Genomic DNA, 61317 nt, shown 5'->3' on the forward strand with positions numbered 1-61317 from the left:
ACAACTTGGCAGCCTCAACTCACGGCTGCGCATCCAAGGGTGGCATCCAAAAAAAGCGAACCCCCTTGTGACCCCTGACCCCGGGTGACCCCGGGTGACCCCGTGTGACCCCGTGTGACCCCTGACCCCGTGTGACCCCGGGTGACCCCGTGTGACTCCTGACCCCATGTGACCCCGTGTGACCCCTGACCCCATGTGACCCCTGATGCCAGTGACCCCGTGTGACCCCGTGTGACCCCGACCCATGTGACCCCGTGTGACCCCTGACCCCATGTGACCCCGATGCCAGTGACCCCGTGTGACCCCGTGTGACCCCGACCCATGTGACCCCGGGTGACCCCTGACCGCATGTGACCCCTGATGCCAGTGACCCCGTGTGACCTGACCCCTGACCCCATGTGACCCCTGATGCTAGTGACCCCATGTGACCCCAAATGACCCATGTGACTCTGTGTGACCCCTGACCCCATGTGACCCCTGATTCTCTGACCCCATGTAACCCCGTGTGACCCATGTGACCTCATGTGACCCCTGACTCCATGTGACCCCGTGTGACCCCTGACCCCATGTGACCCCTGATGCCAGTGACCCCATGTGACCCCAACCCATGTGACCCGATTCTCTGACCCAATGTGACCCCTGATTCTCTGACCCATGTGACCCCATGTGACCCCTGACCCCAAGTGACCCCATGTGACCCCATTGACCCCATGTGACTTCTGATTCTCTGATCCCGGTGACCCCATGTGACCCCGACCCATGTGACCCTGATTCTGTGACCCGATGAGACCCCATGTGACCCCTGACCCCATGTGACCCCCGATTCTGACTCCATGTGACCTGTGTGACCCCTGACCCTATGTGATCCCTGATGCTCTCACCCATGTGACCCCACGTGGCCCCATGTGACCTTATGTGTCCCCTGACCCCATGTGACCCCTGATTCTCTGACCTGTGTGACCCCATGTGACCCCTGATCCCAGTGACCCCATATGACCCCGTGTGACCCCCGACCCATGTGACCCCTGGCCCCATGTGACCCCTGACCCCGTGTGACCCCCTATCCCATGTGACCCTGATCCCTGATACTCTGACCAATGTGACCCCATGTGACCCCTGACCCACGTGACCCCTGACCCCACGTGACCCCTGACCCTATGTGACACCATGTGACCTCTGACCCCACATAACCCCTAAACCCAACCCAAACCCCATACGACCCTCGATCCTCCGACCCCATCACCCCGACCCCATGTGACCCTTGCCCCCCCCGTGACCCCGTGACCTTTGACCCCCAGGTGACCCGCTCAGGTGACGCGGTGTCTTTTGTGGCCGTGGGGGCGGCGGCGCCGAGCCGCGATGGGAGCGCTCCGGAGCTGCTGTTACTCGCCGCCGCCACTGGGGGGCGCCGGAGAGGCGACGTCCGTCTGCTGGCGTCAGTCACCGCCCCATAGCGACCCATAGCGCCCCATAGAGACCCATAGAGACCCCATAGAGCCCCATAGCGCCCTATAGAGACCCATAGAGACCCCATAGAGCCCCATAGCGCCCTATAGAGACCCATAGAGACCCCATAGAGACCCATAGAGACCCATAGAGACCCATAGGGACCCATAGCACCCATAGAGACCCATAGAGACCCCATAGAGACCCATAGCGCCCTATAGAGACCCATAGAGACCCCATAGAGACCCATAGCGCCCCATAGAGACCCCATAGAGACCCATAGAGACCCATAGCACCCATAGAGACCCATAGAGACCCATAGCACCCATAGAGACCCATTGAGACCCACAGCGCCCCATAGAGACCAATAGAGACCCACAGAAACCCATAGCGCCCCATAGAGACCCATAGAGACCCATAGGGACCCCATAGAGACCCACAGCGCCCCATAGAGACCAATAGAAACCCATAGAGACCCATAGCACCTATAGAGACCCATAGCACCCCATTGAGACCCATAGGGACCCGTAGAGACCCATAGAGACCCCATTGAGACCCACAGCGCCCCATAGAGACCAATAGAGACCCACAGAGACCCATAGCACCCATAGAGACCCCATAGAGACCCATAGGGACCCCATAGAGACCCATAGAGACCCATAGAGACCCATAGAAACCCATAGAGACCCATAGGGACCCCATAGAGACCCACAGCGCCCCATAGAGACCAATAGAGACCCACAGAGACCCATAGCGCCCCATAGAGACCCATAGAGACCCATAGAAACCCATAGAGACCCATAGGGACCCATAGAGACCCATAGAGACCCCATAGGGACCCATAGAGACCCATAGAGACCCATAGAACCCATAAAAACCCGTAGCACCCATAGAGACCCATAGAAACCCATAGAGACCCATAGGGACCCCATAGAGACCCACAGCGCCCCATAGAGACCAATAGAGACCCATAGAGACTCATAGCACCTATAGAGACCCATAGCACCCATAGAGACCCCATAGAGACCCACAGAGACCCACAGAGACTCATAGAAACTCATAGAGACCCATAGAGACCCCATAGGGACCCATAAGGACCCCTAGAGCCCCATAGCGCCCCATGGAGACCCACAGAGATCCATAGACACACATAGAGACCCATAGGGACCCATAGGGTCCCCACAGAGACCCATAGAGCCCCATAGGGACCCACAGAGACCCGTAGGGACCCACAGAGACCAATAGCACCCATAGAGACCCATAGAGACCCATAGGGACCCATAGAGACCCATGGAGACCCACAGAGACCCGTAGGGACCCACAGAGACCCATAGCACCCATAGAGACCCATAGCACCCATAGAGACACATAGAGACCCATAGAGACCCATAGGGACCCATAGGGACCCATAGAGACCCCATAGTGACCCATAGCACCCATAGAGACCCATAGAGACCCATAGAGACCCCATAGGGACCCATAAGGACCCCTAGAGCCCCATAGTGCCCCATAGAGCCCCATAGAGACCCATAGAGACCCATAGAGACCCATAGAAACCCCATAGAGACCCACAGCGCCCCATAGAGACCAATAGAGACCCATAGAGACTCATAGCACCTATAGAGACCCATAGCGCTCCATAGAGACCCCATAGAGACCCATAGAGACCCCATAGGGACCCATAGCGCCCCATAGAGACCCATAGAGACCCATAGGGACCCATAGCGCCCCATAGAGACCCATAGAGACCCATAGAGACCCATAGAAACCCATAGAGACCCATAGGGACCCCATAGAGACCCACAGCGCCCCATAGAGACCAATAAAGACCAATAGAGACCCATAGGGACCCATAGAGACCCACAGCACCCCATAGAGACCCATAGAGACCCATAGAGACCCATAGAAACCCATAGAGACCCATAGGGACCCCATAGAGACCCACAGCGCCCCATAGAGACCAATAAAGACCCATAGAGACCCCATAGGGACCCATAGAGACCCATAGAGACCCATAGCACCCCATTGAGACCCATAGGGACCCATAGAGACCCATAGAGACCCATAGAGACCCATAGCACCCCATTGAGACCCATAGGGACCCATAGAGACCCCACAGAGACCCACAGCGCCCCATAGAGACCCCATAGAGACCCATAGAGACCCATAGAAACCCATAGAGACCCATAGGGACCCATAGAGACCCATAGAGACCCCATAGGGACCCATAGAGACCCATAGAGACCCATAGAACCCATAAAAACCCGTAGCACCCATAGAGACCCATAGAAACCCATAGAGACCCATAGGGACCCCATAGAGACCCACAGCGCCCCATAGAGACCAATAGAGACCCATAGAGACTCATAGCACCTATAGAGACCCATAGCACCCATAGAGACCCCATAGAGACCCACAGAGACCCACAGAGACTCATAGAAACTCATAGAGACCCATAGAGACCCCATAGGGACCCATAAGGACCCCTAGAGCCCCATAGCGCCCCATGGAGACCCACAGAGATCCATAGACACACATAGAGACCCATAGGGACCCATAGGGTCCCCACAGAGACCCATAGAGCCCCATAGGGACCCACAGAGACCCGTAGGGACCCACAGAGACCAATAGCACCCATAGAGACCCATAGAGACCCATAGGGACCCATAGAGACCCATGGAGACCCACAGAGACCCGTAGGGACCCACAGAGACCCATAGCACCCATAGAGACCCATAGCACCCATAGAGACACATAGAGACCCATAGAGACCCATAGGGACCCATAGGGACCCATAGAGACCCCATAGTGACCCATAGCACCCATAGAGACCCATAGAGACCCATAGAGACCCCATAGGGACCCATAAGGACCCCTAGAGCCCCATAGTGCCCCATAGAGCCCCATAGAGACCCATAGAGACCCATAGAGACCCATAGAAACCCCATAGAGACCCACAGCGCCCCATAGAGACCAATAGAGACCCATAGAGACTCATAGCACCTATAGAGACCCATAGCGCTCCATAGAGACCCCATAGAGACCCATAGAGACCCCATAGGGACCCATAGCGCCCCATAGAGACCCATAGAGACCCATAGGGACCCATAGCGCCCCATAGAGACCCATAGAGACCCATAGAGACCCATAGAAACCCATAGAGACCCATAGGGACCCCATAGAGACCCACAGCGCCCCATAGAGACCAATAAAGACCCATAGAGACCCCATAGGGACCCATAGAGACCCATAGAGACCCATAGCACCCCATTGAGACCCATAGGGACCCATAGAGACCCATAGAGACCCATAGAGACCCATAGGGACCCCATAGAGACCCACAGCACCCCATAGAGACCCATAGAGACCCATAGAGACCCATAGAAACCCATAGAGACCCATAGGGACCCCATAGAGACCCACAGCGCCCCATAGAGACCAATAAAGACCCATAGAGACCCCATAGGGACCCATAGAGACCCATAGAGACCCATAGCACCCCATTGAGACCCATAGGGACCCATAGAGACCCATAGAGACCCATAGAGACCCATAGCACCCCATTGAGACCCATAGGGACCCATAGAGACCCCACAGAGACCCACAGCGCCCCATAGAGACCCCATAGAGACCCATAGAGACCCATAGAAACCCATAGAGACCCATAGGGACCCATAGAGACCCATAGAGACCCCATAGAGACCCCATTGAGACCCATAGGCACCCATAGAGACCCATAGAGACCCATAGGGACCCATAGCACCTATAGAGACCCATAGCACCCCATTGAGACCCATAGGGACCCATAGAGACCCATAGAGACCCATAGAGACCCATAGGGACCCACAGAGACCCATAGAGACCCATAGAGACCCATAGCACCCACAGAGACCCATAGAGACCCACGGAGACCCATAGAGCCCCATAGAGACCCACAGAGCCCCATAGGGACCCACAGAGACCCATAGCACCCATAGAGACCCATAGAGACCCATAGGGACCCATAGGGACCCATAGAGACCCCATAGTGACCCATAGCACCCATACAGCCCCATAGAGACCCATAGAGACCCCATAGGGACCCATAAGGACCCCTAGAGCCCCATAGCGCCCCATAGAGCCCCATATCTGCCCCACAGACCCCACAGACCCCCAACCTCCCCTGCCCCACATCTGCCCCATAGACCCCCATTGCCTCACAGACCCAACCCCCCCAGCCCCACAGACCCCCATAGACCCCATAGACCCCATAGACCCCCATAGATCCCCCCACAGACCCCCAACCCCCCCTGCCCCACATCCTCCCCACAGACCCCACAGACCCCCAACCTCCCCCCCAGCCCCACATCCGCCCCATAGACCCCCATTGCCCCACAGACCCCAACTCCCCCCAGCCCCACATCCGCCCCACAGACTCCCCCCTGCCCCATAGACCCCTATTGCCCCATAGACACCCACAGACCCCCAACCCCCCCTGCCCCACATCCACCCCATAGATCCCCATTGCCCCACAGACCCCCACCCCCTCCAGCCCCACATCCGCCCCACAGACCCCATAGACCCCCATAGATCCCCCCAGAGACGCCCAACCTCCCCCTGCCCCACATCCGCCCCATAGATCCCCATTGCCCCATAGACCCCAACCCCCCCCAGCCCCACATCCTCCCCACAGACCCCCAACCCCCCCCGCTCCACATCCACCCCATAGATCCCCATTGCCCCACAGACCCCCAACCCCCCCAGCCCCACAGACCCCCATTGCCCCATAGACCCCCCCCCATTACCCCCCAGCCCCACATCCACCCCATAGAACCCCATTGCCCCATAGACCCCAACCCCCCCAGCCCCACATCTGCCCCACAGACCCCATAGACCCCCCCAGGGACCCCCAACTCCCCCTGCCCCACATCCTCCCCACAGACTCCCCCCTGCCCCATAGACCCCTATTGCCCCATAGACACCCACAGACCCCCAACCCCCCCTGCCCCACATCCGCCCCATAGATCCCCATTGCCCCACAGACCCCAACCCCCCCAGCCCCACATCCCCCTATAGACCCCATAGACCCCCATAGATCCCCCCACAGACCCCCAACCCCCCCCGCCCCACTGACCCCACAGACCCCCAACCTCCCCCCCAGCCCCACATCCGCCCCATAGATCCCCATTGCCCCACAGTCCCCCAACCCCCCCCAGCCCCACATCTGCCCCACAGACCCCATAGACCCCCCCAGGGACCCCCAACTCCCCCTGCCCCACATCCGCCCCACAGACCCCCCCTGCCCCATAGACCCCTATTGCCCCATAGACACCCACAGACCCCCATTGCCCCATAGACCCCAACCCTCCCAGCCCCACATCCGCCCCACAGACCCCACAGACCCCCAACCTCCCCCCCAGCCCCACATCCGCCCCATAGACCCCCATTGCCCCACGGACCCCCAACCCCCCCCAGCCCCACATCCACCCCACAGACCCCACAGACCCCCAACCCCCCCTGCCCCACATCCCCCCATAGACCCCATAGACCCCCATAGATCCCCATAGATCCCCCCAGAGACCCCCACCCCCCCCTGCCCCACATCCACCCCATAGACCCCCATTGCCCCACAGACCCCCAACCCCCCCCAGCCCCACATCCCCCACAGACCCCACAGACCCCCATAGATCCCCCCAGAGACCCCCAATGCCCCCTGCCCCACATCTGCCCCATAGACCCCCATTGCCCTACAGACCCCCAACCCCCCCAGCCCCACAGACCCCCATTGCCCCATAGACCCCCCCCCATTACCCCCCAGCCCCACATCCACCCCATAGAAACCCATTACCCCATAGACCCCAACCCCCCCAGCCCCACATCTGCCCCACAGACCCCATAGACCCCCCCAGGGACCCCCAACTCCCCCTGCCCCACATCCACCCCACAGACCCCCCCCTGCCCCATAGACCCCTATTGCCCCATAGACACCCACAGACCCCCAACCCCCCCTGCCCCACATCCGCCCCATAGATCCCCATTGCCCCATAGACCCCCAACCCCCCCCAGCCCCACATCCTCCCCACAGACCCACAGACCCCCAACCCCCCCCACCCCACAGACCCCACAGACCCCCAACCTCCCCCCCAGCCCCACATCCGCCCCATAGACCCCCATTGCCCCACAGACCCCACCCCCCTCCAGCCCCACATCCGCCCCACAGACCCCACAGACCCCCAACCTCCCCTGCCCCACATCCCCCATAGACCCCATAGACCCCCATAGATCCCCCCACAGACCCCCAACCCCCCCCAGCCCCACAGACCCCCATTGCCCCGTAGACACCCCAACTCCCCAAGCCCCACATCCACCCCATAGACCCCCATTGCCCCATAGACCCCAACCCCCCCTGCCCCACATCTGCCCCATAGACCCCATAGACCCCCCCAGGGACCCCCAACTCCCCCAGCCCCACATCCGCCCCACAGTCCCCCCCTGCCCCATAGACCCCTATTGCCCCATAGACACCCACAGACCCCCAACCCCCCCTGCCCCACATCCACCCCACAGACCCCACAGACCCCACCCCCCCCAGCCCCACATCCGCCCCATAGACCCCCATTGCCCCACAGACCCCCAACCCCCCCCAGCCCCACAGACCCCCATAGACCCCATAGACCCCCATAGAGCCCCCCAGAGACCCCCATCCCCCCAGCCCCACATCCGCCCCATAGATCCCCATTGCCCCACAGACCCCAACGCCCCCCAGCCCCACAGACCCCCATTGCCCCATAGACCCCCCCCAGCCCCCCCAGAGACCCCTAACCACCCCAGCCCCACATCCACCCCATAGACCCCCATCACCCCACAGACCTCAACCCCCCCAGCCCCAAATCTGCCCCATAAACCCCATAGACCCCCATAGACCCCCCCAGGGACCCCCAACTCCCCCTGCCCCACATCCGCCCCACAGTCCCCCCTGCCCCATAGACCCCTATTGCCCCATAGACACCCACAGACCCCCATTGCCCCACAGACCCCCACCCCCCCCAGCCCCACATCCGCCCCACAGACCCCACAGACCCCCAACCTCCCCCCCAGCCCCACATCTTCCCCATAGACCTCCATTGCCCCACAGACACCAACCCCCCCTGCCCCACATCCGCCCCACAGACTCCCCCCTGCCCCATAGACCCCTATTGCCCCATAGACACCCAGAGAAACCCAACCCCCTCTGCCCCACATCCACCCCATAGATCCCCACTGCCCCACAGACCCCCATTGCCCCATAGACCCCCCCCATTTCCCCCCAGCCCCACATCCACCCCATAGATCCCCATTGCCCCACAGACCCCAACCCCCAACCCCTGCCCCACATCTGCCCCACACACCCCAACCCCCCAGCCCCACATCTGCCCCATAAACCCCAAAGACCCCCAGAGACCCCCCCAGAGACCCCCAACCCCCCCCAGCCCCACATCCGCCATAGACCCTATAGACCCCCATAGATCCCCCCAGAGACCCCCAACGCCCCCTGCCCCACATCTGCCCCATAGACCCCCATTGCCCCACAGACCCCAACCCCCCCTGCCCCACATCCGCCCCACAGTCCCCCCCTGCCCCATAGACCCCTATTGCCCCATAGACACCCACAGACCCCCAACCCCCCCTGCCCCACATCCGCCCCATAGATCCCCATTGCCCCATAGACCCCCAACCCCCCCAGCCCCACATCCAACCCACAGACCCCCAACCCCCCCCAGCCCCACAGACCCCACAGACCCCCAACCTCCCCCCCAGCCCCACATCCTCCCCATAGACCCCCATTGCCCCATAGACCCCCATAGAGCCCCCCAGAGACCCCCAACCCCCCAGCCCCACATCCACCCCATAGATCCCCACTGCCCCACAGACCCCCATTGCCCCATAGACACCCACAGACCCCCAACCCCCCCAGCCCCACGTCCACCCCATAGACCCCATAGACCCCCATAGATCCCCCCAGAGACCCCCAACCCCCCCCAGCCCCACATCCTCCCAACAGACCCCAACCCCCCCAGCCCCACATCTGCCCCATAGATCCCCATTGCCCCACAGACCCCCAATCCCCCCCTGCCCCACATCTGCCCCACAGACCCCAACTCCCCCCAGCCCCACATGCACCCCATAAACCCCATAGACCCCCAGAGACCCCCCCAGAGACCCCCAACCACCCCAGCCCCACATCCACCCCATAGATCCCCATTGCCCCACAGACCCCCAACCCCCCCAGTCCCACAGACCCCCATTGCCCCATAGACCCCCCCCCATTACCCCCCAGCCCCACATCCGCCCCACAGACTCCCCCCTGCCCCATAGACCCCTATTGCCCCATAGACACCCACAGACCCCCAACCCCCCCAGCCCCACATCCTCCCCACAGACCCCACAGACCCCCAACCTCCCCCCCAGCCCCACATCCGCCCCATAGACCCCCATTGCCCCACAGACCCCACCCCCCTCCAGCCCCACATCTGCCCCATAAACCCCATAGACCCCCCAGGGACCCCCAACTCCCCCTGCCCCACATCCGCCCCACAGACTCCCCCCTGCCACATAGACCCCTATTGCCCCATAGACACCCACAGACCCCCATTGCCCCACAGACCCCCAACCCCCCCCAGCCCCACATCTGCCCCACAGACCCCATAGAACACCAGAGACCCCCCCAGAGACCCCCAACCACCCCTGCCCCACATCCACCCCACAGACCCCACAGACCCCCAACCTCCCCCCCAGCCCCACATCCCCCTATAGACCCCATAGACCCCCATAGATCCCCCCAGAGACCCCCAACGCCCCCTGCCCCACATCCACCCCATAGACCCCCATTGCCCCACAGACCCCAACCCCCCCCAGCCCCACATCCGCCCCACAGACCCCACAGACCCCCAACCTCCCCCCCAGCCCCACATCCGCCCCATAGATCCCCACTGCCCCACAGTCCCCCAACCCCCCCCTGCCCCACATCCGCCCCACAGACCCCCCCTGCCCCATAGACCCCTATTGCCCCATAGACACCCACAGACCCCCACTGCCCCACAGACCCCAACCCCCCCTGCCCCACATCCACCCCATAGATCCCCATTGCCCCACAGACCCCAACCCCCCCCAGCCCCACATCTGCCCCACATCTGCCCCACAGACCCCACAGAACCCCAACCTCCCCCCCGGCCCCACATCCGCCCCATAGACCCCCATTGCCTCACAGACCCAACCCCCCCCAGCCCCACAGACCCCCATAGACCCCATAGACCCCCATAGAGCCCCCCAGAGACCCCCAACCTCCCCTGCCCCACATCCACCCCATAGACCCCCATTGCCCCACAGTCCCCCAACCCCCCCCAGCCCCACATCTGCCCCATAGACCCCATAGACCCCCCCAGGGACCCCCAACTCCCCCTGCCCCACATCCTCCCCACAGACTCCCCCCTGCCCCATAGACCCCTATTGCCCCATAGACACCCACAGACCCCCAACCCCCCCTGCCCCACATCCGCCCCATAGATCCCCATTGCCCCACAGACCCCAACCCCCCCAGCCCCACATCCCCCTATAGACCCCATAGACCCCCATAGATCCCCCCACAGACCCCCAACCCCCCCCGCCCCACTGACCCCACAGACCCCCAACCTCCCCCCCAGCCCCACATCCGCCCCATAGATCCCCATTGCCCCACAGTCCCCCAACCCCCCCCAGCCCCACATCTGCCCCACAGACCCCATAGACCCCCCCAGGGACCCCCAACTCCCCCTGCCCCACATCCGCCCCACAGACCCCCCCTGCCCCATAGACCCCTATTGCCCCATAGACACCCACAGACCCCCATTGCCCCATAGACCCCAACCCTCCCAGCCCCACATCCGCCCCACAGACCCCACAGACCCCCAACCTCCCCCCCTGCCCCACATCCGCCCCATAGATCCCCATTGCCCCACAGACCCCCAACCCCCCCAGCCCCACATCTGCCCCACATCTGCCCCACAGACCCCAACCCCCCCCTGCCCCACATCCGCCCCATAGACCCCCACAGACCCCACATCCTCCCCCAACCCCCCCCCAGCCCCACATCCGCCCCATAGACCCCCATTGCCCCACAGACCCCAACCCCCCCCAGCCCCACATCTGCCCCACATCTGCCCCACAGACCCCAACCCCTCCCAGCCCCACATCCACCCCATAGACCCCATAGACCCCCATAGAGCCCCCCAGAGACCCCCAACCCCCCAGCCCCACATCCACCCCATAGATCCCCATTGCCCCATAGACCCCAACTCCCCCCAGCCCCACAGACCCACATTGCCCCATAGAACCCCCCAGCCCCCCCAGAGACCCCCAAGCCCCCCAGCCCCACATCCACCCCATAGACCCCCATTGCCCCACAGACCCCCAACCCCCCCCAGCCCCACAGACCCCCATTGCCCCTAGACCCCCCCCAACTCCCCCTGCCCCACATCTGCCCCACATCTGCCCCACAGACCCCAACCCCCCCAGCCCCACATCCCCCTATAGACCCCATAGACCCCCATAGATCCCCCCACAGACCCCCAACCCCCCCTGCCCCACATCCGCCCCACAGACCCCACAGACCCCCAACCTCCCCCCCAGCCCCACATCCTCCCCACAGACCCCACAGACCCCAACCCCCCCAGCCCCACATCCCCCATAGACCCCATAGACCCCCATAGATCCCCCCACAGACCCCCAACGCCCCCATTGCCCCACATCTGCCCCATAGACCCCCATTGCCCCACAGACCCCAACCCCCCCAGCCCCACAGACCCCCATTGCCCCATAGACCCCCCCCAAATCCCCCAGCCCCACATCCTCCCCACAGACCCCCATTGCCCCACAGACCCCAACTCCCCCCAGCCCCACATCCGCCCCACAGACCCCCCCCTGCCCCATAGACCCCTATTGCCCCATAGACACCCACAGACCCCCAACCCCACCTGCCCCACATCCTCCCCATAGACCCCCATTGCCCCACAGACCCCAACCCCCCCCAGCCCCACATCCACCCCACAGACCCCCAACCCCCCCAGCCCCACATCCACCCCATAGACCCCATAGACCCCCATAGATCACCCCAGAGACCCCCAACCCTCCCCTGCCCCACATCCTCCCCACAGACCCCACACACCCCCAACCTCCCCCCCAGCCCCACATCCACCCCATAGACCCCCATTGCCCCATAGACCCCCAACCCCCCCAGCCCCACAGACCCCCATTGCCCCATAGACCCCCCCCAACTCCCCCAGCCCCACATCCTCCCCACAGACCCCCATTGCCCCACAGACCCAACCCCCCCCAGCCCCACAGACCCCCATAGACCCCATAGACCCCCATAGAGCCCCCCAGAGACCCCCAACCCCCCTGCCCCACATCCACCCCATAGACCCCCATTGCCCCACAGACCCCAACTCCCCCCAGCCCCACAGACCCCCATTGCCCCATAGAACCCCCCCAGCCCCCCCAGAGACCCCCAACCACCCCAGCCCCACATCTGCCCCATAGACCTCCACTGCCCCACAGACCCCCAACCCCCCCTGCCCCACATCCCCCCATAGACCCCATAGACCCCCATAGATCCCCCAGAGACCCCCAACTCCCCCTGCCCCACATCCACCCCATAGATCCCCCCAGCCCCACAGACCCCCCATTGCCCCATAGACCCCCCCCATTTCCCCCCAGCCCCACATCTGCCCCATAGATCCCCATTGCCCCACAGTCCCCCAACCCCACCCTGCCCCACATCTGCCCCACAGACCCCCAACGCCCCCAGCCCCACATCCACCCCATAGACCCCCATTGCCCCATAGACCCCCCCAACTCCCCCTGCCCCACATCCGCCCCATAGACCCCCATTGCCCCATAGCCCCCCCCAGCCCCCCAGCCCCCCCCATAACCTCCTCTCCTTTCCCCCCCCCAGGCTTCTTCCTCTCTCCCCCCTCCGCCTGTGGCTTCGCCGCCCCCCCCGCCGCCCCCCAGCCCCCCCCCAGCTGTGTGTGGGGCTGCCCCACGGCCGCCGCCTTTACCTGCAGCCCCTCGGCCCCCCCCCAGCCTGGGCCCCATGGCTGAGGCTGCTGCTGCTCCTCCGACCCCCCCCCTCGCCCCCCCCAGGACCCCCGAACTGAAGCCCAGTAAAGGCTGAGGGGTTCAACTGTGGGGCTGGAGGGGCACTTATGGGGCTGGGGGTGCACTTGTGGGGTGGCTGTGGGGCTGGATGGTTACTTGTGGGGCAGCCGTGGGGCTGGGTGGTCACTTATTGGGCTGGATGGTCACTTATGGGGAAGCTGTGGGGCTGGAGGTTCACTTATGGGGCTGGAGGGGGCACTTATGGGGCAGCTGTGGGGCTGTTGTGGGGCCGGGGGTGCACTTATGGGGCAGCTGTGGGTCTGGGGGATGCACTTATGGGGCTGGGGGTGCACTTGTGGGGCGGCTGTGGGGCTGGATGGTTACTTGTGGGGCAGCTGTGGGGCTGGGTGGTCACTTATGGGGCTGGAGGGGGCACTTATGGGGCAGCTGCAGGGCTGGGGGGGTCACTTATGGGGCAGCTGTGGGGATGTGGGGTCACTTATGGGGCTGTTGTGGGGCCGGGGGTGCACTTATGGGGCGGCTGTGGGGCTGGATGGTCACTTATGGGGCTGGGGGTGCACTTATGGGGCAGCTGTGGGGCTGGATGGTCACTTATGGGGCTGCGGGGCTGTCACTTGTGGGGCAGCTGTGGGGCTGGGTGGTCACTTATGGGGCTGGAGGGGGCACTTATGGGGAATCTGTGGGGCTGGGTGGTCACTTATGGGGCAGCTGTGGGGCTGGGTGGTCACTTATGGGGCTGGAGGGGGCACTTATGGGGCAGCTGCAGGGCTGGGGGGGTCACTTATGGGGCAGCTGTGGGGATGTGGGGTCACTTATGGGGCTGTTGTGGGGCCGGGGGTGCACTTATGGGGCAGCTGTGGGTCTGGGGATGCACTTATGGGGCTGGAGGGGGCACTTATGGGGCAGCTGTGGGGCTGGATGGTCACTTATGGGGCTGCGGGGCTGGGGGGGTGTCACTTGTTGGGCAGCTGTGGGGCTGGATGGCCACTTATGGGACAGCTGCGAGGCTGGGGGGATCACTTATGGGGCTGTTGTGGGGCTGGGGGTGCACTTATGGGGCTGGAGGGAGCACTTATGGGGCAGCTGTGGGGCTGGAGGTTCACTTATGGGGCCGGGGGAGTCACTTATGGGGCAGCCATGGGTCTGGGGGTGCACTTATGGGGCTGGAGGGGCACTTATGGGGCTGTTGTGGGGCTGGGGATGCACTTATGGGGCTGGAGGGGGCACTTATGGGGCAGCTGTGGGGCCGGATGTTTACTTATGGGGCAGCTGTGGGGCTGGGTGGTCACTTATGGGGCTGCGGGGCTGGGGGGATCACTTATGGGGCTGTTGTGGGGCTGGGGGTGCACTTATGGGGCTGGAGGGGGCACTTATGGGGCAGCTGTGGGGCTGGATGGTCACTTATGGGGAAGCTGTGGGGCTGGAGGTTCACTTATGGGGCTGGAGGGGGCACTTATGGGGCAGCTGTGGGGCTGGGTGGTCACTTATGGGGAAGCTGTGGGGCTGGAGGTTCACTTATGGGGCTGGAGGGGGCGCTTATGGGGCTGGGCTGGCACTTGTGGGGCAGCCCCACGGCGCAGAGGACAGACAGAGAACAGACGGACGGACGGACGGACGGACAGCACTGCGTTTATTGGCGCTGCAGGCAGCGAGGCGACACCTGTGGGAAACAGAGCCCAAATCCCCCATTTCAGCCCAAAATTTGGCCCCAAATCCCCCAAAATCACCCCAAAATCGGCCCCAAAATCCTCAAATCTCACCCCAAAATTTGGCCCCAAATTCCCAAATTTCAGCCCAAAAATGTCTCCCAAATCCCCCAAAATCGCCCCAAAAGAGCCCCCAAAATCCTCAAGTCTCACCCCCAAATTTTGTCCCAAAATCCCCAAATTTCACCCTAAAAATGGCTGCCAGAATCCCCAAATTTCACCCCAAAAATCGGCCCCAAAATTCACAAATTTCATCCCAAAAAAGAGCCCCAAAATCCTCAAATTTCACCCCAAAATTTGGCCCCAAATCCCCAAATTTGACCCCAAAAAAGACCCCAAAATCCTCAAATCTCACCCCCAAATTTTGTCCCAAAAATCCCCCATTTCAGCCCAAAATTGGTCCCCAAATCTTCAAATTTCACCCCAAAAATGAGCCCCAAAATCCTCAAATTTCACCCCAAAAATCGGCCCCAAAATTCCCAAATTTCACCCTAAAAAAGAGCCCCCAAATCCTCAAATTTCACCCTAAAAATCAGCCCCAAAATTCCCAAATTTCACCCCAAAATCAGCCCCAAAATCCTCAAATTTCACCCCAAAATTCAGCCCCAAAATTCCCAAATTTCATCCCCAAAAAGCCCCCAAATCTTCAAATTTCACCCCAAAAATCGGCCCCAAAATTCCCAAATTTCACCCCAAAAAAGAGCCCTGAAATCCTCAAATTTCACCCCAAAAATCGGCCCCAAAATCAGCCCCAAAATCCTCAAATTTCACCCCAAAAATCAGCCCCCAAATCCCCAAATTTGACCCCAAAAAAGACCCCAAAATCCTCAAATTTCAACCTAAATAAATGGCCCCAAAATCCCCAAATTTCACCCCAAAAAACAGCCCCAAAATCCTCAAATCTCACCCCCAAATTTTGTCCCAAAATCCCCCCATTTCAGCCCAAAATTGGTCCCCAAATCTTCAAATTTCACCCCAAAAATGAGCCCCAAAATCCTCAAATTTCAACCTAAATAAATGGTCCAAAGCCCCAAATTTCACCCCAAAAAAGAGCCCAAAATCCTCAAATTTCACCCTAAAAAATGGCCCCAAAATCCTCAGGTTTCACCCCAAAAATCGGCCCCAAAATTCCCAAATTTCACCCCAAAAAAGAGCCCCAAAATCAGCCCCAAAATCCTCAAATTTCACCCCAAAATTTGGCCCCAAATCCCCAAATTTGACCCCAAAAAAGAGCCCCAAAATCCCCAAATTTCACCCCCAAAACGACCCCAAAATCGTAAAGCCGACCCCAAAATCCCAAAAACTGACCCCAAAAAACCCCAAAAACCCCAAAAAGCCCCCAAAAGCCCCAAATCCCCACCTCTCACCCCAACGCTGCTCTGCGCTGCTCCTCATTGCGGCACTGCAGGAGAGACAACACTGCTGCCCCATAGCGCCCCATAAGTGACCCATAGCTGCCCCATAGCCGCCCCATAGCTGCCCCATATCCACCCCATAGCTGCCCCATAAGTGACACATAGATACCACATAGCTGCCCCATAGCTGCCCCATAGATACCCCATAGCTGCCCCATAGCACCCCATAGCTGCCCCATAAATGCCCCATACCTGCCCCATAGATACCCCATAGCTGCCCCATAGCTGCCCCATAAGTGACCCATAGCTGCCCCATGGCTGCCCCATAAGTGACCCATAGCTGCCCCATAGCTGCCCCATAAGTGACCCATAGCTGCCCTACAGCGCCCCATAGCTGCCCCATAGCTGCCCCATAGATACCCCATAGCTGCCCCATAGCACCCCATAGCTGCCCCATAAATGCCCCATACCTGCCCCATAGATACCCCATAGCTGCCCCATAGCTGCCCCATAAGTGACCCATAGCTGCCCCATGGCTGCCCCATAAGTGACCCATAGCTGCCCCATAGCTGCCCCATAAGTGACCCATAGCTGCCCTACAGCGCCCCATAGCTGCCCCATAGCTGCCCCATAGATACCCCATAGCTGCCCCATAGCACCCCATAGCTGCCCCATAAATGCCCCATACCTGCCCCATAGATACCCCATAGCTGCCCCATAGCTGCCCCATAAGTGACCCATAGCTGCCCCATGGCTGCCCCATAAGTGACCCATAGCTGCCCCATAGCTGCCCCATAAGTGACCCATAGCTGCCCTACAGCGCCCCATAGCTGCCCCATAGCTGCCCCATAGATACTCCATGGCTGCCCCATAGCTGCCCCATAGGTGCCCCATAGATACCCCATAGCTGCCCCATAGCTGCCCCATAAGTGACCCATAGCTGCCCCATAGCTGCCCCATAGCTGCCCCATAGATACCCCATAGCTGCCCCATAGATACCTCATAGCTGCCCCATAGATACCCCATGGCTGACACATAGCTGCCCCATACGTGCCCCATAGATACCCCATAGCTGCCCCATAGCGCCCCATAGCTGCCCCATAGCTGCCCCATAGCGCCCCATAGATACCCCATGGCTGCCGCATAGCTGCCCTATAGATGCCCCATATCCAACCCATACCCCCATACCCACCCCATAACCCCATGCCCCCATACCACCCCATTCCCACCCCATTCCCACCCCATTCCCACCCCATACCCACCCCATAGAACCCCACACCCACCCCATACCACCCCATAGAACCCCATTCCCACCCCATTCCCACCCCATACCACCCCATACCCACCCCATAGAACCCCATACCACCCCATAGAACCCCATATCCACCCCATACCACCCCATACCACCCCATATCCACCCCATATCCACCCCATAACCCCATACCCACCCCATAACCACCCCATAGAACCCCATATCCACCCCATACCACCCCATACCCACCCCATAACCACCCCATAGAACCCCATATCCACCCCATAGAGCCCCATACCCACCCCATACCCCCATACCCACCCCATAGAACCCCATATCCACCCCATACCACCCCATAGAACCCAATATCCACCCCATACCCCCATACCCACCCCATATCACCCCATAGAACCCCACACCCACCCCATACCACCCCATACCACCCCATATCCACCCCATAGAACCCCACACCCACCCCATACCACCCCATATCCACCCCATAGAACCCCATACCACCCCATAGAACCCCACACCCACCACATACCACCCCATAGAACCCCATACCACCCCATATCCACCCCATACCACCCCATAGAACCCCATACCACCCCATACCACCCCATATCCACCCCATATCCACCCCATAACCCCATACCCACCCCATACCACCCCATAGAACCCCATATCCACCCCATATCCACCCCATACCCACCCCATACCCACCCCATATCACCCCATAGAACCCCATATCCACCCCATACCCCCATACCCACCCCATATCACCCCATAGAACCCCACACCCACCCCATACCACCCCATAGAACCCCATATCCACCCCATATCCACCCATAGAACCCCATACCCCCATACCCACCCCATACCCACCCCATATCCACCCCATACCACCCCATAGAACCCCATATCCACCCCATATCCACCCATAGAACCCCATACCCCCATACCCACCCCATACCCACCCCATATCCACCCCATACCACCCCATAGAACCCCATACCCACCCCATAGAACCCCATACCACCCCATAGAACCCCATACCCACCCCATAGAACCCCATACCCACCCCATACCCCCATATCACCCCATACCCCCATACCCACCCCATATCCACCCCATACCCACCCCATAGAACCCCACACCCACCCCGTACCCCCTTATCCACCCCATACCCACCCCATACCCCCATACCCACCCCATACCACACCATATCCACCCCATACCCCCATACCACCCCATAGAACCCCATACCCACCCCATAGAACCCCATACCCACCCCATACCACCCCATAGAACCCCATATCCACCCCATATCCACCCCATACCCACCCCATACCACCCCATAGAACCCCACACCCATCCCATACCACCCCATACCACCCCATACCACCCCATATCCACCCCATACCACCCCATATCCACCCCATACCACCCCATAGAACCCCATAGAACCCCATATCCACCCCATACCACCCCATACCACCGCATACCCACCCCATACCACCCCATAGAACCCCACACCCATCCCATACCCCCACACCCACCCCATACCCACCCCATAGAACCCCACACCCACCCCATATCACCCCATAGAACCCCATACCCACCCCACACCCACCCCATACCACCCCATAGAACCCCATACCCACCCCATACCACCCCACACCCACCCCATACCACCCCATAGAACCCCATATCCACCCCATACCACCCCATACCACCCCATACCCACCCCATAGAACCCCATACCACCCCATACCACCCCATAGAGCCCCATACCCACCCCACACCCACCCCATACCACCCCATAGAACCCCATACCCACCCCATACCACCCCATAGAACCCCACACCCACCCCATACCACCCCATAGAACCCCGTATCCACCCCATATCCACCCCATACCACCCCATACCACCCCATACCCACCCCATAGAACCCCATACCACCCCATACCACCCCATAGAGCCCCATACCCACCCCACACCCACCCCATACCACCCCAGAGAACCCCATACCACCCCAAAGAACCTCATACCCACCCCATACCCCCATATCCACCCCATACCCACCCCATACCCCCATATCCACCCCATACCACCCCATATCCCCATACCCACCCCATACCCACCCCATACCCCCATACCCACCCCATATCCTCCCCACAGCCCCATTTCTCACCCCTGACGTCCAGCCTGCACTCGGTGGTGGCCTCCCCCATCTCATTGACGGCCCTGCAGCCGTAGGTGCCGCCGTCGAAGGGCCCGGGCCGGCGGATGAGCAGGGACAGCACCCCCATGCCGTGGCGGGACAGGAATTTGGGGTCGGCCCCGATCTCCACGCTGTTCTTCAGCCACGTCACCTTGGGCTGCGAAACCCCAAATGTGTCCTGGGTCATACAGACCCCATAGATGCCCCATACAGACCCCAGAGATGCCCCATACAGACCCCATAGCCATCACATACAGACCCCATAGATGCCCCATACAGACCCCATAGATGCCCCATACAGACCCCATAGCCATCCCATACAGACCCCATAGATGCCCCATACAGACCCCATAGATGCCCCATACAGACCCCATAGATGCCCCATACAGACCCCATAGCCATCCCATACAAACCCCATAGATGCCCCATACAGGCCCCATAGCCATCCCATACAAACCCCATAGATGCCCCATACAGACCCCATAGACACCCCATAGCCACCCCATACATATCCCATAGATATCCCATAAACACCCCATAGCGACCCCACAAAGACCCCATAGAGACCCCATAACTGCCACATAGTGAGCCATCAACCAGCCCATAGATACTCCATAGCTGCCACATAGTGAGCCATCAACCAGACCATCGCTGCCACAAAGTGAGCCATCAACCAGCCCATAGATACTCCATAGCTGCCACATAGTGATCCTCTAACCATCCAATAGCCCAGAGCTGCCACATAGTGAGCCATCAACCAGCCCCATAGGTACCCCATACCTGCCACATAGTGATCCCATAGCAATCCCATAGCTGCCCCATACAGACCCCAGAGACACCCCATAGCCATCCCATACACACCCCATAGATAACCCATAGAGACCCCATAGCCATCCCATACATATCCCATAGATATCCCATAAAGACCCCATAGAGACCCCATAACTGCCACATAGTGAGCCATTCACCACCCCATACATACTCCATAGCTGCCACATAGTGAGCCTATAAACATCCACTAGCCCGGAGCTGCCACATAATGAGCTATTCACCAGCCCATAAAGACCCCATAGCTGCCACATACTGATCCTCTAACCATCCGATAGCCAAGAGCTGCCACAAAGTGAGCCATCAACCAGCCCATAGAGACCCCATAGCTGCCACATGGTGACCCTGCAATCAGCCCAACGCTGCCACATAGTGAGCCATCAACCAGCCCCATAGCTACCCCACAGCTGCCACATACTGATCCTATAGCAATCCCATAGCTGCCCCACGGCTGCCACATAGTGATCCTACATCTGCCCCATAGCTGCCCCACAGCTGCCCCATGCCGTGGCGGGACAGGAATTTGGGGTCGGCCCCGATCTCGACGCTGTTCTTCAGCCACGTCACCTTGGGCTGCGAAACCCCAAACGTGTCCCAGGTCATCCCATACAGACCCCATAGATGCCCCATACAGACCCCAGAGAGACCTCATACAGACCCCATACAGACCCCATAGCCATGCCATACAAACCCCATAGATGCCCCATACAGACCCCACAGAGACCCCATACAGACCCCATAGATGCCCCATACAGACCCCATAGATGCCCCATACAAACCCCATAGATGCCCCATACAGACCCCATAGATGCCCCATACAGACCCCATAGATGCCCCATACAGACCCCATAGCCATCCCATACAGACCCCATAGATGCCCCATACAAACCCCATAGATGCCCCATACAGACCCCATAGATGCCCCATACAGACCCCATAGATGCCCCATACAGACCCCATAGCCAACCCATACAAACCCCATAGATGCCCCATACAAACCCCATAGATGCCCCATACAGACCCCATAGATGCCCCATACAAACCCCATAGATGCCCCATACAGACTCCATAGCCATCCCATACAAACCCCATAGATGCCCCATACAGACTCCATAGCCATCCCATACAAACCCCATAGATGCCCCATACAGACCCCATAGACACCCCATAGCCATCCCATACATATCCCATAGATATCCCATAAACACCCCATAGCGACCCCACAAACACCCCATAGAGACCCCATAACTGCCACATAGTGAGCCATCAACCAGCCCATAGATACTCCATAGCTGCCACATAGTGAGCCATCAACCAGACCATCGCTGCCAAATACTGAGCTATGCCCCAGCCCTATAGGTACCCCCAAACCTGCCACATAGTGATCCTATAGCAATCCCATAGCTGCCCCATAGAGACCCCATAGAGACCCCATAGCTGCCACATAGTGAGCCATCCACCAGCCCATAGATACTCCATAGCTGCCACATAGTGAGCCATCAACCAACCCATAGATACTCCATAGCTGCCACATAGTGAGCCATCAACCAGCCCATAGATACTCCATAGCTGCCACATAGTGACCCTATAAACACCCAATAACCCACAGCTGCCACATAGTGAGCCTCCAGCCATCCCATTGCTGCCCCACAGCTGCCACATAGTGATCCCACGCAGATCCCATAACTGCCCCATAACTGACCCACAACCCCATAACCCCCGACCCCATAGGACCCCATAACCACCCCATAGGACCCCACAGGACCCCATAGCTGCCCCATAGCCACCCCATAACCACCCCATAGGACCCCATAAGCACCCCATAAGCACCCCATAAGCACCCCATAAGCACCCCATAACCGCCCCATAACCACCCCATAGGACCCCATAACCACCCCATAACCGCCCCATAACCACCCCATAACCACCCCATAACCACCCCATAAGCACCCCATAAGCACCCCATAGGACCCCACAGGACCCCACAGAACCCCATAGAACCCCATAACCACCCCTTAGACCCCACAGGACCCCATAGGGCCCCATAGCTGCCCCATAACCACCCCATAACCACCCCATAACCACCCCATAACCACCCCATAACCACCCCATAGGACCCCACAGGACCCCACAGGACCCCATAGCTGCCCCATAACCACCCCATAGGACCCCATAACCACCCCATAGGACCCCATAAGGACCCCATAGCTGCCCCATAACCACCCCATAGGACCCCATAGGACCTCACAGAACCCCATAGGACCCCATAACCACCCCATAACCACCCCATAACCACCCCATAGCTGCCCCATAGGACCCCACACCTTGGGGTGTCCCCGCACGGCGCAGTTCAAGGTCACTGTGTACCCCAGAACCACCCCATAACCACCCCATAGGACCCCACAGGACCCCACAGGACCCCATAGCTGCCCCATAACCACCCCATAGGACCCCATAACCACCCCATAGGACCCCATAAGGACCCCATAGGGCCCCATAACCACCCCATAACCACCCCATAACCACCCCATAACCACCCCATAACCCCACACCTTGGGGTGTCCCCGCACAGCACAGTTGAGGGTCACTGTGTACCCCATAACCACCCCATAACCACCCCATAACCACCCCATAGGACCCCATAGGACCCCATAGGACCCCATAACCACCCCATAACCCCACACGTTGGGGTGTCCCCGCACGGCGCAGTTCAGGGTCACTGTGTACCCCAGAACCACCCCATAACCGCCCCATAAGGACCCCATAGAACCCCATAACCACCCCACAGGACCCCACAGGACCCCACAGGACCCCATAGGACCCCATAACCACCCCATAGGACCCCATAAACACCCCATAACCGCCCCATACGACCCCATAGGACCCCACAGAACCCCATAGCTGCCCCATAACCACCCCATAGGACCCCATAACCACCCCATAACCACCCCATAGGACCCCATAACCACCCCATAACCACCCCATAGGACCCCATAAGGACCCCATAGCTGCCCCATAACCACCCCATAGGACCCCATAGGACCCCACAGAACCCCATAGGACCCCATAACCACCCCATAGGACCCCATAGCTGCCCCATAACCACCCCATAGGACCCCATAGGACCCCACAGAACCCCATAGGACCCCATAACCACCCCATAACCACCCCATAAGGACCCCATAGAACCCCATAGAACCCCATAGGACCCCATAACCGCCCCATAACCGCCCCATAACCACCCCATAACCACCCCATAACCACCCCATAACCACCCCATAAGCACCCCATAAGCACCCCATAAGCACCCCATAGGACCCCATAACCACCCCATAACCGCCCCATAACCACCCCATAAGCACCCCATAAGCACCCCATAACCGCCCCATAACCGCCCCATAACCACCCCATAAGCACCCCATAACCGCCCCATAACCGCCCCATAACCACCCCATAAGCACCCCATAACCACCCCATAACCACCCCATAAGCACCCCATAAGCACCCCATAACCACCCCATAACCGCCCCATAACCACCCCATAGGACCCCATAACCACCCCATAACCGCCCCATAACCACCCCATAAGCACCCCATAACCACCCCATAACCACCCCATAAGCACCCCATAAGCACCCCATAACCGCCCCATAACCGCCCCATAACCACCCCATAGGACCCCATAACCACCCCATAACCGCCCCATAACCACCCCATAACCACCCCATAACCACCCCATAAGCACCCCATAAGCACCCCATAAGCACCCCATAGGACCCCACAGGACCCCACAGAACCCCATAGAACCCCATAACCACCCCTTAGACCCCACAGGACCCCATAGGGCCCCATAACCACCCCATAACCACCCCATAACCACCCCATAACCACCCCATAACCACCCCATAGGACCCCACAGGACCCCACAGGACCCCATAGCTGCCCCATAACCACCCCATAGGACCCCATAACCACCCCATAGGACCCCATAAGGACCCCATAGCTGCCCCATAACCACCCCATAGGACCCCATAGGACCTCACAGAACCCCATAGGACCCCATAACCACCCCATAACCACCCCATAACCACCCCATAGCTGCCCCATAGGACCCCACACCTTGGGGTGTCCCCGCACGGCGCAGTTCAAGGTCACTGTGTACCCCAGAACCACCCCATAACCACCCCATAGGACCCCACAGGACCCCACAGGACCCCATAGCTGCCCCATAACCACCCCATAGGACCCCATAACCACCCCATAGGACCCCATAAGGACCCCATAGGGCCCCATAACCACCCCATAACCACCCCATAACCACCCCATAACCACCCCATAACCCCACACCTTGGGGTGTCCCCGCACAGCACAGTTGAGGGTCACTGTGTACCCCATAACCACCCCATAACCACCCCATAACCACCCCATAGGACCCCATAGGACCCCATAGGACCCCATAACCACCCCATAACCCCACACGTTGGGGTGTCCCCGCACGGCGCAGTTCAGGGTCACTGTGTACCCCAGAACCACCCCATAACCGCCCCATAAGGACCCCATAGAACCCCATAACCACCCCACAGGACCCCACAGGACCCCACAGGACCCCATAGGACCCCATAACCACCCCATAGGACCCCATAAACACCCCATAACCGCCCCATACGACCCCATAGGACCCCACAGAACCCCATAGCTGCCCCATAACCACCCCATAGGACCCCATAACCACCCCATAACCACCCCATAGGACCCCATAACCACCCCATAACCACCCCATAGGACCCCATAAGGACCCCATAGCTGCCCCATAACCACCCCATAGGACCCCATAGGACCCCACAGAACCCCATAGGACCCCATAACCACCCCATAGGACCCCATAGCTGCCCCATAACCACCCCATAGGACCCCATAGGACCCCACAGAACCCCATAGGACCCCATAACCACCCCATAACCACCCCATAAGGACCCCATAGAACCCCATAGAACCCCATAGGACCCCATAACCGCCCCATAACCGCCCCATAACCACCCCATAACCACCCCATAACCACCCCATAACCACCCCATAAGCACCCCATAAGCACCCCATAAGCACCCCATAGGACCCCATAACCACCCCATAACCGCCCCATAACCACCCCATAAGCACCCCATAAGCACCCCATAACCGCCCCATAACCGCCCCATAACCACCCCATAAGCACCCCATAACCGCCCCATAACCGCCCCATAACCACCCCATAAGCACCCCATAACCACCCCATAACCACCCCATAAGCACCCCATAAGCACCCCATAACCACCCCATAACCGCCCCATAACCACCCCATAGGACCCCATAACCACCCCATAACCACCCCATAAGCACCCCATAAGCACCCCATAACCGCCCCATAACCGCCCCATAACCACCCCACAGGACCCCACAGGACCCCACAGGACCCCATAGGACCCCATAACCACCCCATAGGACCCCATAAACGCCCCATAACCGCCCCATACGACCCCATAGGACCCCACAGAACCCCATAGCTGCCCCATAACCACCCCATAGGACCCCATAACCACCCCATAACCACCCCATAAGGACCCCATAAGGACCTCATAGGACCCCATAGGACCCCATAGCTGCCCCATAAGGACCCCATAGGACCCCATAGGACCCCATAGGACCCCATAGGACCCCATAGCTGCCCCATAAGGACCCCATAACCACCCCATAGGACCCCATACGACCCCATAGGACCCCATAAGGACCCTATAACCACCCCATAACCACCACATAAGGACCCCATAACCACCCCATAACCACCCCACAGGACCCCATAGGACCCCATAACCACCCCATAACCACCCCATAGCCCCACACCTTGGGGTGTCCCCGCACAGCACAGTTGAGGGTCACTGTGTACCCCAGAACCACCCCATAACCACCCCATAACCACCCCATAGGACCCCATAACCGCCCCATAACCGCCCCATAACCACCCCATAGGACTCCATAAGGACCCCATAAACCACCCCATAGCTGCCCCATAGGACCCCACACCTTGGGGTGTCCCCGCACGGCGCAGTTCAAGGTCACTGTGTACCCCAGAACCACCCCATAACCACCCCATAGGACCCCATAACCACCCCATAGAACCCCATAACCACCCCATACGACCCCATAACCACCCCATAACCGCCCCATAACCGCCCCATAGGACCCCATAGAACCCCATAACCACCCCATAACCGCCCCATAACCACCCCATAGCCCCAGACCTTGGGGTGTCCCCGCACGGCGCAGTTCAAGGTCACTGTGTACCCCATAACCACCCCATAACCACCCCATAACCACCCCATAGGACCCCATAGCTGCCCCATAACCACCCCATAACCACCCCATAGGACCCCACACCTTGGGGTGTCCCCGCACAGCGCAGTTGAGGGTCACTGTGTACCCCGCCACCACGCTGCGATCCACCAATGGGGTCAGGAAGGTGGGGGCTGCGCGCAGATCGCGCTCCTTGAAGGGCACCGCTTTTAGGGTCAGACCTGGGGGGAGCAAACAACCCCATAAGTGACCCCATAACCCCATATGGGACCCATTAACCCCATAAGTGACCCCATAACCCCACACGAGACCCGTTAACCCCATAACCGACCCCAAAACCCCATAAGTGACCTCATAACCCCATAGGAGACCCCATAACCCCATAAGTGACCCCATAACCCCATTAGTGACCCCATAACCCCATAAGTGACCCCATAACCCCACACGAGACCCGTTAACCCCATAACCGACCCCAAAACCCCATAAGTGACCCCATAACCCCATAAGTGACCCCATAACCCCACACGAGACCCGTTAACCCCATAACCAACCCCAAAACCCCATAAGGGACCCCATAACACCATAAGTGACCCCATAACCCCACACGAGACCCGTTAACCCCATAACCGACCCCAAAACCCCATAAGTGACCCCATAACCCCATACGTGACCCCATAACCCCACACGAGACCCGTTAACCCCATAACCGACCCCAAAACCCCATAAGTGACCCCATAACCCCATAAGGGACCCCATAACCCCATAGGAGACCCGTTAACCCCATAACCGACCCCAAAACCCCATAAGTGACCCCATAACCCCATAAGTGACCCCATAACCCCACACGAGACCCGTTAACCCCATAACCGACCCCAAAACCCCTTAAGTGACCCCATAACCCCACAGGAGACCCGTTAACCCCATAACCGACCCCAAAACCCCATAAGGGACCCCATAACCCCACAGGAGACCCCATAACCCCATAACTGACCCCAAAACCCCATAAGTGACCTCATAACCCCATAGGAGACCCCATAACCCCATAAGTGACCCCATAACCCCACAGGAGACCCATTAACACCATAACCGACCCCATAACCCCACACGTGACCCCATAACCCCATATGAGACCTGTTAACACCATCAGGGACCCCACAACCCCATAACTGACCCCATAAACTCATACCTGACCCCATAACCCCATACCTGACCCCATATCCCCATAAGTGACCCCATAACCCCATAAGTGACCCCATAACCCCATAACCGACCCCATAACCGACCCCATAACCCCATAAGTGACCCCATAAGGACCCCACAGCCCCTCGTTGCCATGCAGGCAGTATTATGGGATGTGCCCGGCTCCTGGCTCCGCCCACAACCCCACAGACCCCACGACCCCATAACCCCATACCTGACCCCATAACCCCATATCTGACCCCATAACCCCATACCTGACCCCATAACCGACCCCATAACCCCATAAGCGACCCCATATCCCTATATCTGACCCCATAACCCCCAAGTGACCCCACGACCCCACAAGGACCCCATAGGTGATGTGTGCAGTATTATGGGATGTGCCCGGCTCCTGGCTCCGCCCACAACCTCACAGACCCCATGACCCCATTCCTCCATACCTGACCCCATAACCCCATATCTGACCCCATAAGCGACCCCATAACCCCATAGACGGACCCTCCTTGCCATGCAGGCAGTATTATGGGATGTGCCCGGCTCCTGGCTCCGCCCACAACCCCACAGACCCCATGACCCCATTCCTCCATATCTGACCCCACAACCCCATAAGCGACCCCATAAGCGACCCCACATCCCCTTGTTGCCATGCAGGCAGTATTATGGGATGTGCCCGGCTCCTGACTCCGCCCACAACCCCACAGACCCCACGACCCCATTCCTCCATATCTCACCCCATAACCCCATACCTGACCCCATAACTGACCCCACAACCCCATAACCGACCCCATAACCGACCCCACAACCCCATAAGGACCCCATAATCCCATAAGGACCCCATAGACGGACCCTCCTTGCCATGCAGGCAGTATTATGGGATGTGCCCGGCTCCTGGCTCCGCCCACAACCCCACAGACCCCACGACCCCATACCTCCATATCTGACCCCATAACCCCATATCTGACCCCATAACCCCATAAGTGACCCCATAACTCCATAAGTGACCCCATAACCCCATACGAGACCCGTTAACCCCATCAGGGACCCCAAAGCCCCATAAGTGACCCCATAACCCCATAGGAGACCCGTTAACCCCATAACCGACCCCAAAACCCCATAAGGGACCCCATAACCCCATAGGAGACCCATTAACCCCATAACCGACCCCAAAAACCCATAAGGGACCCCATAACCCCATAAGTGACCCCATAACCACATAGGAGACCCCATAACCCCATAGGAGACCCGTTAACCCCATAACCAACCCCATAACCCCATACATGACCCCAAACCCCATACCTGACCCCATAACCCCACACGTGACCCCATAACCCCATATGAGACCCGTTAACACCATCAGGGACCCCACAACCCCATAACTGACCCCATAAACTCATACCTGACCCCATAAGCCCATACCTTACCCCATATCCCCATAAATAACCCCATATCCCCATAAGTGACCCCATAACCCCATAAGTGACCCCATAACCCCATAAGGGACCCCATAACCCTATACATGACCCCAAAACCCCATACCTGACCTCATAACCCCATAACCGACCCCATAACCGACCCCATAACCCCATAAGCGACCCCATAAGTGACCCCACAGCCCCTCGTTGCCATGCAGGCAGTATTATGGGATGTGCCCGGCTCCTGGCTCCGCCCACAACCCCACAGACCCCAGCTCCCCACTCCTCCATATCTGACCCCATAACCCCATACCTGACCCCATAACCGACCCCATAACCCCATAAGCGACCCCATATCCCTATATCTGACCCCATAACCCCCAAGTGACCCCACGACCCCACAAGGATCCACTAGATGATGCGCGCAGTATTATGGGATGTGCCCGGCTCCGGACTCCGCCCACAACCCCACAGACCCCACGACCCCATTCCTCCATAGCTGACCCCATAACCCCATATCTGACCCCATAACCGACCCCACAACCCCATAACCGACCCCATAACCCCACAGATGACCCCATAAGGACCCCCTAGGTGATGTGTGCAGTATTATGGGATGTGCCCGGCTCCTGGCTCCGCCCACAACCCCACAGACCCCAGCTCCCCATTCCTCCATATCTGACCCCATAACCCCATACCTGACCCCATAACCCCATATCTGACCCCATAACCCCATACCTGACCCCATAACCCCATAAGTGACCCCATAACCCCATATCTGACCCCATAAGCGACCCCACAACCCCATAAGGACCCCACAGCCGGACCCTCGTTGCCATGCAGGCAGTATTATGGGATGTGCCCGGCTCCTGGCTCTGCCCACAACCCCATAACCCCACAACCCCATACTCCATATCTGACCCCATAACCGACCCCATAACCCCATAAGCGACCCCATAACCCCACAGATGACCCCATAAGGACCCCCTAGGTGATGTGTGCAGTATTATGGGATGTGCCCGGCTCCTGGCTCCGCCCACAACCCCACAGACCCCAGCTCCCCATTCCTCCATATCTGACCCCATAACCCCATACCTGACCCCATAAGCGACCCCATAACCCCATAACCGACCCCATAACCGACCCCATAACCCCATACCTGACCCCATAACCCCATATCTGACCCCATAACCCCGTATCTGACCCCATAACCCCATACCTGACCCCATAACCCCATATCTGACCCCATAACCCCACACCTGACCCCATAACCCCATACCTGACCCCATAACCCCATATCTGACCCCATAACCCCACACCTGACCCCATAACCCCATACCTGACCCCATAACCCCATATCTGACCCCATAACCCCATACCTGACCCCATAACCCCATATCTGACCCCATAACCCCATACCTGACCCCATAACCCCATAAGTGACCCCATAACCCCATATCTGACCCCATAAGCGACCCCACAACCCCATAAGGACCCCACAGCCGGACCCTCGTTGCCATGCAGGCAGTATTATGGGATGTGCCCGGCTCCTGGCTCTGCCCACAACCCCATAACCCCACAACCCCATACTCCATATCTGACCCCATAACCGACCCCATAACCCCATAAGCGACCCCATAACCCCACAGATGACCCCATAAGGACCCCCTAGGTGATGTGTGCAGTATTATGGGATGTGCCCGGCTCCTGGCTCCGCCCACAACCCCACAGACCCCAGCTCCCCATTCCTCCATATCTGACCCCATAACCCCATACCTGACCCCATAAGCGACCCCATAACCCCATAACCGACCCCATAACCGACCCCATAACCCCATACCTGACCCCATAACCCCATATCTGACCCCATAACCCCGTATCTGACCCCATAACCCCATACCTGACCCCATAACCCCATACCTGACCCCATAACCCCATACCTGACCCCATAAGCGACCCCACAACCCCATAAGGACCCCACAGCCGGACCCTCCTTGCCATGCAGGCAGTATTATGGGATGTGCCCGGCTCCTGGCTCCGCCCACAACCCCACAGACCCCACGACCCCATACCTCCATATCTGACCCCATAACCCCATATCTGACCCCATAACCCCATAAGTGACCCCAAAACCCCATAAGTGACCCCATAACCCCATAGGAGACCCGTTAACCCCCATAACCGACCCCAAAACCCCATAAGGGACCCCATAACCCCATAGGAGACCCATTAACCCCATAACCGACCCCAAAACCCCATAAGGGACCCCATAACCCCATAAGTGACCCCATAACCCCATAAGTGACCCCATAACCCCACATGAGACCCGTTAACCCCATAACCGACCCCATAACCCCATAAGTGACCCCATAACCCCATAGGAGCCCAAAACCCCATATGGGACCCATTAACCCCATCAGGGACCCCATAACCCCATAACCGACCCCAAAACCCCATACCTGACCCCATAACCCCATAAGTGACCCCAAAACCCCATATCTGACCCCATAACCCCATACCTGACCCCATAACCCCATAACCGACCCCATAACCCCATAAGTGTCCCCAAAACCCCATAAGTGACCCCATAACCCCATACGAGACCCGTTAACCCCATCAGGGACCCCATAACCCCAAAACTGACCCCATACCTGACCCCATAACCCCATATCCGACCCCATAAGCGACCCCATAAGGACCCCATAGACGGACCCTCCTTGCCATGCAGGCAGTATAATGGGATGTGCCCGGCTCCTGGCTCCGCCCACAACCCCACAGACCCCACGACCCCATAACCCCATACCTGACCCCATAACCGACCCCATAACCCCATAAGCGACCCCATATCCCTATATCTGACCCCATAACCCCCAAGTGACCCCACAACCCCACAAGGACCCCATAGGTGATGTGTGCAGTATTATGGGATGTGCCCGGCTCCTGGCTCCGCCCACAACCTCACAGACCCCATGACCCCATTCCTCCATACCTGACCCCATAACCCCATACCTGACCCCATAACCGACCCCATAACCCCATATCTGACCCCATAACCGACCCCATAAGGACCCCACAGCCCCTCCTTGCCATGCAGGCAGTATTATGGGATGTGCCCGGCTCCTGGCTCCGCCCCCAACCCCATAACCCCACAACCCCATACTCCATATCTGACCCCATAAGCGACCCCATAACCCCATAAGCGACCCCATAACCCCACAGATGACCCCATAAGGACCCCATAGGTGATGTGTGCAGTATTATGGGATGTGCCCGGCTCCTGGCTCCGCCCACAACCCCACAGACCCCAGCTCCCCATTCCTCCATATCTGACCCCATAACCCCATATCTGACCCCATAAGCGACCCCATAAGTGACCCCATAAGGAGCCCAGATGCGGACCCTCCTTGGCGATGCGCGCAGTATTATGGGATGTGCCCGGCTCCTGGCTCCGCCCACAACCCCACAGACCTCAGATCCCCATGGCCCCACACCTGACCCCATAACCCCATACCTGACCCCATAACCCCATATCTGACCCCATAACCCCATACCTGACCCCATAACCCCACAAGTGACCCCACAACCCCACAAGTGACCCCACATGCGGACCCTCCTTGGCGATGCGCGCAGTATTATGGGATGTGCCCGGCTCCTGGCTCCGCCCACAGACGTTCTCGCTGTACACCCGGAAGCGATACTCGTTGCCCATCACCAGGTCCGACACCACGCAGCGCGTCGGGCGGCTGTGCTCCAGCACCGTGAACCATTCCTGGGTGGGGTCACTTATAGGGTCAGTTATGGGGTCAGGGGGTCGCTTATAGGGTCACTGATGGGGTCAGTTGTGGGGTTATGGGGTCACTTGTGGGGTCACTGGGACACTGAGCAGTGAATGGGGCGGCTGTGCTCCAGCACCGTGAACCACTGCTGGGTGGGGGGCAGGGGGGCGCTTATAGGGTCAGCTATAGGGTCAGTTATGGGGTCAGTTATGGGGTCACTTATAGGGTCAGTTATGGGGTTATGGGGTCAGTTATGGGGTCAGTTATAGGGTCAGTTATGGGGTCAGTTATGGGGTCAGTTATAGGGTTATGGGGTCACTTATAGGGTCAGCTATAGGGTCAGTTATAGGGTTATGGGGTCACTTATAGGGTCAGCTATAGGGTCAGGGGGTCAGTTATGGGGTCAGGGGGTCACTGATGGGGTCACTTGTGGGGTTATGGGGTCACTTGTGGGGTCACTGGGACACTGAGCAGTGAATGGGGCGGCTGTGCTCCAGCACCGTGAACCACTGCTGGGTGGGGGGCAGGGGGGCGCTTATAGGGTCAGCTATAGGGTCAGTTATGGGGTCAGTTATGGGGTCACTTATAGGGTCAGTTATAGGGTTATGGGGTCACTGATGGGGTCACTTGTGGGGTTATGGGGTCACTTGTGGGGTCACTGGGACACTGAGCAGTGAATGGGGCGGCTGTGCTCCAGCACCGTGAACCACTGCTGGGTGGGGGGCAGGGGGTCGCTTATAGGGTCAGGGGATCACTTATAGGGTCAGCTATAGGGTCACTTATAGGGTCACTTATAGGGTCACTTATAGGGTCAGTTATAGGGTCAGTTATAGGGTCAGTTATGGGGTCAGTTATAGGGTCAGTTATGGGGTCGCTTATAGGGTCAGTTATAGGGTCAGTTATGGCGTCACTTATAGGGTCAGGGGGTCACTGATGGGGTCACTGATCAGGTTATGGGGTCACTGATGGGGTCAGGGGGTCACTTATAGGGTCAGTTATAGGGTTATGGGGTCACTTATAGGGTCAGTTATAGGGTTATGGGGTCACTTATAGGGTTATGGGGTCAGTTATAGGGTCAGTTATAGGGTCAGTTATGGGGTCACTGATGGGGTCAGTTATGGGGTCAGTTATAGGGTCAGTTATGGGGTTATGGGGTCAGTTATGGGGTCAGTTATGGGGTCAGTTATGGGGTTATAGGGTCAGTTATGGGGTCAGTTATGGGGTCAGTTATGGGGTCAGTTATGGGGTCAGTTATAGGGTTACTTATAGGGTCACTTATAGGGTCAGTTATGGGGTCAGTTATGGGGTCAGTGATAGGGTCAGTTATAGGGTCAGTTATGGGGTCAGTTATAGGGTCAGTTACAGGGTCAGTTATGGGGTCAGTTATAGGGTCAGTTATAGGGTCAGTTATGGGGTTATGGGGTCAGTTATAGGGTCAGGGGGTCACTTATAGGGTCAGTTATAGGGTCACTGATGGGGTCAGTTGTGGGGTCACTGGGACACTGAGCAGTGAATGGGGCGGCTGTGCTCCAGCACCGTGAACCACTGCTGGGAACAGTTATGGGGTCAGTTATGGGGTCAGTTATGGGGTCAGTTATAGGGTCAGTTATGGGGTCAGTTATAGGGTCAGTTATAGGGTCAGTTATAGGGTCAGTTATGGGGTCAGTTATAGGGTCAGTTATGGGGTCAGTTATAGGGTCAGTTATAGGGTCAGTTATAGGGTCAGTTATGGGGTCAGTTATAGGGTCAGTTATGGGGTCAGTTATAGGGTCAGTTATAGGGTCAGTTATGGGGTCAGTTATAGGGTCAGTTATGGGGTCAGTTATAGGGTCAGTTATAGGGTCAGTTATAGGGTCAGTTATGGGGTCAGTTATAGGGTCAGTTATGGGGTCAGTTATGGGGTTATGGGGTCAGTTATAGGGTCAGGGGGTCACTGATGGGGTCGGGGGGTCGCTGATGGGGTCAGGGGGTCACTTATAGGGTCAGTTATAGGGTTATGGGGTCACTTATAGGGTCAGGGGGTCACTTATAGGGTCACTTATAGGGTCACTTATAGGGTCAGGGGGTCACTGATGGGGTCACTTGTGGGGTTATGGGGTCACTTGTGGGGTCACTGGGACACTGAGCAGTGAATGGGGCGGCTGTGCTCCAGCACCGTGAACCACTGCTGGGAACAGTTATGGGGTCGCTTATAGGGTCAGCTATAGGGTTATGGGGTCAGTTATGGGGTTATGGGGTCAGTTATAGGGTTATGGGGTCACTTATAGGGTCAGGGGGTCAGTGATGGGGTCAGGGGGTCACTTATAGGGTCAGTTATGGGGTCAGTTATGGGGTCAGTTATAGGGTCAGTTATGGGGTCACTGATCAGGTTATGGGGTCACTTGTGGGGTTATGGGGTCACTTGTGGGGTTATGGGGTCACTTGTGGGGTCACTCAGACACTGAGCAGTGAATGGGGCGGCTGTGCTCCAGCACCGTGAACCACTGCTGGGAACAGTTATGGGGTCGCTTATAGGGTCAGCTATAGGGTTATGGGGTCAGTTATGGGGTTATGGGGTCAGTTATAGGGTTATGGGGTCACTTATAGGGTCAGGGGGTCAGTGATGGGGTCAGGGGGTCACTTATAGGGTCAGTTATGGGGTCAGTTATGGGGTCAGTTATAGGGTCAGTTATGGGGTCACTGATCAGGTTATGGGGTCACTTGTGGGGTTATGGGGTCACTTGTGGGGTTATGGGGTCACTTGTGGGGTCACTCAGACACTGAGCAGTGAATGGGGCGGCTGTGCTCCAGCACCGTGAACCACTCCTGGGTGGGGGCAGTTATGGGGTCAGTTATGGGGTCAGCTATAGGGTTATGGGGTCAGTTATGGGGTCAGTTATGGGGTTATGGGGTCAGTTATAGGGTTATGGGGTCAGTTATGGGGTCAGTTATGGGGTCAGCTATAGGGTCACTTACAGGGTCAGGGGGTCACTTATAGGGTCAGGGGGTCACTGATGGGGTCACTGATCAGGTTATGGGGTCACTGATGGGGTCAGAGGGTCACTTATAGGGTCAGTTATAGGGTCAGTCATGGGGTCAGGGGGTCATTGATGGGGTCAGGGGGTCAGTTATAGGATCAGGGGGTCACTTATAGGGTCAGGGGGTCACTGATGGGGTCAGGGGGTCAGTTATAGGGTCAGTTATAGGGTCAGTTATAGGGTTATGGGGTCACTTATAGGGTCAGGGGGTCACTGATGGGGTCAGGGGGTCACTTATAGGGTCAGGGGGTCACTTATGGGGTCAGGGGGTCACTGATGGGGTCAGGGGGTCACTTATAGGGTTACTTATAGGGTCAGTTATAGGGTCACTTATAGGGTCACTTATGGGGTCAGGGGGTCAGTTATGGGGTCAGGGGGTCACTGATGGGGTCAGGGGGTCACCAATGGGGTCACTTGTGGGGTCACTGGGACACTGAGCAGTGAATGGGGCGGCTGTGCTCCAGCACCGTGAACCACTGCTGGGTAGGGTCAGTTATAGGGTCAGTTATAGGGTCAGTTATGGGGTCAGTTATGGGGTCAGTTATGGGGTCAGTTATGGGGTCAGTTATAGGGTCAGTTATGGGGTCAGTTATGGGGTCAGTTATAGGGTCAGTTATGGGGTCAGTTATGGGGTCAGTTATGGGGTCAGTTATAGGGTCAGTTATGGGGTCAGTTATGGGGTCAGTTATGGGGTCAGTTATAGGGTCAGTTATGGGGTCAGTTATAGGGTCAGTTATAGGGTCAGTTATGGGGTCAGTTATGGGGTCAGTTATGGGGTCACTTATAGGGTCAGTTATGGGGTCGCTTATAGGGTCAGTTATAGGGTCAGGGGGTCACTGATGGGGTCAGGGGGTCACTTATAGGGTCACTTATAGGGTCACTTATAGGGTCAGTTATAGGGTCAGTTATGGGGTCAGGGGGTCACTTGTGGGGTCACTTGTGGGGTCACTCAGACACTGAGCAGTGAATGGGGCGGCTGTGCTCCAGCACCGTGAACCACTCCTGGGTGGGGGGCAGGGGGTCACTTATGGGGTCAGCTATAGGGTCAGTTATAGGGTTATGGGGTCACTTATAGGGTCAGGGGGTCACTTATAGGGTCACTTATAGGGTCACTTATAGGGTCACTTATAGGGTTATGGGGTCACTTATAGGGTCAGGGGGTCACTTATAGGGTCAGTTATAGGGTCACTGATGGGGTCACTTGTGGGGTCACTGGGACACTGAGCAGTGAATGGGGCGGCTGTGCTCCAGCACCGTGAACCACTCCTGGGTGGGGTCAGTTATGGGGTCAGTTATGGGGTCAGGGCGTCAGTTATAGGATCAGGGGGTCAGTTATGGGGTCAGTTATAGGGTCACTTGTGGGGTTATGGGGTCACTTGTGGGGTCACTGGGACACTAAGCAGTGAATGGGGCGGCTGTGCTCCAGCACCGTGAACCACTGCTGGGAACAGTTATGGGGTCGCTTATAGGGTCAGTTATAGGGTCAGTTATAGGGTCAGCTATGGGGTTATGGGGTCACTTATAGGGTCAGGGGGTCACTTATAGGGTCAGGGGGTCACTGATGGGGTCAGGGGGTCACTTATAGGGTCACTTATAGGGTCAGTTATAGGGTTATGGGGTCACTTATAGGGTCTGGGGGTCACTTATAGGGTTATGGGGTCAGTTATAGGGTCAGGGGGTCACTTATAGGGTCACTTATAGGGTCAGTTATAGGGTTATGGGGTCAGTTATAGGGTCTGGGGGTCACTTATAGGGTTATGGGGTCAGTTATAGGGTCAGGGGGGTCACTTATAGGGTCACTTATAGGGTCAGTTATAGGGTCAGTTATAGGGTTATGGGGTCAGTTATAGGGTCAGGGGGTCACTTATAGGGTCAGGGGGTCATTGTTGGTGTCACTTGTGGGGTTATGGGGTCACTTGTGGGGTTATGGGGTCACTTGTGGGGTCACTTGTGGGGTCACTTGTGGGGTCACTTGTGGGGTCACTCAGACACTGAGCAGTGAATGGGGCGGCTGTGCTCCAGCACCGTGAACCACTCCTGGGTAGGGTCAGTTATGGGGTCAGTTATAGGGTCAGTTATAGGGTCAGTTATGGGGTCAGTTATAGGGTCAGTTATGGGGTCAGTTATGGGGTCAGTTATAGGGTCAGTTATGGGGTCAGTTATGGGGTCAGTTATGGGGTCAGTTATAGGGTCAGTTATGGGGTCACTGATCAGGTTATGGGGTCACTTGTGGGGTTATGGGGTCACTTGTGGGGTTATGGGGTCACTTGTGGGGTCACTCAGACACTGAGCAGTGAATGGGGCGGCTGTGCTCCAGCACCGTGAACCACTCCTGGGTGGGGGCAGTTATGGGGTCAGTTATGGGGTCAGCTATAGGGTTATGGGGTCAGTTATGGGGTCAGTTATGGGGTTATGGGGTCAGTTATAGGGTTATGGGGTCAGTTATGGGGTCAGTTATGGGGTCAGCTATAGGGTCACTTACAGGGTCAGGGGGTCACTTATAGGGTCAGGGGGTCACTGATGGGGTCACTGATCAGGTTATGGGGTCACTGATGGGGTCAGAGGGTCACTTATAGGGTCAGTTATAGGGTCAGTCATGGGGTCAGGGGGTCATTGATGGGGTCAGGGGGTCAGTTATAGGATCAGGGGGTCACTTATAGGGTCAGGGGGTCACTGATGGGGTCAGGGGGTCAGTTATAGGGTCAGTTATAGGGTCAGTTATAGGGTTATGGGGTCACTTATAGGGTCAGGGGGTCACTGATGGGGTCAGGGGGTCACTTATAGGGTCAGGGGGTCACTTATGGGGTCAGGGGGTCACTGATGGGGTCAGGGGGTCACTTATAGGGTTACTTATAGGGTCAGTTATAGGGTCACTTATAGGGTCACTTATGGGGTCAGGGGGTCAGTTATGGGGTCAGGGGGTCACTGATGGGGTCAGGGGGTCACCAATGGGGTCACTTGTGGGGTCACTGGGACACTGAGCAGTGAATGGGGCGGCTGTGCTCCAGCACCGTGAACCACTGCTGGGTAGGGTCAGTTATAGGGTCAGTTATAGGGTCAGTTATGGGGTCAGTTATGGGGTCAGTTATGGGGTCAGTTATGGGGTCAGTTATAGGGTCAGTTATGGGGTCAGTTATGGGGTCAGTTATAGGGTCAGTTATGGGGTCAGTTATGGGGTCAGTTATGGGGTCAGTTATAGGGTCAGTTATGGGGTCAGTTATGGGGTCAGTTATGGGGTCAGTTATAGGGTCAGTTATGGGGTCAGTTATAGGGTCAGTTATAGGGTCAGTTATGGGGTCAGTTATGGGGTCAGTTATGGGGTCACTTATAGGGTCAGTTATGGGGTCGCTTATAGGGTCAGTTATGGGGTCGCTTATAGGGTCAGTTATAGGGTCAGGGGGTCACTGATGGGGTCAGGGGGTCACTTATAGGGTCACTTATAGGGTCACTTATAGGGTCAGTTATAGGGTCAGTTATGGGGTCAGGGGGTCACTTGTGGGGTCACTTGTGGGGTCACTCAGACACTGAGCAGTGAATGGGGCGGCTGTGCTCCAGCACCGTGAACCACTCCTGGGTGGGGGGCAGGGGGTCACTTATGGGGTCAGCTATAGGGTCAGTTATAGGGTTATGGGGTCACTTATAGGGTCAGGGGGTCACTTATAGGGTCACTTATAGGGTCACTTATAGGGTCACTTATAGGGTTATGGGGTCACTTATAGGGTCAGGGGGTCACTTATAGGGTCAGTTATAGGGTCACTGATGGGGTCACTTGTGGGGTCACTGGGACACTGAGCAGTGAATGGGGCGGCTGTGCTCCAGCACCGTGAACCACTCCTGGGTGGGGTCAGTTATGGGGTCAGTTATGGGGTCAGGGCGTCAGTTATAGGATCAGGGGGTCAGTTATGGGGTCAGTTATAGGGTCACTTGTGGGGTTATGGGGTCACTTGTGGGGTCACTGGGACACTAAGCAGTGAATGGGGCGGCTGTGCTCCAGCACCGTGAACCACTGCTGGGAACAGTTATGGGGTCGCTTATAGGGTCAGTTATAGGGTCAGTTATAGGGTCAGCTATGGGGTTATGGGGTCACTTATAGGGTCAGGGGGTCACTGATGGGGTCAGGGGGTCACTTATAGGGTCACTTATAGGGTCAGTTATAGGGTTATGGGGTCACTTATAGGGTCTGGGGGTCACTTATAGGGTTATGGGGTCAGTTATAGGGTCAGGGGGTCACTTATAGGGTCACTTATAGGGTCAGTTATAGGGTTATGGGGTCAGTTATAGGGTCTGGGGGTCACTTATAGGGTTATGGGGTCAGTTATAGGGTCAGGGGGTCACTTATAGGGTCACTTATAGGGTCAGTTATAGGGTCAGTTATAGGGTTATGGGGTCAGTTATAGGGTCAGGGGGTCACTTATAGGGTCAGGGGGTCATTGTTGGTGTCACTTGTGGGGTTATGGGGTCACTTGTGGGGTTATGGGGTCACTTGTGGGGTCACTTGTGGGGTCACTTGTGGGGTCACTTGTGGGGTCACTCAGACACTGAGCAGTGAATGGGGCGGCTGTGCTCCAGCACCGTGAACCACTCCTGGGTAGGGTCAGTTATGGGGTCAGTTATGGGGTCAGTTATGGGGTTATGGGGTCAGTTATGGGGTTATAGGGTCAGTTATAGGGTCAGTTATAGGGTCAGTTATAGGGTCAGTTATGGGGTCAGTTATAGGGTTATGGGGTCAGTTATGGGGTCAGTTATGGGGTCAGTTATAGGGTTATGGGGTCAGTTATAGGGTCAGGGGATCAGTTATAGGGTCAGGGGGTCACTTATAGGGTCACTTATAGGGTCAGTTATAGGGTCAGGGGGTCACTTATAGGGTCACTGATGGGGTCACTGATCAGGTTATGGGGTCACTGATGGGGTCAGGGGGTCACTTATAGGGTCAGTTATAGGGTTATGGGGTCACTTATAGGGTCAGGGCGTCAGTTATAGGGTCAGGGGGTCACCGATGGGGTCAGGGGGTCACTTATAGGGTCAGTTATAGGGTCAGGGGGTCACTTATAGGGTCAGGGGGTCACTGATGGGGTCAGGAGGTCACTTATAGGGTCAGTTATAGGGTCAGTTATGGGGTCAGTTATAGGGTTATGGGGTCACTTATAGGGTCAGGGGGTCACTGATGGGGTCACTTGTGGGGTTATGGGGCAGGATCTATGGGGCAGGATCTATGGGGCAGCTCTATGGGGCAGCTCTATGGGGCAGGATCTATGGGGCAGGATCTATGGGGCAGGATGGATCTGTGGGGCAGGTCTATGGGGCAGGGCAAATCTGTGGGGCAGGATGGATCTATGGGGCAGGATCTATGGGGCAGGACAGATCTATGGGGCAGCTCTATGGGGCAGGATCTATGGGGCAGACCATGGTCCTGGTGTCGGCCTTCTGCACGGTGTAGCCGCTGATCTCGGCGTTGCCGTCGTCCTTGGGCGGCTCCCACTGCAGCTGCGCGTTGCTGCCCCACACCTCCGCCACCGCCACCGCGCGAGGGGCGCCAGGCCGCTCTGCCCCACAGAGACACGGCGTCACCGGGACCCATAGGGACCCATAGGGACCCATAGAGACCCATAGGGACCCATAGGGACCCATAGAGACCCATAGGGCCCCATAGAGACCCATAGGGACCCATAGGGACCCACAGGGACACCCAGGGACCCATACAGACCCACAGGGACCCATAGGGACCCATAGGGACCCATAGAGACCCATAGGGACCCACAGGGACCCACGGGGACCCATAGAGACCCATAGGGACCCATAGAGACCCATAGGGACCCATAGGGACCCATAGGGACCCATAGAGACCCATAGAGACCCATAGGGACCCATAGAGACCCATAGGGACCCATAGGGATCCATAGGGACCCATAGGGACCCATAGAGACCCATAGGGACCCATAGGGACCCACAGGGATCCACAGGGACCCATAGGGACCCATAGAGACCCATAGAGACCCATAGGGACCCATAGGGACCCATAGAGACCCATAGAGACCCATAGGGACCCATAGAGACCCATAGGGACCCATAGGGATCCATAGGGACCCATAGGGACCCATAGAGACCCATAGGGACCCATAGGGACCCACAGGGATCCACAGGGACCCATAGGGACCCATAGAGACCCATAGAGACCCATAGGGACCCATAGGGACCCACAGAGACCCATAGAGACCCATAGGGACCCATAGAGACCCATAGGGACCCATAGAGACCCATAGGGACCCATAGGGACCCACAGGGATCCACAGGGACCCATAGGGACCCATAGAGACCCATAGAGACCCATAGGGACCCATAGGGACCCATAGAGACCCATAGAGACCCATAGGGACCCATAGAGACCCATAGGGACCCATAGAGACCCATAGGGACCCATAGGGACCCATAGAGACCCATAGGGACCCATAGGGACCCATAGGGACCCATAGGGACCCACAGGGACCCATAGAGACCCATAGAGACCCATAGGGACCCATAGGGACCCATAGAGACCCATAGAGACCCATAGGGACCCATAGGGACCCATAGAGACCCACAGGGACCCATAGGGACCCATAGAGACCCATAGGGACCCATAGAGACCCATAGAGACCCATAGGGACCCATAGGGACCCATAGAGACCCACAGGGACCCATAGGGACCCATAGGGACCCACAGGGACCCATAGGGACCCATAGAGACCCATAGGGACCCATAGGGACCCATAGAGACCCATAGAGACCCATAGAGACCCATAGGGACCCATAGGGACCCATAGAGACCCATAGGGACCCATAGGGACCCATAGGGACCCATAGGGACCCATAGGGACCCACAGGGACCCATAGAGACCCATAGAGACCCATAGGGATCCATAGGGACCCATAGGGACCCATAGAGACCCATAGAGACCCATAGGGACCCATAGAGACCCATAGAGACCCATAGGGACCCATAGGGACCCATAGAGACCCATAGGGACCCATAGGGACCCACAGGGACCCATAGAGACCCATAGAGACCCATAGAGACCCATAGGGACCCATAGGGACCCATAGAGACCCATAGGGACCCATAGGGACCCATAGGGACCCACAGGGACCCATAGAGACCCATAGAGACCCATAGGGACCCATAGAGACCCATAGAGACCCATAGGGACCCATAGAGACCCATAGGGACCCATAGGGACCCATAGGGACCCACAGGGACCCATAGGGACCCATAGGGACCCACAGGGACCCATAGGGACCCATAGAGACCCATAGAGACCCATAGGGACCCATAGGGACCCATAGAGACCCATAGAGACCCATAGGGACCCATAGGGACCCATAGAGACCCACAGGGACCCATAGGGACCCATAGGGACCCACAGGGACCCACAGAGACCCATAGGGATCCATAGAGACCCATAGAGACCCATAGGGACCCATAGAGACACATAGGGATCCATAGGGACCCACAGGGACCCATAAGGACCCATAGAGACCCATGGAGACCCACAGAGACCCACAGGGACACACAGGGACCCATAGGGACCCATAGAGACCCATAGGGATCCATAGGGACCCATAGAGACCCATAGGGATCCATAGGGACCCATAGAGACCCATAGGGATCCATAGAGACCCATAGGGACCCACAGGGACCCACAGGGACAGATGGAGACCCATACAGACCCATAGGGACCCACAAAAACCCCATAGAGACCCATAGGGACCCATGGAGACCCACAGGGACCCATAGAGACCCACAGGGACCCACAGGGACCCATAGGGACCCACAGGGACCCATTGAGACCCACAGAAACCCCATAGAGACCCATAGGGACCCACAGGGACCCACAGGGACAGATGGAGACCCATACAGACCCATAGAGACCCACAGAAACCCCATAGAGACCCGTAGGGACCCATGGAGACCCACAGGGACCCATAGGGACCCATTGAGACCCCATACAGACCCACAGGGACCCATAGGAACCAATAGGGACCCACAGAAACCCCATACAGACCCATAGGGACCCATAGAGACCCCAAAGACCCCACAGAGACCCCACAGAGACCCCATAGGACCCCAGAGACCCCATAGAAACCCCAGAGGACCCCAGATACCCCATAGAGACCCCAAAGGACCCCAGAGACCCCATAGAAACCCCAAAGACCCCACGGACCCCAAAGGACCCCAAAGACTACACAGAGACCCCATAGGACCCCATTGAAACCCCAAAGGACCCCAAAGACCCCATAGAAACCCCAAAGGACCCCATAGAAACCCCAAAGGACCCCAGAGACCCCATAGACCCCATAGAAACCCCAAAGACCCCATAGAAACCCCATAGAAACCCCATAGAAACCCCAAAGACCCCATAGACCCCATAGAAACCCCAAAGACCCCAGAGAAACCCCATAGAAACCCCATAGAAACCCCATAGAAACCCCAAAGACCCCAGAGACCCCATAGAAACCCCATAGAAACCCCAAAGGACCCCATAGAAACCCCATAGAATCCCCAAAGACCCCATAGAAACCCCAAAGACCCCATAGAAACCCCATAGAAACCCCAAAGGACCCCAGAGACCCCATAGAAACTCCATAGGACCCCATAGAAACCCCAAAGGACCCCAAAGACCCCATAGAAACCCCATAGAAACCCCAAAGGACCCCAGAGACCCCAGAGACCCCATAGAAACCCCAAAGACCCCATAGAAACCCCATAGAAACCCCAAAGGACCCCATAGACCCCATAGACCCCATAGAAACCCCAAAGACCCCAGAGACCCCATAGAAACCCCAAAGGACCCCATAGAAACCCCATAGAAACCCCATAGAAACCCCAAAGACCCCAGAGACCCCATAGAAACCCCATAGAAACCCCAAAGGACCCCATAGAAACCCCAAAGGACCCCATAGACCCCATAGAAACCCCAAAGGACCCCAGAGACCCCATAGAAACCCCATAGAAACCCCAAAGGACCCCATAGAAACCTCAAAGGACCCCAGAGACCCCATAGAAACCCCAAAGGACCCCATAGAAACCCCAAAGACCCCCCGGCCCCCCCAGGGCGCCGCCGGTCCTCCCAGGCCGTACCTACGACCCTGAGCCGCACGATGGCGCTGTCCTCCATGTTCTCTATGCGCACGCGCATCTCGTAGTCGCCGGACAGCTCCCGCGTGGCGGAGCGGATGAAGAACACCGAGTCCACGTCCGACGTGCGGGTCTGCACTTCCGCCGGAAGTGGGGAACCGCCGCGGCTCCAGGTCACTTGAGGACGGGGCTTCCCCTGGTTGGGGGGATGGGGGGCGTTATGGGGTCGTGTGGGGTCAGTTGGGGTCAGATGGGGTCAGATGGAGTCATATGGGGTCAGACGGGGTCAGATGGGGTCAGATGGGGTCGTGTGGGGTCAGACGGGGTCAGATGGGGTCATATGGGGTCAGACGGGGTCAGACGGGGTCAGATGGGGTCAGTTGGGGTCAGATGGGGTCAGACGGGGTCAGACGGGGTCAGATGGGGTCAGACGGGGTCAGATGGGGTCATATGGGGTCAGATGGGGTCATATGGGGTCTGATGGGGTCATATGGGGTCAGATGGGGTCAGATGGGGTCAGACAGGGTCAGTTGGGGTCATATGGGGTCAGATGGGGTCATATGGGGTTGTATGGGGTCAGATGGGGTCAGTTGGGGTCAGATGGGGTCAGATGGGGTCAGACAGGGTCAGTTGGGGTCATATGGGGTCAGTTGGGGTCAGACGGGGTCAGATGGGGTCAGTTGGGGTCATATGGGGTCAGATGGGGTCAGATGGGGTCAGACGGGGTCAGTTGGGGTCATATGGGGTCAGTTGGGGTCAGATGGGGTCAGTTGGGGTCATATGGGGTCAGATGGGGTCAGATGGGGTCAGATGGGGTCAGACGGGGTCATATGGGGTCAGATGGGGTCAGACGGGGTCAGACGGGGTCATATGGGGTCATATGGGGTCAGACGGGGTCAGACGGGGTCAGATGGGGTCAGTTGGGGTCATATAGGATCATATAGGATCATATGGGGTCAGATGGGGTCAGACGGGGTCATATAGGATCATATGGGGTCAGACGGGGTCAGACGGGGTCAGACGGGGTCAGACGGGGTCAGATGGGGTCATATGGGGTCAGACGGGGTCAGATGGGGTCAGTTGGGGTCAGATGGGGTCAGATGGGGTCAGATGGGGTCAGGGCGGATCTATGGGATGGATCTATGGGGCAGATCTATGGGGCAGGGTGGATCTATGGGGCAAATATATGGGGTGGATCTATGGGGTGGATCTATGGGGCAGATCTATGGGGCAGGGCAGATCTATGGGGTGGATCTATGGGGCAGATCTATGGGGCAGGGCAGATCTATGGGGCGGATCTATGGGGCAGATCTATGGGGCAGATCTATGGGGCAGGGCAGATCTATGGGGCGGATCTATGGGGCGGATCTATGGGGCAGATCTATGGGGCAGATCTATGGGGCAGGGCAGATCTATGGGGCGGATCTATGGGGCAGGGCAGATCTATGGAGTGGATCTATGGGGCAGGATGGATCTATGGGGCAGGATGGATCTATGGGGCAGATCTATGGGGCAGGGCGGATCTATGGGGCAGATCTGTGGGGTGGATCTATGGGGCAGATGTATGGGGCAGGGTGGATCTATGGGGCAGATCTATGGGGCAGAGTGAATCTATGGGGTGGATCTATGGGGCAGATGTATGGGGCAGGGTGGATCTATGGGGTGGATGTATGGGGCAGGGTGGATCTATGGGGCAGATCTATGGGGCAGGGTGGATCTATGGGACAGATCTATGGGGCAGGGAGGATCTATGGGGCAGATGTATGGGGCAGGGTGGATCTATGGGGTGGATCTATGGGGCAGACTGGATCTATGGGGCAGATCTATGGGGCAGGGTGGATCTATGGGACAGATCTATGGGGCAGGGTGGATCTATGGGGCGGATCTATGGGGCAGATCTATGGGGCAGATCTATGGGGCAGGGTGGATCTATGGGGCGGATCTATGGGGCAGGGTGGATCTACAGGGCAGATCTATGGGGCAGGGTGGATCTATGGGGCAGATCTATGGGGCCGATCTATGGGGCAGGGCAGATCTATGGGGCAGGGCAGATGTATGGGGCAGGGCAGATCTATGGGGCAGGGCGGATCTATGGGGCGGATCTATGGGGCAGATCTATGGGGCAGGGCAGATCTATGGGGCAGGGCAGATCTATGGGGCAGATCTATGGGGCAGGGCAGATCTATGGGGCGGATCTATGGCGCAGATCTATGGGGCAGATCTATGGGGCAGGGCGGATCTATGGGGCAGATCTATGGGGCAGGGTGGATCTATGGGGCGGATCTATGGGGCGGATCTATGGGGCAGATCTATGGGGCAGGGCAGATCTATGGGGCAGATCTATGGGGCAGGGCAGATCTATGGGGCGGATCTATGGGGCAGATCTATGGGGCAGATCTATGGGGCAGGGCGGATCTATGGGGCGGATCTATGGGGCAGATCTATGGGGCAGGGCAGATCTATGGGGTGGATCTATGGGGCAGATCTATGGGGCGGATCTATGGGGCAGGGCAGATCTATGGGGCGGATCTATGGGGCAGATCTATGGGGCAGATCTATGGGGCAGGGAGGATCTATGGGGTGGATCTATGGGGCAGGGCAGATCTATGGGGTGGATCTATGGGGCGGATCTATGGGGCAGATCTATGGGGCAGATCTATGGGGCAGGGCAGATCTATGGGGCAGGGTGGATCTATGGGGCGGATCTATGGGGCAGATCTATGGGGTAGGGCAGATCTATGGGGCGGATCTATGGGGTGGATCTATGGGGCAGCATCAGGCCGTACCTGGAAGGGGATGACGAGGTTGACCTGCTCCCCCACGCGCCTCATGTAGGTCTGGCGCAGGTGCCGAGGCAGCCGGATCTTGGGGCGCTCTGAGCAAACAGACCCACAAGTGCCCCACAAGTGCCCCATAAGTGCCCCATAAGTGCCCCATCGAGACCCATTGAGACCCATAAGTGCCCCATAAGTGCCCCACAAGTGCCCCATAAGTGCCCCATAAGTGCCCCATCGAGACCCATTGAGACCCATAAGTGCCCCATAAGTGCCCCATAAGTGCCCCATAAGTGCCCCATAAGTGCCCATTGACCCATTGAGACCCATAAGTGCCCCATAAGTGCCCCATCGAGACCCACAAGTGCCCCATAAGTGCCCATAGACCCATAGAGACCCATAAGTGCCCCATAAGTGCCCATAGAGACCCACAAGTGCCCCATAAGTGCCCATAGAGACCCATAAGTGCCTCATAAGTGCCCCATTAGTGCCCCATAAGTGCCCATAGACCCATAGAAACCCACAAGTGCCCCACAAGTGCCCCATAAGTGCCCCATAAGTGCCCCATAGAGACACATTGAGACCCACAAGTGCCCCATAAGTGCCCCATCGAGACCCACAAGTGCCCCATAAGTGCCCCACAGACCCATAAGTGCCCCATAGCGCCCCATAGCGTACTCACGATCTCTCGGATGGTGACAGGCTGCGCCATAGCGACCCATAACCGCCCCATAGCGCCCCATAACCACCCCATAGCAACCCATAGCGCCCCATAGCGCCCCATAACCACCCCATAGTGCCCCACAACCGCCCCATACTGACCCATAACCACCCCATAGCGCCCCATAACCACCCCATACTGACCCATAACCACCCCATACTGACCCATAACCATCCCATACTGTCCCATAACCACCCCATAGTGACCCATAACCGCCCCATAGCGACCCATAACCGCCCCATAGCGACCCATAACCGCCCCATAGTGACCCATAACCACCCCATAGCGCCCCATAGCACCCCATAGCGTACCCACGATCTCTCGGATGGTGGCAGGCTGCCCCATACTGACCCATAACCACCCCATAGCGACCCATAACCGCCCCATAGCGCCCCATAACCGCCCCATAGTGACCCATAACCACCCCATAGTGACCCATAACCGCCCCATAGTGACCCATAACCACCCCATACTGACCCATAACCGCCCCATAGCGCCCCATAACCACCCCATACTGACCCATAACCACCCCATACTGACCCATAACCACCCCATAACCACCCCCTAACCGCCCCATAGCGCCCCATAGCGTACCCACGATCTCTCGGATGGTGACAGGCTGCCCCATGGTGGCCGGGGGGCTTTTGCCCGCCATGTTGACGCTGATGACCCGGAAGAGCAGCCGCTCCCCCGTGGGGAGGCCCCGCACCGTCAGCCCACAGCGCTCCACCAGCTCTGTGTTGGCTGCCACCCATTCGTCCGCTGGTTGGGGGTCAAAGGTCAAAGGTCAGGGGGCAGGGGATGGGGAGGGGGGAAGGGGATGGAGCGGGGTTAGGGGTCAGGGGTCAGCGTTAGGGGAGGGGGTCAGGGGTCAGGGTTAGGGGTCAGGGTTAGGGGAGGGGGGCAGGGTATGGGGCAGGGTTAGGGGTCAGGGGTCAAGGTTAGGGTTAGGGAGTGTGGGGCAGGGTTAGGGGTCAGGGGTCAGCATTAGGGGTCAGGGTTAGGGGAGGGGGGCAGGGTATGGGGCAGGGTTAGGGGTCAGGGGTCAAGGTTAGGGTCAGGGGCTGTGGGGCAGGGTTAGGGGTCAGGGGTCAAGGTTAGGGGTCAGGGTTAGGGGAGGGGGGCAGGGTATGGGGCAGGGTTAGGGGTCAGGGGTCAAGGTTAGGGTCAGGGGCTGTGGGGCAGGGTTAGGGGTCAGGGGTCAGGGTTAGGGTCAGGGGTCAGCGTTAGCGGAGGGGGTCAGGGGTCAGGGTTAGGGGAGGGAGTCCAGGTTAGGGGTCAGGGTCAAGGTTAGGGTTAGGGACTGTGGGGCAGGGTTAGGGGTCAGGGGGTCAGGGGTCAGGGTTAGGGGAGGGGGTCAGGGGTCAGGGTTAGGGGTCAGGGTTAGGGGAGGGGGGCAGGGTATGGGGCAGGGTTAGGGGTCAGGGGTCAAGTTAGGGTCAGGGGCTGTGGGGCAGGGTTAGGGGTCAGGGGTCAAGGTTAGGGTTAGGGAGTGTGGGGCAGGGTTAGGGGTCAGGGGTCAAGGTTAGGGTCAGGGGCTGTGGGGCAGGGTTAGGGGTCAGGGGTCAGCGTTAGGGGAGGGGGTCAGGGGTCAGGGTTAGGGGTCAGGGTTAGGGGAGGGGGGCAGGGTATGGGGCAGGGTTAGGGGTCAGGGGTCAAGGTTAGGGTTAGGGGCTGTGGAGCAGGGTTAGGAGTTGGGGGTCAGGGTTAGGGGTCAGGGGTCAGGGTTAGGGGTCAGGGGTCAGCGTTAGGGGTCAGGGGTCAGCGTTAGGGGAGGGGGTCAGGGGTCAGGGTTAGGGGACGGGGGCAGGGTATGGGGCAGGGTTAGGGGTCAGGGGTCAAGGCTAGGGTTAGGGGCTATGGGGCAAGGTTAGGGGTCAGGGGTCAGGGTTAGGGGAGGGGGGGCAGGGTATGGGGCAGGGTTAGGGGTCAGGGGTCAAGTTAGGGTCAGGGGCTGTGGGGCAGGGTTAGGGGTCAGGGGTCAAGGTTAGGGTCAGGGGCTGTGGGGCAGGGTTAGGGGTCAGGGGTCAAGGTTAGGGGAGGGGGGCAGGGTATGGGGCAGGGTTAGAGGTCAGAGGGCAGGGTTAGGGGAGGGGGTCAGGGTATGGGGCGGGGTTAGGGGTCAGGGGTCAAGGTTAGGGTTAGGGGCTGTGGGGCAGGGTTAGGGGTCAGGTGTCAGGGTTAGGGTCAGGGGTCTGGGTTAGGGGTCAGGGGTCAGGGTTAGGGTCAGGGGTCTGGGTTAGGGGTCAGGGGTCAGGGTTAGGGGTCAGGGTTAGGGGAGGGGGCAGGGTATGGGGCGGGGTTAGGGGTCAGGGGTCAAGGTTAGGGTTAGGGGCTGTGGGGCAGGGTTGGGGGTCAGGGTTAGGGGAGGGGGTCTGGGTTAGGTGTCAGCGTTAGGGGTCAGGGTTAGGGAGGGGGGCAAGGTTAGGGCTCAGGGGTCAGGGTTAGGGGTCAAGGGTAAGGGTTAGGGGTCAGGGGGTGAGGGGTCAGGGTTAGGGGACGGGGTCAGGGTTAGGGTCAGGGGTTCGGGTTAGGGGTCAGGGGTCAGCGTTAAGGGTCAGGATTAGGGGAGGGGGGCAGGGTATGGGGCGGGGTTAGGGGTCAGGGGTCAAGGTTAGGGTTAGGAGCTGTGGGGCGGGGTTAGGGGTCAGGGGTCAGGGTTAGAGTTAGGGGCTGTGGGGCAGGGTTAGGGGACGGGGTCAGGGTTAGGGTTAGGGGTCAGTGTTAGGGGTCAGGGGTCAGCATTAGGGGAGGGGGTCAGGGGTCCGGGTTAGGGGAGGGGGGCAGGGGATGGGGCGGGATTAGGGGTCAGGGGTCAAGGTTAGGGTTAGGGGCTGTGGGGCAGGGTTAGGGGTCAGGGGTCAGGGTTAGGGGTCAGGGGTTAGCGTTAGGGGAGGGGGTCAGGGGTCAGGGTTAGGGGTCAGGGTTAGGGGAGGGGGGCAGGGTATGGGGCAGGGTTAGGGGTCAGGGGTCAAGGTTAGGGTTAGGGAGTGTGGGGCAGGGTTAGGGGTCAGGGGTCAAGGTTAGGGTTAGGGACTGTGGGGCAGGGTTAGGGGTCAGGGGTCAGGGTTAGGGTCAGGGGTCTGGGATAGGGGTCAGGGGTCAGCATTAGGGGTCAGGGTTAGGGGAGGGGGGGCAGGGTATGGGGCGGGGTTAGGGGTCAGGGATCAAGGTTAGGGTTAGGGGCTGTGGGGCAGGGTTAGGGGTCAGGGGTCAAGTTAGGGTCAGGGGCTGTGGGGCAGGGTTAGGGGTCAGGGGTCAGCGTTAGGGGAGGGGGTCAGGGGTCAGGGTTAGGGGTCAGGGGGTCAGGGTTACGGTCAGGGGTCTGGGATAGGGGTTAGGGGTCAGCGTTAGGGGTCAGGGTTAGGGGAGGGGGCAGGGTATGGGGCAGGGTTAGGGGTCAGGGGTCAAGGTTAGGGTTAGGGGCTGTGGGGCAGGGTTAGGGGTCAGGGGTCAGCGTTAGGGGACAGGGGTCAGCATTAGCAGAGGGGGTCAGGGGTCAGGGTTAGGGGTCAGGGGTCAGCGTTAGGGGTCAGGGTTAGGGGAGGGGTCAGGGTATGGGGCAGGGTTAGGGGTCAGGGGTCAAGGTTAGGGTTAGGGGCTGTGGGGCAGGGTTAGGGGTCAGGGGTCAGGGTTACGGTCAGGGGTCTGGGTTAGGGGTCAGGGGTCAGGGTTAGGGTCAGGGGTCTGGGTTAGGGGTCAGGGGTCAGGGTTAGGGGTCAGGGTTAGGGGAGGGGGCAGGGTATGGGGCAGGGTTAGGGGTCAGGGGTCAAGGTTAGGGTTAGGGGCTGTGGGGCAGGGTTAGGGGTCAGGGGTCAGCGTTAGGGGAGGGGGTCAGGGGTCAGGGTTAGGGGACGGGGTCTGGGTTAGGGTCAGGGGTCCGGGTTAGGGGTCAGGGGTCAGCATTAGGGGTCAGGGTTAGGGGAGGGGGGGCAGGGTATGGGGCGGGGTTAGGGGTCAGGGGTCAAGGTTAGGGTTAGGGGCTGTCGGGCAGGGTTAGGAGTTGGGGGTCAGGGTTAGGGGTCAAGGGTAAGGGTTAGGGGACAGGGGTCAGGGTTAGGGTCAGGGGTCTGGGATAGGGGTCAGGGGTCAGCGTTAGGGATCAGGGTTAGGGGAGGGAGCAGGGTATGGGGCGGGGTTAGGGGTCAGGGATCAGGGTTAGGGTTAGGGGCTGTGGGGCAGGGTTAGGGGTCAGGGGTCAAGGTTAGGGGTCAGGGTTAGGGGAGGGGGACATGGGGCAGGGTTAGGGGTCAGGGGTCAAGGTTAGGGTGAGGGACTGTGGGGCAGGGTTAGGGCTCAGGGGTCAGGGTTAGGGGTCAAGGGCAAGGGTTAGGGGTCATGGGGTCAGGGGTCAGGGTTAGGGTTAGGGGTCAGGGGTCTGGGATAGGGGTCAGGGGTCAGCGTTAGGGGTCAGGGTTAGGGGAGGGGGGCAGGGGATGGGGCAGGGTTAGGGGTCAGCGGTCAAGGTTAGGGTTAGGGACTGTGGGGCAGGGTTAGGGGTCAGGGGTCAGCATTAGGGGAGGGGGTCCAGGTTAGGGGTCAGGGGTCAAGTTAGGGTCAGGGGCTGTGGGGCAGGGTTAGGGGTCAGGGGTCAGGGTAAGGGGAAAGGGTACCACTATGGGCGCCTATGGGGCAGCTATGGGGCAGCTATGGGGTCACACTATGGGGCACCTAGCAGCTATGGGGGACCTATGGGATATCTATGGGGCAGCTATGGGGCAGCTATGGGATATCTATGGGATATCTATGGGATATCTATGGGATATCTATGGGGCAGCTATGGGATATCAATGGGGCAGCTATGGGGCAGCTATGGGGCAGCTATGGGACATCTATGGGATATCTATGGGGCAGCTATGGGGGAGCTATGTGGCAGCTATGGGGCAGTTATGGGATATCTATGGGGCAGCTATGAGGGATCAATGGGGCAGCAACGGGGGATCTATGGGATATCTATGGGGCAGCTATGGGGCAGCTATGGGTCACTTATGGGGCAGCTATGGGATATCTATGGGGCAGCTATGGGGCAGCTATGGGGCAACTATGGGGGATCAATGGGGCAGCTATAGGGGATCTATGGGATATCAATGGGGCAGCCATGGGATATCTATGGGGCAGCTGTGGGGCTGCTATGGGGCAGCTATGGGGGAGCTATGGGATATCAATGGGACAGCCATGGGGCAGCTATGTAGAATCTATGGCATATCTATGAGACAGCTATGGGGCAGCTATGGGGGATCTATGGGGTATCTATGGGGCAGCTGTGGGGCAGTTATGGGAGATCTATGGGGCAGCTATAGGAATCTATGGGGCAGCTATGGGGCAGCTATGAGTTATCTATGGGATATCTATGGGATATCTATGGGGCAGCTATGGGGTATCTATGGGGCAGCTGTGGGGCAGCTATGGGGTAGCTATGGGGGATCTATGGGATGTCTATGGGGCAGCTATGGGGGCAGCTGTGGGGCAGTTATGGGAGATCTATGGGGCAGCCATGGGATATCAATGGGACAGCTATGGGGCAGCTATGGGGCAGCTATGGGATATCTATGGGGGACCTATGGGGTATCTATCGAGCAGCTGTGGGGCAGCTATGGGGTATCTATGGGGCAGCTATAGGGCTGCTATGGGATATCAATGGGGCCGCTATGGGGCAGCTATGGGGCAGCTATGGATATCTATAGGGCAGCTATGGGGCAGCTATAGGGGATCTATGGCATAATCTATGGGGCAGCTATGGGGCCGATATAGGATATCTATGGGGCCGCTATGGGGCCGCTATGGGGCAGCTATAGGGGATCTATGGCATATCTATGGGGCCGCTATGGGATATCTATGGGGCAGCTATGTGGGACCTATGGGATATCTATGGGGCAGCTGTGGGGCAGCTATAGGGGATCTATGGCATATCTATGGGGCCGCTATGGGGCAGACTCACATCCCTCCTTGCACCACTCCACCAGGTACCCGTCGACGCCCCCGGCCCGATTCGCTCAGGCGGCCTCCATTTGATGGTGGCCGTGGTGTCGGTGACGTCCTCCAGCACCACGTGGGTCCGGCTCGCTGGTCGGCGCTGCCCCACATCGCAACACCTTCAGCCCCACATTCAGCCCCACATCGCCCCACATCACCCCACATTGAGCCCTACTGCCCCACATTCAGCCCCCACTGCCCCACATCGCCCCACATTGAGCCCCCACTGCCCACATTCAGCCCCACTGCCCCACATCGCACCACTTCAGCCCCACATCGCCACACTGCCCCACATTCAGCCCCACTGCCCCACATTGAGCTGCACTGCCCCATATTCAGCCCAACTGCCCCACATTCAGCCCCACATCGCCCCACATTCAGCCCCACTGCCCCACATTCAGCCCCACTGCCCCACATCGCTCCACATTCAGCCCCCACTGCCCCACATTGAGCCCCCACTGCCCCACATCACCCCACATTCAGTCCCACTGCCCCACATCGCCCCACTGCCCCACATTCAGCCCCACATTGAGCCCCACTGCCCCACATTCAGCCCCACTGCCCCACATTCAGCCCCACATCACCCCACATTGAGCCCCACTGCCCCACATCACCCCACATTCAGCCCCACTGCCCCACATTGAGCCCCCACTGCCCCACATCGCCCCACATTCAGCCCCACATTGAGCCCCACTGCCCCACATTCAGCCCCACATCACCCCACATTCAGCCCCACTGCCCCACATTGAGCCCCCACTGCCCCACATCGCCCCACATTGAGCCCCACTGCCCCACATTCAGCCCCACTGCCCCACATTCAGCCCCACATTCAGCCCCACTGCCCCACATTCAGCCCCACATCACCACACATTCAGCCCCACTGCCCCACACTGAGCCCCACTGCCCCACATTGAGCCCCCACTGCCCCACATTCAGCCCCACTGCCCCACATTCAGCCCCACTGCCCCACATTTCAGCCCCACATCACCCCACATTCAGCCCCACTGCCCCACATCCAGCCCCACATCGCCCCACATTCAGCCCCACTGCCCACATCGCCCCACATTCAGCCCCACTGCCCCACATTGAGCCCCCACTGCCCCACATCGCTCCACATTCAGCCCCCACTGCCCCACATCACCCCACATTCAGCACCACTGCCCCACATTCAGCCCACATCGCCCCACATTCAGACCCACTGCCCCACATTGAGCCCCACTGCCCACATTCAGCCCCACTGCCCCACATTGAGCCCCCACTGCCCCACATCGCCCCACATTCAGCCCCACTGCCCCACATCGCCCACTGCCCCACATTCAGCCCCACATTGAGCCCCACTGCCCCACATTCAGCCCCACTGCCCCACATTCAGCCCCCACTGCCCCACATCGCCCCACATTCAGCCCCCACTGCCCCACATTGAGCCCCACTGCCCCACATCGCCCCACATTCAGCCCCACATCGCCCCATATTCAGCCCCACTGCCCCACATTCAGCCCCACATTGCCCCACATTCAGCCCCACATTGAGCCCCCCACTGCCCCACTGCCCCACATTGAGCCCCCACTGCCCCACATTCGGCCCCCACTGCCCCACATCGCCCCACCGTCAGGATCCCAGGACCCCCAGTCCCCCCATAGGCTCCCCCAAACCCCCCATAGGACCCCCCTAGGCCCCCATAGAACCCTCCAAACCCTGCATAGGACCCCCCAGTCCCCCCATCACACCCCCCTAGGCTCCTATGGGACACTCCGCTCCCCCCATAGGACCCCCAAAGCACCCATAGGACCCCCGGCGCCCCCCCAGGACCCCCATAGGACCCCATAGGACCCCCCTAGGCCCCCAAGACCCCATAGGACCCCCAAACTCCCCATAGAACCCCCAAAGGCCCCCCATAGGACCCCAAACTCCCCAGAGGAGCCCCCCTAGGCCCCCCTAGGACCCCCAAACCCCCATAGAACCTCCCTAGGCCCCCATAGAACCCTCCAAACCCCCATAGGACCCCCCACTCCCCCCATAGGACCCCCAAAGGCCCCCATAGGACCCCCAAACTCCCCATAGGACCCCGCAAACCCCCGTAGGACCCCCAAACCCCCCATAGAACCCTCCAAACCCGCCATAGGACCCCCCAATCTCCCCATAGGACCCCCAAGCCCCCCATAGGACCCCCAAGGCCCCCATAGGACCCCCCAAACCCCCATAGGAACCCCAAACTCCCCATAGGACCCCCCAATCCCCCCATCAGACCCCCCTAGGCTCCTATGGGACACTCCGCTCCCCAGAGGACCCCCCAAAGCACCCATAGAACCCTCCAAACCTGCCATAGGACCCCCAAAGGCCCCCATAGGACCCCCCTAGGTGCCCATAGGACCCCAAAGCCCCCCACACGACCCCCCTAGTTCCCCATAGGACCCCCCAAACTCCCCATAGGACCCCCCTAGGTGCCCATAGGACCCCCCAAACCCCCACAGGACCCCCATAGGCCCCCATAGGACCCCCCAAAGCCCCCATAGAACCCTCCAAACCCCCCATAGGTCCCCCCAATCTCCCCATAAGACCCCCCAAGCCCCCCATAGGACCCCCCCTAGGTGCTCATAGGACCCCCCAACCCCCCCCCAGGACCCCCATAGGCCCCCATAGGACCCCCCTAGGTGCCCATAGGACCCCCAAAGCCCCCCCAGGACCCCCCTAGGCCCCCATAGGACCCCCGAGGCCTCCATAGGATCCCCAAACCCCCCATAGGACCCCCCCCAGGCCCCCCATAGGACCCCCCTTGGAGCCCATAGGACCCCCCTAGGTGCCCATAGGACCCCCATAGGCCCCATAGGACCCCCCGAGGCCCCTATAGGACCCCCCGAGGCCCCTATAGGACCCCCAAACCCCCCATAGGACCCCCCAATACCCCCATAGGACCCCCCTAGGCCCCCATAGAACCCTCCAAACCCCCCATAGGACCCCCCAAGCCCCCATAGGACCCCCCTAGGCCACATAGGACCCCCCAAACCCCCCATAGGACCCCCCAGTCCCAATACCACCCCCTAGGCCCCCATAGAACCCTCCAAACCCCCCATAGGACCCCCCATGCCCCCCACAGGACCCCCCTAGTCCCCCATAGGACCCCCCTAGTCCCCCATACAAGCCCCCAACCCCCCCATAGGACCCCCCTAGGTGCTCATAGGACCCCCCAAACCCCCACAGGACCCCCCCTAGGCGCTCATAGGACCCCCAACCCCCCATAGGACCCCCCATGCCCCCCATAGGACCCCCTAGGCCCCCCGTAGGACCCCCAAGGCCCCCATAGGACCCCCCTAGGTGCTCATAGGACCCCCCAAAGCCCCCCCAGGACCCCCATAGGCCCCCATAGGACCCCCCGAGGCCCCCATAGGATCCCCAAACCCCCCATAGGACCCCCCCAAGCCCCCCATAGGACCCCCCTTGGAGCCCATAGGACCCCCAAGCCCCCCATAGGACCCCCCAATCTCCCCATAGACCCCCCAAGCCCCCCATAGGACCCCCCTAGGTGCCCATAGGACCCCCCTAGGCCCCCATAGGACCCCCCAAACCCCCCACAGGACCCCCCTAGATGCCTATAGGACCCCCCTTGGCCCCCATAGAACCCTCCAAACCCCCCATAGGACCCCCCATGCCCCCCATAGGACTCCCCAAGCCCCCCATAGGACCCCCCTTGGAGCCCATAGGACCCCCAAGCCCCCCATAGGACCCCCCTAGGTGCTCATAGGACCCCCCAATACCCCCATAGGACCCCCCTAGGCCCCCATAGAACCCTCCAAATCCCCCATAGGACCCCCCAAACCCCCATAGGACTCCCCAAACCCCCCATAGGACCCCCCTTGGAGCCCATAGGACCCCCAAGCCCCCCATAGGACCCCCCCTAGTTCCCCATAGGACCCCTCCAAACTCCCCATAAGACCCCCCTAGGTGCCCATAGGGACCCCCCAAACCCACCATAGGACCCCACAAGACCTCCATAGGACCCCCCAAATCCCCCATAGGATCCCCCCAAGCCCCTCATAGGACCCCCCTTGGAGCCCATAGGACCCCCAAGCCCCCCATAGGACCCCCCTAGTTCCCCATAGGACCCCTCAAACTCCCATAGGACCCCCCTAGGTGCCCATAGGACCCTCCAAACCCCCCATAGGACCCCCCATGCCCCCCATAGGACTCCCCAAGACCCCCATAGGACTCCCCTAGGTGCCCCATAAGGACCCCCATAGGCCCCCATAGAACCCTCCAAACCCCCCATAGGACCCCCATAGGCCCCCATAGGACCCCCATAGGCCCCTATAGGACCCCCCAAACCCCACATAGGACCCCCAAAGCCCCCATAGGACCCCCCTAGGCCACATAGGACCCCCTAGGCCACCTCGTAGAAACCCTCCAAACCCCCCATAGGACCCCCCATGCCCCCCCATAGGACCCCCCGAGTCCCCCATAGAAGCCCCCAAACCCCCCATTGGACCCCCCTAGGCGCTCATAGGACCCCCAAACCCCCCATAGGACCCCCAAACCCCCCATAGGACCCCCCTAGGTGCTCATAGGACCCCCCAAAGCCCCCCCAGGACCCCCATAGACCCCCATAGGACCCCCCGAGGCCCCCATAGGATACCCAAACCACCCATAGGACCCCCCGAAGCCCCCCATAGGACCCCCCTAGGTGCCCATAGGACCCCCAAAGCCCCCATAGGACCCCCCCTAGGCCACATAGGACCCCCCAATCCCTCCATACGACCCTCCAAGCCCCCCATAGGACCCCCCAAGCCTCCCATAGGACCCCCAGACCCCCCATAGGACCCCCCAAACCCCCCATAGGACCCCCCTAGGTGCCTATAGGACCTCCCAAAGCCCCCTTGGGACCCCCCTTGGAGCCCATAGGACCCCCAAGCCCCCCATAGGACACCCCTTGGAGCACATAGGACCCCCAAGCCCCCCACAGGACCCCCCAATCTCCCCATAAGAGCCCCCTAGTTCCCCATAGGACCCCCCAAACTCCCCATAGGACCCCCATAGGCCCCCCAGGACCCCCAGTGCCCCACCGATGGGCATGAAGGGCTGGGTGTTGTGGCTGGGCTGCGACACCCCGATGGCGTTGACGGCGAAGACGCGCATCTCGTAGCAGACGCCCTCGATCATCTTGGTGGATTCGTAGGTGGTGTCGGGGTAAACCTCAAAGTTCATCTTCATCCAGCGCATGGAGCCCTTCTTCTTGCGCTCCATCAGGTAGCCTGGGGGGCAGGGGGGCAATGGGGGCAATGGGGGCATTGGGGGCAATGGGGGCAATGGGGGTAATGGGGGCATTGGGGGCATTGGGGGCAATGGGGGCAATGGGGGCAATGGGGGCATTGGGGGCAATGGGGGCAATGGGGGCATTGGGGGCAATGGGGGACATTGGGGACATTACGATCAATGGGACATGGGGGACATGCGGATATGGGGGACATTGGGGTCAATGGGGACATTGGGGGCATTGGGGACATTGGGGGCATTGGGGACATTGGGGACATTGGGGGCAATGGGGGCAATGGGGGCAATGGGGGCAATGGGGGGCAATGGGGACATTGGTGACATTGGGGTCAATGGGGGCATTGGGGACATTGGGGGCATTGGGGGCATTGGGGACATTGGGGTCAATGGGGACATTGGGGTCAATGGGGACAATGGGGGACATTGGGGACATTGGGGGCAATGGGGGCAATGGGGGCATTGGGGGCATTGGGGGCAATGGGGGCAATGGGGGCATTGGGGGCATTGGGGACAATGGGGGACATTGGGGACATTGGGGACATTGGGGGCACTGGGGGCAATGGGGGCATTGGGGGCAATGGGGGCAATGGGGGCATTGGGGGAAATGGGGGCAATGGGGGCATTGGGGGCAATGGGGGCATTGGGCATTGGGGACAATGGGGGCATTGGGGGCAATGGGGGCAATGGGGGCATTGGGGGCAATGGGGACATTGGGGGCATTGGGGACAATGGGGGCAATGGGGGCAATGGGGGCAATGGGGGCAATGGCGGCATTGGGGGCATTGGGGGCAATGGGGGCAATGGGGGCAATGGAGG

General features: G+C 59.1%; 1 protein-coding gene across 1 annotated transcript; it reads right to left on the reverse strand.

Annotated features, from left to right (window-relative positions):
- Nucleotides 1–15173: 15173 nt before the first annotated feature.
- LOC125687666 (myosin-binding protein C, fast-type-like) lies at nucleotides 15174–60492 on the reverse strand (the record flags this gene model as incomplete). The annotated part of the gene is given in 13 exon segments (XM_048932880.1): nucleotides 15174–15220; nucleotides 16627–16668; nucleotides 20070–20256; nucleotides 27339–27475; nucleotides 33476–33635; nucleotides 42063–42202; nucleotides 45775–45967; nucleotides 48558–48646; nucleotides 49861–50028; nucleotides 55205–55249; nucleotides 55252–55321; nucleotides 55323–55339; nucleotides 60294–60492. Coding segments are annotated over 12 exon segments (1416 nt in total), but the record flags the coding sequence as incomplete, so codon positions are not given.
- Between the last annotated feature and the right edge of the window lie 825 nt (nucleotides 60493–61317).

This window comes from Lagopus muta, unplaced genomic scaffold, assembly GCF_023343835.1.
Source record: "Lagopus muta isolate bLagMut1 unplaced genomic scaffold, bLagMut1 primary scaffold_143, whole genome shotgun sequence".
NCBI lineage: Eukaryota > Metazoa > Chordata > Aves > Galliformes > Phasianidae > Lagopus > Lagopus muta.